Source organism: Balaenoptera ricei, chromosome 1, assembly GCF_028023285.1.
Source record: "Balaenoptera ricei isolate mBalRic1 chromosome 1, mBalRic1.hap2, whole genome shotgun sequence".
Lineage (NCBI taxonomy): Eukaryota > Metazoa > Chordata > Mammalia > Artiodactyla > Balaenopteridae > Balaenoptera > Balaenoptera ricei.
Window position 1 is genome coordinate 114,108,600 of NC_082639.1, and position 66,133 is coordinate 114,174,732.

The window sequence follows — 66,133 nt, forward strand, 5'->3', positions numbered from 1 at the left end:
AATACCCTAGTGACCCGCATGTAAAACAGAGTGTAAACAAGGGAATGAGATTTGAGGTTAACGGAGGGTCATCTTGCCTAGGCCGCCTTGGACGACGACCGTGTCACAATGCCACGTGGGCATTCACGAGCGCTGCCCACCCGGTGTGAGGGTGACGGGCTGGAGGGTGTGAGGCGTCACAGCAGCAGAGGGGCCTGGGCTTTAACAGGGCAGGAACACACACTGCTGATGAAGTGGGAGTGGGGACAGGGAGCCTAGCCCTGGCTTTGGGGTCTGCGAAGAGAAGGGAGGCAGCAGGAAATCAGGCCGCTGGGGCAGTGCTCACGGTATCGGGAGGGCAGCAGCAGACGCAAGAGCAATAGCTTTCTCAGGTCAAAGCGCAGGCCCAGGTTCATTCCCTACCATCTGGCTGGAAAACCGTGGGGTTCTGGGACTTCAAAGCCACACAGCCAGACTCAGAGACAGGGCTCCCTTGAGCCAATTAGAGTCCCTGCCTGTGGCCAGGTAGACAAACTCCCCCCAGCTGGGGAAAGGGTGAGACTCCTTGAGCCCTGCCCAGTCCTGAGCTCTGGGTGTCTGCAGGGAAGTGGAATAGTGCATTAGTGTTAAGAAAAGCATCCAGCGAGGTAAGAAAGGCTTGGGTAGCACCCACTGCCTCTGTCACTTCCGCAAGAATTTCTTGTTGAGGAGGAAGATGAGAAGGTTGACGTTGACCTTGGCCTTGTTGAAGAGTTTCATGACAGCCACACCCTCGTACTGGAGCTGCAGGAGGTCCTAGGAGGGAGGGAAGGGGCAGGGAGGCAAGTTTGAGGGTTTCTCACGGTGGCCCATACAGCTAGTCTATAAAACACTAACATCTTGGAGCCTTACACAGTCATCCAGTGGCACTGGCCACTGAAGTGGGCATTGAAACCCCCTTCACAGATGAGGAAACCAAGGCCAAGAGACAGGTACAGTGACTTGACCAAATGTCAATTCAAGCAGAGCCAGGGCTTGAAATCATTTAAAAGACAAAACAGCAGAGCAAAAAGATTTGGATTTAAAAATCACTGCTTCCCTGAACACTAGTTTATGACTTAGGCCGGCTTCTTAACCTTTTAGTCTCAGAGCCTATAAAATAGGGATAATGCTTGAGAGCTTCGGAGAGGATTAAATGGGGTAATGTGTAAAGTCCCTGACATGTGATACGGCTTCAAATATTAATCCTGCTCTGACATCACCAGCCCACTCCACTCTCCTGATGCTTGGCAGTGGGGTCTGTGTCAGGGCACGGGGACAGAGAGGCTTGGGCTACACAGACCATCACCCTTCTCTTCAGGAACAGACGACATGGATTGGGTGGGGAACAGAGCTGATGTCATCCGCGGCCCAGGGAAGCCAGGCCAGGCTGCCATCTTTAGGCTAGCACCGAAAGGCCATCGGGTGTCTTGAGGGCTCATGGGAGTGTCCCCTCACCTGATAGTGAAGCTGAAATCGCTCCATGTCCACACCCAGGAACCTGGCATTTACTTCGAACTTTCCTGCCTCATCTCCAGGGGTGATGTCAAAGATCACATTTCTGAAGCTATCAAGAAAAGGATTCAAAACAGGGCCCAGTGCCTCTTTCCAGGGCCACAGCCGCACTCTTCCACCCTCTGCTGCTCATCCCAGGCAGGGCTGTGAGTCACCCAGAGCCAGGCTTCCCCTCTATCGCTCTCTTTCTCCTCCCACTTTTACCTCTGCTCACACCTCAGCTCTTTTCTCTGCCCAGCCCTAATCAGCTGTTCTCTCCTGCAGGACACTTTCCCAGCATCGTCTGCCTTGGGGTGTCTAGAACTGTGCCAGACCACACCCACTGCCCTTAACTCTCTGTCTGGAAATGTCGTGTCTTCCCCATTGTTCTAGCAGCTCCTTCAAGGCAGGGACCATGCATCTCCTTCCCTCCCACCTGGTGCCCAACCCACAGCCCCATCCCCAGGTTAGGACATGGGAAAGGTCTGACATTCTGCCCTCCAAAGACACATACTGAGAGGTGGGAAGATCTTCAATTTCCACCAAGACACCCTTCTCCAGGAGCTGGGCAGCAGTGTAATGGAGAGATGGCTGCTTCTTCCCTTTCCCAGAACTCCTGATGAAGAAAAGGCCCCAGAGAATTCATCTAACAAACCCTTCAACACCAAAGACACGAGTTCTCTCTGTGGCTGGTAGGAAGGAAATTAGACCCCGAGGAAGACTTCTCACTGGTGGAAGACAAAGGAGGGGGTTGCACTTGAACCCAAGACTTTGCGAGTGAAACTCAAAGACCAGAGTCAGGAAGGGACCATGCTGTTCTGGGGTGAGATGTCCCTATCAAAGCTGGTCAAGAGTGGGGCAAAGGTCGACATGGGCAGGAGGAGAGGTCACAGGTAAGCTTCAAAGTGTAGGAAGGGAGCACCTACTTGGAGCTGGGGGCCAGGTGGTCCAGGCAGGCCCGGATGTACTGGCTGTAGTAGTCGCCCTGCTCCTCATAAAAGGTGGTCTTAGTGCTCAGGGCCTGGAACGTGGCCTGGAGCTTCACCAGCTCTGCCTTCCGCCGCTGCCGGTGCCTGCGCTGGTTGCGGATATCCTGGGGTTGGGGGCACCAGGGGAGGGGTGAGTTGACCCTTCCTGGCAGGAGAGCCTCAGGGTCTGATTCAGGCCCAAGAACAACTCACTGTAAGGATCTTCAGGAAGAGCAGGAAGAGGAAGATTCCAAGGTTGTTCTCCCTAGGAGGAGGGCAATCTCAAGGACCCTATCCCAAACCCCTGAAGGACGTTTCCAGGGCCTCTCCCCCATTGAGGAGTTACTGTTCCATGACTCCTTGTTTTTTAGTGAAAGAGAGTTTCAAGAATACTCCCTTCCCTGACTAATTTTGAGACCTTTCCTTCAAAAAGGACCCTTGGAGATCGCTTGGCCTTCCCCTGGCTGGTGACAATTTTGGGTAGGCACTCACCAGGGAGAGGCCTGCCCTTGAGGTGCCAGCACTACGGACATGCGTGCACACACACACACACACTCTCACTCCCTCTCTCTCTCTCTCTCTCTTTCTCGCCCTCCTGCTCCCTCCAGGCCCAGGCCGTTACCTTGGCCAGTTCATCTACCAGCCCCTGGTAGCCGTCGCTGGCGCTGACCAAACCCAGGCCCTCGAGTCGGCGCAGGTTCCGCAGGACACGCCGTTGCTTCTCTGCCAGCGGCAGGAGGGAGTGGGCTGTCAGCGAGCGGTGTCGTCGCAGCGACTCTGGGGTCTGGGCTTCACAGGCCTGGCGTCGGCACATCAGCCGCTTGTGGGCTGCTTCCTGGGGGGCAGAGATGCTGAGGGGTCTAGCAGGCCCTACCATCCTGCCCCCAAGCCATGGGTCCAGAGGGGGAGGGGCGGGGTGAGGTGGCTTGTGAAGAACATCAAAGTGTACAACCTCACAGATGCTGAAGGGCCTCGTGGGTCACTTAAGAGGAAGAGTGGCCAAGGGGGACCCACTAGGAGTACAGCATAAAGGATTCCGGTAGACAGTGGCTGCAACTTCCCAACAACGGAGCTTTGTGATGGCTCCAGGGTATCTGGGGTTCTCTCCCTCCTTCTGTCCTGTGTTTTGGGACAGGCCTCTACTGGTTGTCCCCACCTGTTCTCTGGGAAGCCCCTGGCTGAGTCTGTACTCCAGCTGGCCCAACTTGCCCCTGGCCAGCCACCACTCGCCACCCTCTCCTGCCTCCAGGCCCTCAAGCAGCCACTCCCTGCGCTGAGCACCAGCCCTTCGGTGCTCTTCACGGAAGCCTGCCCAGACTGCCTCTCCGCGGCCCCTGCAACTCCTAGCACTGACAGCAGGGGCTGGGGTCCCTGCAGGGCTCACTCTTATTTCAGTGCGGAGTAGGGACGGAGGTGGAGTCTTGGCACTCTGCAGCCTGAGGGTCTCTGGGGGCCAACGGCAGAGGCCTCGGCCCCCCAGAGCTCTCATTACTGGTGAGCACAGGTGTCTGCCCGGGAAAGGCATCGGCCATGCTGGTGGGGGGCGAACGAGACAGTACCTGTGGGCCAGCCTGCCGCTCACCTGCTCTCTGGAGGCCGAGAGGGACAGGATCTCCTTGAGGGAATCCCCAGAGTGGACCTGCATGATGTCAGCCAGCATCTGCTTGGTGCTGCAGGAGGGGAGCAATGGGGGAGAGGTGAGGGACAGGGGGAGGGTCTGGACATGGGGCTGGCTAGGGAGCTGAGAGTAAGTGGACCTTGCCCCGCATCACGGCTGCCAGGGATGCTCGGGTGGTAAGGAGAGAGGGTGCGATGGAGGTAGGTGTTGTGAGGAGAACATAACCAGGAGGAAGACCCAGGAGGCGGGTTGATGGGTCTGTGATGCAGAACTACCATGGTTCCGAACACACTGTGCTCTCTTACACCTCTGTGTCCTCTGCCTACAATGCCTCCCACAAATGGTCTTCCTTTGAGTCCTTTGGCTGAAGGACACACTTCCTCCTCTGTGAGACCTTTCCCTACCTAGGTGTCCCTCTGAGCTCTCCCGCACCTGACACCCACCTCCCTCTTGGTGGCTCTCTGATGTGTGCTCACCCCTAGCCTCGCCCCACTGTAAGGGCTTTGATGGCAGGACAGAGCTGAACACCCAGCTCACTGGTTTACCGGGTGAATGGGTGAGCAGAGCGGCTGCCTTGCTGGCAGGGGGATCAAAGTGGCGACCTGGCTCCTCTTCTGCCTGGATGACCAGCCCAGGCCTGCTGGGGGTCCTCCCTCACTTTTGCAGAACTGGGGATGAAAAGCTCCATGCCCATCTCCTGACCATCACTCGTAAGGACAGGGAATTAGAACACGAGCTCCTCCACCGACTGGCTGTGGGACTTTAGGCAAGTCACTTAATCCAAGTTTCTTTCCTCCACTGGAAGGCAGGGAAACCGTCATCTATCTACCTCACCGTTTGTCCCTTAGGTTAAATGATGTGTAAGAAAGCATTTGGTAAACAGCACAACAATATGCAAACAACCGTGTTGCCAATGTCCTAACTATTCCTTTGCCTTCAGCCACAAGACAGAGCAAAAAGCTGAGGCTGCCAGAAGGAAAACAGCTGAGACTGCAGCAAGGGGAAGGCCAGTTAGGCTTCAAGGAGAACTTTCTGAAGGATAAGAGAGCCCAGGAAGAAGGTGGGATGGCCACTCCAGAGTAGCCATCTTACTGGCCTGGGGAGGTTCAGGGGGCCGAGGCTGCTCTCCCACCTCAGAAGCAGGCTCCGGGCATTGGTGTCGTCAGCATCTGTCTCTAGCCCTTCAAACTTGTTGGTCAGTGTCAGGGACACTTCTAGCTTGCTCAGATCCACGTTCCCATCCGCAGCTACGTTCTCCCCTGAGGCAGGTGAGGAAGGAGAGAGACTAGCACACTTACACACGCACAGATGGGGCCATGGTAAATAAATACACTGCTCCATGAGCCCCTCTTCCAGGAAGCTTTCCCACACTGCCCTGCGGCACCACCCTGTACCCTCAGCCCTGAGCACCAACGGAAGGGCTGTTACCCACAGAGCTCACCCTTGCATTACTGGGGCTGTGCCTCCCCAAGCCTGGAGCTCCCGGCTGTCTCCCATCTGTCACCACCTCCACCCTGCCCTTCCACCCCTGTAAGCCAGCTTCCTTCCATTCCACAGCTCCTGAAATCCCCCCTCATCAGAGACACATTTTAAGACCCAAGACAGGCCGTATCCCTCCAAGGCTCTCTCGCATGATTTAACTGGCCACTTACATGATGGTACGGGGTCCCCTACTGTCTGTCCACATTCTCCCTATCAGTCTGTCCATCCCAGGACCAGAGGGAGAGCGGGAAAGTGTGTAACCAGCTTCCTGGCACACGTCCCCAACTGAACACAAACTTGAGGGGGCACGTTCCCATGCCCTTCTCACCTGACTGCCCGCCCCTGCCTGAAGGCCCCTGCCGCCCGCCCCAGCTGTCAAGGATGGCACGCACCAATGAGGTCAGGGACGGTGGGCAGCTCCCCAAGGTCCTCCAGGAGCTCGTGCAGGGGGTCGCAGTGATCAGGGGCGATCCAGTCCTGGTGTTCTAGCAACAGCTATAGGATGGAGGGAGAAAAAGAGATGCAGAGTTTGAACCAGGCCTTCCAGGACCAGCCCACCTACCCAGCGCCCCCAGGTTGCCGCCCCTCACCCTGTGCGTGTTGACCAGCTCCCCCACGGTGATGTACACCACAGGTTTGGCCACAGCCACCATGTCTGAGTACTCATCCATCGCAAAGCGCTCTTCTGGCTCTGGCACGTGGCAGGCTCGGCAGATGAACCTCCTACCTCCAGAGGAAGATCATGTGAGAGGGTGGGGCGGGCCGGCACCTGCCACATTTCTGTTCCCATCAGCCTTCCGCTGGCCCTCTCCAGTGACTGCTCAAGCCAACTCTGACTCTCCAGTCTCGGCTCCAGCCCTTCTGTGCTGCTCTACCTTCTCTCGCAGTGGTCCCCTCAAGCCAACTTCCTTCAATAGTCCTCTTTTCTCTCCACTGGGGAGTCCTTCCAACAATCTATCCTCCTCTAACCCACTAACCATACTCTTCACCTCTATGCCTCCCCTCCTCATGGAGTTGAGAGGGGAAGTGGTACGTGAAAGAAGATGGGAAAAGGAGGAGGGGACAGGGAGGAATAGGATGCCAGGACCCAAGACCTGAACTTGAGGTGTGTCTCCTCCAGATAGTCATTCAAGACCCGCAGGTGCTGGCTCTCCCTGGAGAAGGCCTTGCCAGCTGCAGCGTGCTGCAGGAGTTGAGCCACAGCCCCCAGGGCGTGGCGCTGGGGGGTGGCCAGGGCGCCGCCTGCTGCCATGGCCACAATGTCGAAGGCGTCGGGGGCCACTACAGCCGGGTTCAGGAAGCGGTAGTACAGGAGGTTCCCTACGACCTGAGGGCACAGGATCGTAGAAGCACCTGGGGTCCGCCTCCACAGCCCCAGCCCCACTCTCCCTGCTCACCTGGCTGGAAGGACCACCTGGGTCAACCCCGTTATTGTACAGAAGAGTAAACGGACCCAGAGCAGGCCGGGAACTTGCTCAAGGTCACGCAGCAAACTTGAGCAATAGCTGGGACTGGAACCCAGATCTGACAAGTCCAGGGTTGGCCAGTGTTAACTCATGTCCTGGGTGTCTTTCCATCTGCTACCTGAGCCCTGCTGGTGAGCCAGGCTCGATTGACAAGGTGAATATTTTCCTTCTTGGATTTTTACAGCATAGGGCTTTCTGTCCTTTTGTGTCAGCCTGGGGGTTCACAGGCACCATCGGGGCAAAGGAGAGCGCAAGAGGTGGGGGATGGGAGACAACACTTGCCTTATAGACCTCATTCTCTGTGGCGTCGGGGAACTTCTCTGCCAGAGTTGTCTTCAGGACCTTGGCCACATATCTCATCCCATACCTGGGGGCAAAGCAATAGGTGCGCTATGGCCCTGCCCACCCACCCCAGAGTGAGGGCCTGAGTGTCTGCCTCTCCTTCCCCGGGCTCAGCCACCCCAGAGCTGAGCTCAAGCACTGGCCCTCCCCTATCCACAGCCAGCTCCCTGCTGCCTTCCTCCAAACATCTCTGGGCCTTGTCCCTCCCTCCTGCCCTTATGTCAGCACCCAGGACCAGGGCCCGGTCAGCCACTAAGCTCTCACGCAGCCTCTAGCCTGGCCTGAGAGCCTCTTCTTTGGTCCCCTTTAGTCTCCCCTGGGAAACACCCCAGATCCCAATATTCATCCCGCATTCCCCACAGACGCACCTTTAGCCTGTACCTTAGGTGTCTGACACCCACAGCCAGAATCCCAACCCAGGACAGCCTGGGAGGCTCTGAGGCTGTTATCACAGAGCATCTATGAAGGGCCTGGTCTGGGCTAGAGGCAGGGGCCGAGGGCACAATGAACTGGAGTAGAAGCGTCCAGTCCTGATTCCACCACTAACCAGAGATGTCAGCTTAGGCTGTTTTGCTTCCCTTATAAGTTTGTTCCCTCATCTGAAAAATGGGAATGTTCATTCTTGTCCTCTCTATCTCATAGGGTTTTTATGAGGATCAAGTGAAATTATATCTGTGAAAGTAATGGTAGAGTGCTATTCAGACATGCTAGACTTAATTATTATTCCTATTATGGGTGTGCCACCTACAAATTTAATTAAATACCTTTAAAAGCTATTTCCACCTCCTAGGGTGTCAGGGACAGAAGTTTACAGCTCACTGTGTACTTTCCTTTATTAGTCCTAGGACAACCTTTTCTGAATCCTAATTTTAAATCCTTAATCCAGTCCTCCAGGTTTGGGGAGCAGGGCACTGAACTCTGTGGGCTCCCCTCTGCAGCATCCCCACCTTGCCCCGTGCACCACTGAGCCCCAGAAAGGCTGGCTGGCTGAGTGATGATCTAGATGAGGCCCACCTTCTCACCGTTTTCAATCATCTGTTTTTCAAAAAATAATTATTGACTAAATTTTAAGAAAGGAAAGGACTTTTATCAAGTGTTTACTGGTTTGAAGTTTTCTTATTTTTGACTTTGTGGACTGAAGAGTTTTATATTGTCCACCATTTACACTCAGACAATAATATGTCCCCATAATCACTTGAGGTTCCCCTCTCTGGCCCAGTGATGTTCTGACTGCCCACACAGACCTGCGTGCTGTATTCCAGCGCAAGTCTCTAGCCGGGGCTTTGGGCATCCTCCACCCATCTCCTGAAGCCCTTGAGCACCTCGAGACCAGTTTCCCTTCCTGCTTCCATCCTTCAGTATTGCTCTGCTCTCCCCATCGTGGCCTGGCCCTCTTGAGATCCTGTGCCTAGGCTGGTGTGCGGCTGGTGCACATACGGAATTTGGTCCACAGATGAGATGATGGCTGCAAGGAACTTATCGGTCATGGCAAGGAGGTTGCGGAGGGAGATGTCTAGTCGTCTCTGGACCTCGGGGTGGCTCAAGGCCTGCTCTGGGGTGATGTCATAGGGGAGGTGGCTATGGGCAGAGAGAGACAAGGTATCAGCCAGAAGCCCCTCCCATGGCCTCTCCTCCCTGAGGCTCTACCCCCTAAAGTCATCTAACAACAAGATCTCATACATACACGCTGAGGGCAGCCCAGCATATGCTTAAGGGGATTAGGCCAGAATAAGAGAAAGGACTCGGAGAGGACTAGAGTGATGTGGGTGGAAGAAGAAAGAGGTGGAGCACCCAGGGGGAGGTGGAAGAGTGTAGGAGGAAATGGAGGACCTGGAGTCTGTGGAAAGATCCTAAGGGGAACCAGAGGAGACCAGGGCCACCCTGCATATCTTTGGTAGTTGTGGGGGTGGGGAAGGCTGGGCCAGGCCTTGCAGTACCCCCATCCTATATGCCAGCGTGCCACCCAGAGAAGCCACCAGCGCTGCCTGCTCTCCTCAGCGGCTCCATTTCCCTAGTACCTATGCACCTGAGTTAATGCCTCCAATCTATAAGGCCAACTTATTTCTCCCACTATCTCATTTGCCTATTCATCTATAAATCTGAATATTCAGCTATACTCCTATCAGTAAGGAGTCCATATCCCAACTCCCAGTAAACCTGACATATCATTTGCAAGCACTGACATGGCAATTAAACACATTTGCATATTCATCTGTGCTCATTCTATGTTAAGCGCACCAGGTCTGGTGTCATTTACAGCAGTTCCATGTTAATTACCAGAGGGGGTCTAAAGGCTACCATATTTCATCCTATAGGGCTGGTGTCATATTTGCATAAATCAGCCTGCTCATTTATATGCCACCTTCAAAGCACACTCAAGCTTCCCCAGTGAGGCCCCAGGCTGAGCTGATCAAAGAGAGCTCTCCCTCTGCCCGTCTGCTCACCTGCGCTGCCCTGTCTGGGCCTCGGTCTGGTTGATCCAGCTCTTGTAGAGGTGGACAGGGTCTGTGTGGATGCTGAGCATCTTGTCCTCCAGCACATCCCGGATCACCTTGCCCAGGATCTCCCGCAGGGCACTCTGCCCCCTCCCGTTACGATAGAATCTCACCACCAGCCTCACCACCGTTGGGTTGCCTGTCACCATGTCCTGGGGCTGCTCCACCTTCGACCTATGGGTCAAGAGGTAACTGAAGCTGGTCTCCTGCCTCTGTGTAAAATAGCTGCTTTTCCTTTTGAGATTTTTGGCTCTTTAAAGCCTGCTCTGGTATCCCTCCTGTTAAGGAATGTCTTGTTATCTCTGTCTCGGCCTTTGTGCTAACATGTCCGCGCATGTCCTCCCTGCATGCTGTCCCAGGAGATGTCTTGTCTCCGTGGGAGGCAGAGAAAAGAGGTCTTCTGATTCCATTTCTACCTTCAAACCTCAATAAATTGTCACCTTGTGAAGGAGCCAATAGTGGCATCTCTTCACCCATTCTCTTCCCATTCCTTTGCATCTGGAAAACCTACTTGATTTCCTCCTGGAGTGCTGTCTTGAACAACTGGAGCAGGAGATAGGCCTCTCGGCGGTTGGAGGCATAGTTGTATAGACTGAAAATCACTGATTCCATGAACTTGGTGGTTTTGTTCTGCGGCATCTGAAAGATCAGCTTGGCCAGGTAGATGGGTTGAGTCTGTACGCAGTGGGGGAGATAGGAATAGCTGATAATGCACCTTGAGGACTAGTGATCAGATAAAGAAAGGCTTTGCTGATTGGAACTTGGAATAGAGAACACTGTCACACTTTCTGGGGGGTACTGGGAACATTCCAGACAAATGAACAGAGGTAGTCTCTTTCCCTGGGTACAAGGCATTAGGATTGTAGGAAAGAACACCTTACTTGCAGGTAAAGGCACAGACATGAAGGCCTCAAGGTCCCAGACCCTCAGGAGATAGTGGAGATATCTCCTTCCAAAGTCCTCTGCTCACCTGGAGCAGGTAGAAGAGGTGTTGGTAAGCTTCTAGTTTCTGCCGTTTCTCTTTGCTCAGCGACTTTAATCCCTTCTGCTTGTCCAGAACCATCATATCTGACAGCTGTTCCTTATTCTTCTTGGTCAGCTTCTTGCAGTGGGAGACCACTTCCTGCAGAGGCGGGGGAGCGTGTGATACAACCAACCCAGGCCAGCACAGAGCACAGAACATATGGTCTAGAATCAGTGCCTTGAAGAGCCAGGGCTTTCTGCTGTTCAAGGTATTCAAGGAATGAGCCAAGGGAGATAAATAGCTCTAGGGTGAGAAAGGGCCTCCCACTGCCCCGAGACTCCATCTGGCACCTCTGCTGTCACAGGGTGAGTCCCCAGAGAGAAGTGGGTTACCAGACTGAGGCACCATGTCTATTCGTTTCTGCTATTATTTCTTATTAGACTGTTGTACAGATTTGAGGTGGAGATATCACTATATCACTTCCACCCCGTCACTGCACATTTGTATGGTAATTTACAGTTTAAGGAGTTTTCATATCTATTTTTACATTTGGCCTGGTGAGGTAGGCACTCTCATTATTCCCACTTTACTAATGAGGAAACAGACCTAGAGGTTAAACAACCAGCCCGCAGTCCCATCACTAGGAATCAGCAGAGCCAGCCATTCCAATTTTATGTCCAGTGCTCTTTCTGCTATATCATGTGCCCCAACAAATTACTAGAAGGGCAGAGGACCACTGTACAAGGACCTGAGCCATGTGATAAAATCCAGACCTTTAAAAAATATTTGATTAGCAACCAGAGAATGGCCAGCATCACCTCTCCAGGGGCAGCTAGATTTGGGAGAAGGGTAGGCCAGGGGGCCCCTCACCTGCAGGGTGATCCGATTCTTCACCAGCAGGCCAATCTTGATGTCCATGAGATTGAGGTCCTGCTCCAGCTGCTGATTGGACCGGATCTTCCTGACCACCTCTTCCTGGAGCTTCAGCAGCTCTGCCTCAGCCAAGAAGTCCTGGTGGCTTTGATTCAAGAGGTGGGCAAATCTGCGTACCACGCTGAGAGGGGGATGGGGCGCGCGGACTGGCAGGAACGGAAGAGGCGCCGGGATTAGACATGCCTTCACTAGAGGCTTCCTCGCCAGCCCCCTTCCCCAGTAATCCCTCCCTCAGTGTCCATTCTGCTGGAGGCTAGCAGGTCCCCAAGCCCAGTCCTTTTCTAATTAGTTCTGCCTGCAGCTGGAGGGCAGTGGGCAGCCTCCCAGCCAGTCCTGTCCCTGAGCTCCTTATCTTATAACTAGGGATGACACAAGAGCTGTCCTTCCCCTGCCTGGATTCACCCCCAACCTGGGTCTATCTCGGTGACCTCCCACACCAAAGTCAGAGCCCTAGCATCCTCTGATGATCCATTTAGGCCCCCCTATTCTGATTCACTCCCCACTCCTGCTGGGCCAACTTACTCATCCTTCATCCCAAGTTCACTTCCACCTATCAGCCTCCACTCAGCCCTGCCTGACCCTCACACAACCCTCCTCCATCAGGAGTGTCTGCGTCGGGGGAGCACAGATAGAAGGAATGTTCAATGGATTTTATAATATAGGGAGGTCAGAGTTAGAGGGATTCTCCTTGAATCTCTTTTGGAATGATATTTGAGCAAAGAGAAGCCTATGAGCTAAGCTGCCGGGAATAACAACAAAATATCAACTAAGACATATAATGTTCACTATGGAACAGAAACTGTTCTAAGTGCTTTAACATACTTAAAACAACCCTGTGAGGTCAGCACACTGTAACTTACTGAGGAAATCACTCCGGCACAGAAAGGGTAAGTACGTTGCCCTAGGTTACACAGCTAGTAAGAAATGAAGGAGTCAGATTTGGAGGATAAACAAAACTAGGCCTAGTCCTTAAAGGCAGTCCAGTAAGGGAAGCAGACAAATAAACCACAATTCACTACAGTGTGGTTAGTGCTCTGAGAGGGGCAAGCATGGGGACCTTTGGGAAAGTGAAAGCGGGCCACCAAAGGCCACCTGCGGAGTGAAGAAAGGCTTCCGGGAGGAGGTGAGACCCAACCTGATGTCTGTGAAAAGGAGGTGAGAGGGAGTGCACTTGGCTGTTTTAGGAAGTGCTAGAAGTCCATCATGTCTGTAACACAGTGTGGAGGGCGCAGGTGCTGAGGGACAGGGCTGGGGGTCAGTGAGGTCAGAGGTGCAGGGAGAGGTTGGATCAAAGAGTTTTGGAAGCTGTGCTTAGGAGACTGGACTTTATCCCCAGGGCAATGGGGTGTCACTGACAGGTTTTAAGAAGGAGAGTGACAAGATCATGAGGTTTAATGGACTAATCTGGCTACTGTGTGGAAGACAGATCTTTGAGGAGTGGAGAATGGATGAACCAATGGAAGACAGTTGATGGCATCTTGGATTCACGAGATATAGCACCTTAACTCATTTAATCCTCACAACAACCATACCTGATCATTATCTCCATTTTATAAATGAGAAAATGGAGGCAATAAAGAAGTTTAGTAACTTGCCTAGGGCCACACAGCTAGTAAGTGGCAGTGCCCTGAGTGGAGCTGGGGCTAATGAAATTGGGAGACAGACCTGGTAAAAACAAGTTCTTCCAGAAAAACTATAAATTAAAGAGAAGAAAAAGAGATCAAGGATGGTCAGGGCAGTGGTATTAATGCAACAGCAAGAGAAAAAACAGAAAGGGCCAGGCTGGGGAGAGGTAAGGAGGGAAAAGCAGCTAGCTGCCCGGAAGCAGATGGCTAGAGAGGGGCAGGTGGTACCCCTGCCGGCAGGACAGGGTGGGAAGATGGACTAAGGAGGTGAAGGAGATGATTCCTGAACAGTGTACTCAACCTTGAAGCCCACAGGTGTGGCCTCAGGCCCAGGAAGGAAAGGGGCCTACCTCTTCGGAAACCCACGGGCTGGAGGCAAACCTGGAGATAGACCACTAGTCCGCTTCACCAAAAGGAGGGGGACCTCCAAGGCTGGGTTTCTGGGCTTTAAGAACAGGAGCCAAGAGCAGCCTAGAAGGACCTCTTTAAGGCTTTAGATGTATGCCCAACTACTGGGAGCCATGGGGCAGGAAGATGGAGCTCCCTCAAGCGCTCCTCCTCAAGTTCCCTAGCACTGCAGAGAGGACCCCAGGTACCTCGCCTGGCTTCCTGTGTGTTGGGCCACAGAGGGCGGGAAGTGGAGGAATCATGGGTCAGGGAAGAGGGCAAAGTGGGGGAAGGCTGGAACTCTAGGGAGAGGAGAAAGAGCCTTTTCTTTCTTTCTTTCTTCTTCTTTTTTTTTTTTTTTTTTTTGCTTGTGTGGTAGCAACAGGAAGATAATCTAAGACTGGTACAGAGGTACAGACAGAACCTTGTTAGAGGGGCTTTTCCTGTGATGAGGCTATCTCTTACTGGGGTGGGGCAGGGGGGCTTTTGTTACCACCTCTGTTCCACATTCCTGCACAGACAACTTGTACCTTCCCCTTACCCGCTGTGTGGCCCCAGGAGGGATATCTAGACCTCCCTTCCTATCCCTCCCATCAAACTGGGGTATCTGCAAAGGCAGGAGCACATCTCCTCATTCCTCCACCCACCCTGGGTCCTAAGACAAGCTCAAGGTTGGGGATATCAGCTGTTGGTGAGAGACAAAGGCTTAAGAAGGCCAGACAACTTCTCTAAGGTCCCAGTTTGTGAGCTGTGGGGTCATGTGACTTTCTACCTTGCTAACTGTTGAAAGCCAGGAAACTCGCAAAGACAGACACGTGCACAGACAGAGGAGGGAAGCCAGGCAGTTTACCTAACATCCTGTAGTCATCCCGGGCTTTCCTGGCTCGGAAAAATGCCTGGATCTTCACGATGGAGTTAACCTGCCAGGAACACAGATGGGAAAAGGGTTGCTGGCTGCCTGTGCTCTGGTCTCATGGATAAAGGTTGGATATGGGGACAGGGAGAGTGGGATGACACTCACATTCTTCTGGAAGTAGCCCAGACGCCTCCGGTATCGCCTCCGAGCTGCCCACATCCGGGCCCAAGCCTGGATCTGGGGGCAGAGACACACTGCCTCAGAGCTCCAGGCTCAGGGCCCGCCCTCCAGGCCAATCCAGCCATCTCTAGAGGTCATAGGAGGTGAGGGGACTAAAAACTGTTCTCAGAGAGTCCTTCAAGAGAGACAGGAACCCACCCAAATCATGATAGCTACCTTGATTACAGCATTTGTGTTTGCTTTTAAATACTGCAACCGTTCCAGGTAAATCTTCCGCTGTCTGTAACACCGCCAATGAGCCTGAGATCAGAAGGGAAAAAGCGGTAACCCCAGCTGGTCCCTGTTGGCCTGAGAAGCTCGTGGGAAAAGCCTCGTCCTGGGATCTCCAGGGAAGGGGCGGGGGGTGTGGGGAGGCAGGAAAGTAGAGGGGGAAGGAAGGGGAAACTGGCCCTGTTCTCAAAGAACTTCCAACTTCATGGGGAAGACCAAACGTCTGCATGTAGCCAATCATAGCCTCTGTCACACTCCCTGGTCCCACACACACACACACACACACACACACACACTCACGCGTGCACCATGCAATCAAACATACACACTCATGCTAAGCAACACCTCCTCATAGAAACAACTGTTAAGATAAAAGCGTAAAAGATATTAATAAAGCATACATCTACTCACCAGCTTCACCACAGCATGTACCATAACCCCCCCAACATACTAATCCACCCACATAAAGACTACCCACACTCTGTCACACGCTCCATGGTCTGGAGAGGCACATGGTGGCACGGGTGGAAAGTGTATGCAGGCACAGAGCTGTGTGCCCACCATCTCTGCCAATGGCCATCTGGGCAGCAGGTCATTCATGCTCTCATAACTCACCCTTCTCTTTACAACTCTACCATTCAGCTCTGAACCCCAGCTCTAAGCAAATCTTCCCTCCAAGGCCCCCAGTAATTCAGCTGTCAGGCTGATGCCCCTCCCCACTGCTAGTCTGCTGCAAAGGGTCTAAATGACCATCTCCTCCATAAGTCACATCCCCTTCGGTCCCTAAGACACAAATCTCATGGCTCCCTTCTGTTTTGGTCTCCTTCCTAGGGGCCTCTTCCCTTTCACCCCAAGCTTGTGTGAGATTAATTTTCCTAAAGTACCACTTAGACCATGTTTCTTCCAGCCCCAAAGTTTCCAGAAGTTCTCAACCATCTGACCCCACACTCCTATCTGTCTACTGATCCCTACTTCCTTAAGGATTTTAACCACCTCAGACATTTCACTTTCTTCTAAACATGCCTTATGATCTTCTGCCCCTGAACCTTTGTCTATGCCCACCCTCACCTCAGCCCTGTCTCTACCTACTGAAATCCTATCTTTTAGGGAACACATTAAACATCTCCTGAGAGCTCAGGCCCTGGAGAACACTCTGCCGCTGACATTGCCATGGCTTGGTGCGTTAAGAGCATCTCCTTTCAGACAACTGTCCCTCCCAGCTCCTTCTAAAGCCAGCTCTCTTGGCCAGGCTTTCCCCTAAGACTTACACTGTCCTTCTGTTGGGAAAGGATATAAAAGAGACAGCTTGGCCCCATGATACCAGCTGCCCATCTTGGAGCCTAGAGGCCAGGAAGCCCCAAGTCTGTGCCTTTCCTCAGCACTCCTTCCCCTCCTACTCCAGGTACTGCCTGACATATTGTCAGTTGCTGTGGGGAAAGGCAGAGGGGTCTCCTCTCTGCTCTTACCACCTACCCACCCCCATGTGGCTGCTCCTTAAAGAGAAGGCCTCCCAATCTGGATTGGTCAGAATTCAGGACCCTGACTGGGGTCCTGGCCAGGGTCAGACCTCTCAGGAGAGATTAAAGTCTCAACACACCCAAGCTGCTTCGTTTCTGAGTCTCACTCCCCCTAGCTGGAGAGCAGGTAGCCTGGGGCTCTGGGCCCCCTCTCCCTTTCTCTGTCTCCCTGGACCCAGGCCAGAGCCGGCACAGATCCAGGATCAGTAGCAAACTCGCCTTCCGACACTGTGCCCTCTCCCACTGCTGGTGTGGCTTTTCTGCTCCTTAGGGTTGGTGTGAAATTCCAGGCTGTGCTCAGGAGGGAGGAATCCCTATGATTTAGACCACTAAATGCTGATTATTAAGGTTCTGTTTTGAATTCTGGGACCAATGTCCCGAAATTTAACGTCTCATAATGGCTCCCACCAATAGAGTATGTACTGCACTAAATGCTACATGTAATTATCCTACTTTACCCTCACAATCAACATGAGGCGAGCACCACCATTATGAATGAGGAAACTGAGTGCTGGAGAGGCTTAAGTAAGGTGCCCAGAAGTAGTAGGACCAAGAGACAAACTGCAGCCTCTGACTCCAAAGCCTGAGTTCTCAATGACCACCACATGTCCCAGATCATAATCGAGGGCCATTGGCCAGTCTCAGTCTGTGCTTCTGTCTCCCTTGGGGTTCTCTGGTATTATCTCTGCGTCCCTACTATCACAATATCTCACATCCACTGTATTCCAGTTCCTGTGATGGGAGAGATGTGATCGCTCACCTGTGTCTCTCACACCCATCTCTCACCCTTGCCCAGTGCCAAGTGGCATCATTCGCAGATACTGGGCATTTGGAGGTGTTCATTAAATAAAGTCTCTTTACACTGCCAACATTGCCACGAGGCCCTCCAGGTCACATCTGCCTGAGGAGCTCTGTTTGCTCAGCTCCCACTGTTCCTGGCTTGTAAAGTGCCTGGGCCCGAGGCCTCTCTTCCCAGTTGGCCTCGTGCCCCAGTTACTTGGGGGTTGGTCTCAGAGGCCACACTGGACCATCCACAGGTTGGGAGAATAAAAATGGAAAGGCTGGCTGGAGAGAAAAGGTAGAGTTCTTTCCCTAAGGGATTCCACCCCTTTTCTGTTTAACCACCACCACCTCTTCCCTACTCCTTTTCTAGGCAGGAAGTCCTCCTGGGGTCTATACCCCGAGGTCTCACTAAATCTTTTACTCTCCCCCTGGAGAAGCTAAAAAGCAGCTCTCATACCCTCTGGATGGTGATGATGATGCCAGTAACCAGCATTTATACCATGCTCTTGCCTATCTGCCAGGTACTGTTTAGATGTACTTTAGATATTACCTCAGAACAACCCTATAAGGTGGGTGCTACAATTTCCAGATTCCTAGTTTTCAGATGAGGAAACTGGGAGAGAGTAAATAACTTGTTGAGGTCATGCAGCTAACCTGGTGGAACGGGGATTCAAACCCAAGTAGTCTGGGCTCCAGATACCATGCTCTTAACCACTACTGTTCAGAGGCCAAAAGATCATCCCAACTCCACTCAGCAAAAAGTAAGTAGGGAGGAAACCCTGAAGCTCAGATATGTCCAGGCCCTGAAGCCTCAGATGGCCAGAGCCTGCTACCTGGATTTTGATGATTGCTGGGAGCCAGGTCCTCAGAAAGTGGGAACGTTCAGCAAACTTCTGCCGAACCAGGAAGCCGCGGAGGCGGGCCTGGAGCCGGATAATGAAGCCCACATTGGCCTTCCAGAGCTGTTGGCGGTCGTGGGCAGCGGTGATCTTGGTGACGGCCAACTGCGGAAGTAGGAGAGAGAGCCTTTGGTGTCCTGGTGGGTGGGAGCCTCTCCCGCAGGAAACTTCCCATCCATGAGGCCCCTCCTTTGCAGGGGCCCACCAACCTGGATCTCCTCCCGAGTCAGGTGGGAGGTGTTGAGGCGGCAGCCGGGGGGTCGCTCCCAGGTCCCCTGGAAGGTCTGCAGATGGAAGTAGTAGGCGGTACCATCCTTCATGTCATGTTGAACCCAGAGCGCTGTATCCCCTAAGCAGAAACCAAGTAAGCAGAGAAGGCTCAGAGGAGGCTAGAGGTGGCTGAGGCATGCAGAGAAGGGAGCGGCATGGTAAGGCCACTACCTGGATGCTGCTTCTTTGCCATGGCATCTTCCAGGACTCGCTGGTACCCGTCAGCGCAGTCAGGAACCACCCATCGGAGGCCCACGGAGGGGTTCCTTAACACCCGTTCTGTCTGGGCTGCCTTGCCCTCCTTGATGGCCTGATTGATGGCGGCCACACCAAGAGCCACTAATAGGGGCATTGGGAGGAAGTGGTCAATCTTTCCCTGAGCCCCTCCCAGAGGCCCTGTCCTGTCTGTTGGGGAGGGATCCAGAGAAGAAGGACACAAAACCACTCTGCCTGATGGAAGGGACAAGGACATCCCAGGATGGACACAGATGAAAAGGAGCAGCATGCAGCTGTGCTTGGAGGAAAAGGTAGCAATCAAGGAAGGCTTCCTGGAGGAAGACCGTGTAGGGCTGGGCTGGGGCTTGGTAAAAGGAAAGTCAGCTTCTACAGAAGCTCCAGGGCAGGATATGGTCAGAGAGCCTCAAGACAGTCTTTTAGGAGGAGAATAAAGTCCAAGAAGTGGGGGGAGTTGATGCAGTCCCTGCCTTCCAGTCACTCACAGACAGACAGATGGACAGATGGCCTCCAGACACTGAAAACTAACACCATCAGCACCCCACACCAGAAGTAACACCAGTGTCTATTTGTACTGACCTTGCCTAGTTTTCCTCAAAGCCAACCCCTCTTCGCCAACTTCAAGACTAAACATTCTCTAACCAGAGCTGATTGTTGGAACCCAGACTCAAGCTACCAGTAGAAAATGGGATGGGTTTTTGACCCCCACGTGGTTTCACATGCTCACATTGCAGGAGGAAAGTGTACACAGGAAGGCACAGAAGGAGGCAGTGGGTGGACTATGGGCTCTCGACTCCTGAGGATTTCCTGCCCGGCTGACTGCTAGGAAATCCATCCTACGGTCAAAGCAGCAGCCCTGTTCTCATTCTGGCCTGCCTCCCCAAAGAGGTTGAAATGGAGAAGGAGGTGACTGGGGAGGCTCCCACCGAGCCCACATCTCCTCGTCTCCCCCAACCCCTCTCCCCTCCACTCCTGCCCCCACCCCCGCCCATTTACTCCTCTGAGCTGTGTTTGTGTCCTGGTTGGCTCTAACCACTTCCTGGCGGATCTCTTCCAGCCATAGCACAGCTCCAGGATCCCCTGTCACCTGGTAAATTGAGAGAGATGGGACAAGATGAGAGCCCAGGCTGGTCTCCCCAAGCCCAGCTGCCCAGGGGAGCCAAACTGCAGGCCCACATTGGGAGCCACAGGGTAGCAGCCTCCACTCCCCTCTGCCTACCCTGCGTGGGCATGGCCTTGTGGCTCCCTTGGACAGCTGCCAGTTCACAAGGTTCTTTCCTACCCTGCTTTCAGGCCAAGCATCAACTCAGCTTGGCCACAACACCCCCAGAACCCTCTTAAACCCTCAGCATCCACCACCCTCTCAACAGCTCACTTCCCTGCCCTTGTGCCTCAGTCATGTCCAGGGAGAGCCCACGCCGGAGGCCCCACTTACCTGCCCCTCCTCCCCATTCCCCTACGCCTCAACTTATGGCTTCTTGGGCCCATCTGACCCTGACTTCCACCCTCTCCTTCCCATTCCTCTCCACACTCCTCTGCCGCACAAGGCAGTGGGAAGATTGCATGTGACCACGGGTTAAGTGAGCCTGTGCCTGCCACGCTGTCAGGCTTGTTCCCTCCCTTGCTTTAGCCAATCCCAACCCCAGACTCTACTCCCTCCCAGCTCTCCTCATTAATAGAGTGAACGTTCTAAACTAACATTTTATTGAGCACTGTGTTCCAGGCAGTGTTCCAAAGCACTTTCTTATGAACTAAAACTTGCAAAGCACATAAGACAATGCTCGGGAACAGGGTTAGAACTCCATCAACCTTAGCTAGTACCCCTGTCATATTACCTCACTTAAACCCTATAACTCTGAGACAAGTTCACTATTATCACAAGCTTGTAGGTGAGGGAACTGAGGCCCAGAGAGGGTAAGTAACACGTGCAGGGTCAGGTGCCAGGATGCAACCTGGAGTTGGATGCAACCTGGACAAGGATGCAGGAGTCCTTGTCCTCAGCCACTCTCTACGCTGCTGCCTGCTCTGGATGTTACAGGTTTAAAACCCTGCCACATTCTTCAACTCACTTGGTTTTTAACCCTCATTCCAGTAGGTAGGTAGGACCAGGGCATGTAGTATTCTACAGATGTATAAGGAGAGCTCAGGGATGTTAGGGAATTGCTGTAAGTCACATGGTCACTGAGTGTCAGAGCAGGGAATCCAGTCTGGGTTTTCTGGCTCCCAGACCTGTGCTCTTCCCACGCACAAGGCCCCCACCATTCGCTCTGTGCTGGCAACCAGAACTCTGCCCTTCTTCCCCCAAGGCCAGATCAGAACCCCCACTGCCTCGCATCCCCAGAAGGGACGGTGCCCATCAGACTGGCTTTCCCAGGGTGCCTACTGGGCACAGCTCTACCCATAGGGGATATTCTTCCTGCTCTGGTGACCAACCCAGCCAGCCCAAGCCTCACCTGGGCCTTCTGCTTTTTGGCCGCCACGAGGAGGAGATGGTACCGAGGGGCAACAGGAAGGCTGACATCGTCCAGGCCAGCCGCAGGAAGCAGAAGGGAGGAGAGGGTCTTTTCAGGGTTGTTCTGCTCCAGAGCCTCATTGATGAGGCTGACCGCAAGGACCTCTGGGAAAGAGAGATCTAGGTGGGCCGAGGGCCCAGACTTACGGCTAAGGGATGGGGCTGTCCGCATTGGGCCATCTTCCCCCAGTCCTGGACTCCACTCACGATTGGTCTCTTCCTGGATCCGGGCGTTGACCTGACTCACGGTGGCCTGAAGATCATTCCAGCTCAGGAAGGCCCCATCCATTCCATGCACCTGTTGCAGCTTCACCAGAGTATCAAAGTACCTGGCAGCAAGGTGAGCGAGAGTGAGGGGGGTAGTATGTGCATCATCAGCCAGAGGTCAGGGGAAACTTCTGGACTACTTTCCTCACTTGACCTCCAGGACGTCACATTCTCCTGGTTCTCGTCTCGCCTTACAGGTTGTCCTTTCTAAGTCTCCTCTGCTGGTTCCTCCTTCACCTCTAAATGTCGGAGCATCCCAAGACTCAGTCTTCAGGCCTCTTCTCTCTCCATGCTCACATCCTAAGTGATCTCACTTAATCTCATGGCTTGAAACACCACGTTCTAATGACTCCAGAAAGTACACCAATAGCCCATTCATAAATGCCAGCTGGCTGCTCGGCATCTCCACGTGAACGCCAAAAATCACCGCAAGCCCAGCAGCAAACATCTAAACTCCCGATCCCCCCTATTCAACCTGCGTTTCCCACAGTCTTTCCCATCTTGGTAAATGTTTACTCCAACTTCTCAGGCCAAAAATCTTGGGAGTCATAGCTGTCTCCAGTCTCTCTCACACCCCATATCCACCACATAACCAAATCCTGTCAGTTCAGCTATCAGAATATATCCAAAATCTGGCTCCTTTTCACCACCTCCACTGCTACCGCCCTAGGCCAAGCCTCCATCAACTCTCGCCCAGGTTACTCCAATAGACATTTAACAGGTTTCCCTGCTTCTTCCCTTCTAACCCTGTAGTCGATTCTCGGCACAGCAGCCAGAGTGATCCTGTTAAAAGTAGGTCAGATCACCTCCCTCCTTGCTCAAATCCCCCCCCGTGGCTTCCTTCCTCACTCAGAGTAAAAGCCAGAGGCCTACATGATCCAGCCTCGGCAACTTCTTCTCCCATTATTCTCCCTCCCTCCCTCCACTCCGCCTCGTGGCTTCCTTGTGTTCTTTGAACACACCAAGGACACTTCTTTTTCAGGGTCTGTGCCCCAGATAGCTTACGCCCTTTAGGTCTCTCTCAAAATGACCCCCCTACCAAAGAAGTCTTCCATAACCATACTATGTAGCAGAGACAAACTGCCCTTACCATGTCCCCACCCTTTATCTGCTTTGCCCTGTTTTTTTAACCACCATAGCTCTTCTAATCATTTGACATGTTTGTTTTTTGTCTGTCTCCCTCTACTAGCACATAAGTTATATGAGAGCAGGGAACTGTGTTTTGTTCACTGTTGTTTCCCAGCACCTAGAATAGTACCTGGCAGGACTTACCTGGTGGAGCAGTGGTTAAGACTCCACGCTCCCAATGCAGGGGGACTGGGTTCAATCCCTGGTCAGGGAACTAGATCCCACGTGCATGCTGCAACTAAGAGTTTGCATGCCACAACTAAGGAGCCTGCTGGCCACAACTGAGGAGCATACGTGCCACAACTAAGGAGCCCGCGGGCCACAACTAAGACCCGGTGCAACTAAATAAATAAATAATTGAGAAAAAAAAATAGTATCTGGCACATGAGTGGGTACTCAAACCTTTGTGATAAAAGATTAAATAAACGGAGGAAAGGGGAATGACTGTGAACCCACCCACTCCCAGGAGAAACACAGGCCAGGGAACTGCAAATAGACCCAGAGGGTGGGCCTGTGCCGGAGAACAGGGCATCATGCAGAAGGCTAGTCTCCGAGCACAAGAACTTGGACTCTTGGCTACATTCCCTCCATCACCCACCCATCCCCTCTCTCAACATGCGGCTAAACCTTAACCTTTCTCACCGTTGAGCATTCTCTCCTTCCACCTCGGCCAGCCCTGTGGCGGGGTTCACCAGGCTGCTCCAGAAGCTGCTGGCATCCCTGGCCTCCAGAGCTCGGTTGATCAGGACCACGGCTGAGAGCATCTCCACGGCCACGAAGAGCTCCTCCTGGCCAAGCTCCTACAACAGAGGGAGGGCTGATTCCCTAGTGGGCTGGTGAAGGGCCTCGGGGGTCTGCCTGCCATCCTGCCCCCAAGACTCTCCCACATCCCAGAGTCTCTGTCTCAAAACACCTATGGCCTAATCCATTCACTAATAATTAATCATACTTAATACTTGAGAATGCTTACTATGTGCTCAATGTATAAGTACTTCGTGCACATTATCAGTTAACTTTCATAACAAGCCAAAGAGGTAAGTATTGTTAATATCCCTATTTCACAGATGAACCCATAGTCAAGTAATATAAGTTAAAGCTAACTGCCAGATACCAGAGCCCACATTTAACCAGTGAGTCCTACCTGCTCCTTTCTGGTCCCTACCACACACCAAGAACTGCACTAGGCCCTGGGCACACTGAGAGCAAGATTATGTGGGCTCCTCAGTGCTGTACTACACACCCAAGGGCCACTTCCCTGCCCAGTCTTCTCCTCCTTCTCAAATATCTGCTTGTGCTGTTCCCTGTCTGGAGCACCCTTCCTGTCCTCTACAAATAGAATGCTGCAAATAATAATAATAATAATAATAATAATGATGATGATAATGGCTAAAAATTTCACGCCATGCTCACTTCTAAGCACATATGTTAACTCATTTAATCCTTACAACAATCCTATGAAATAAGTATATTATTGTTCCCATTTTATATATGAATTGAGGGGCAGAGGAGGTAAATAGTTTGCCCAAGGTCACGTAGCTAGGAAGCAGTAGAGCTGAAATTTAACTCAAGGATTCTGGCTCTAAAGTCCACATTAGTCGCTATGCTTTACTTCTCAGGACTTATTTTATGCTTCCTTGTACTATAGTCTCATACATTGAGACCATGCACTTCCTGAGTGTCATGCCTGGAGTCGATGCTCTATAAATGCCTGCTGTGGTTAGGATTCTTTATTGAGTCTCCTCTCTTCCGAGAAGCCTTCCCAGACTTACCCTGAGCTCTGCCCCTTCCATTTCCCTAGTGTGAAGTCATCTCCCATTTACATCATCTACTCCTCCCTGTGTCTCTGCCTGGACCCTCGGGTGTATTCTAACTCCTCCAACAGGCTGGGAAGTCCCTACAGGAGGGCCCTATCACCTCACTGTCAGAGAAGCTGTACGGACAGGGGGAGGTGGGACAGCAGAGTGGTTAAAAACATAGGCTTCCAGTATATTCAGCTTTGCATGCACTCCCAGCACTGCCAGCCACAGCTGTTTTGGGCAAGTTACTTAACTTCTGTATCCCTTTTCTCATCTCTAAAATGGAAATAATCATACTTACCCCATAGGGTTCTTTTAGGATTAAATGAGTGTTTAAAGCAGTGTTTGCTCCAAGGTATTTGCTATTATAATACACTCAGGATGGCAAGGATGGTAGCCCACCTCCCACTCCTAATCTCTTGCCAGCATCTAAGGGTGCCCTCATGGGTGCTCTGGACTGACTGCTCTGCTCCCTCCAGCTCCTTGGGAACCCAAGAGCTGGATCCTCATTTCTAGGGCTTACCCCCTGCTGCTGCCGCTGGAGCACTGCCAGCTCCTGCTGGTACACAGCTGATGCAAAGGGGTACACTGGAGGCAGCTGGGCTTCCGGGCACATCAGCTCCTTCACGGTGTCAGCTGCCACGCCCCTCCGGATGGCTTTGTTGATCCTCTGCACAGCCCGGAGCACTGCAGGGGAGGAGGGAGAGGCTGTACAGGCTGGGCATCCTGTGCTATTTCCACTCTCCTGGCTAACTAGGTTCTGCTGGTGATCTCTGAGGGGAAATGGCTTTGAACCTCTGCTAGGTTCAAAATGCGTTTCTAAATGTTCAGGAGGGAAAGGGGTTGGGTCGCTTTAAGAAGAGGCTCCGGAAGAAGCAATTTGTCAGGCCTAGAAGTTGAGTAGCTCAGCAGGTGGCTGTCATAGCAGAGGTGAATTCCTAGGGTGGTGAGCATAAGATTGACAGGAGGCTATGTAGCACAACTAAGATGAGGTTAGTCAAGGGGCTCCAGGGACCAAATCTTGATGACAGCGCAGAGGAATAGGGAACTAGCTCCAAGGTGGAGCCATTTGGGCTGCAAAGGGCGAGAGCAAGCTAAAAAGGGGCCCTGGTGTATCTATGTAGTTTTAGTTTTCAAATGCTGGGGCTTATAAAATGCCAAGCAGATATGGGCATTGACATCAAGGAGCACAAAATCCACTGGGGAAAAATAAGGATACAAAATTACCTACACTGCATTGCTGTCACTGCTATGTGAGAGGTACTTCCCCTCCCCGCAAATCCACTGGCAGCGCGGGGGAGGAGGGATTCTAGGGGGAGAGAGTAGGAAGATCTCACAGAGGAGGAGGCATTTGAGGCAGCTCTGCAGGATATTTTCATCTGCTTTCCACTGGTGAAAACGTGGGAGAACTGTAATCCATAGGACCAGAGGCCTGGCAGTGGGCAAAGCTGTGGGCAGTCAAGGAAGAACAGGTCATCTGACTCAACTGGGCCGGTGGGATGTGAAGAGAAGGGTTGGGGGAGACATCTGGAAGGTCTCACCTACCATGCTGAAGAGATGGGACTAAAGTCTAGGAGAAATATGGAAGAACCCATGAAGGTCTGAAGATGTTCAACAAAGAAGCTAAGATCAGATCTGTGCTTGAGCGATCACTCTGGCAACAGCAAGGAACTGAGCGATAAGCAGGCAGTTAGCCAGGAGCGGCCTGGGGGCTCCATGAGATAGCCACGGAGAGCCCTGCCAGACAAAGGTGAAGGGCGACTGAGCAAGTTCAGTCAGAGGCAAGCATTCGTGCCAGGTGTGGTGTCCACAGGCTGCTGCGTGGCGCCTCGGCACTCTATTTCTCTTCATGCCTGCTACCCAGATTGATCCCCTTGGAGGGAGACAATCGCTAACCCACATTCTTTTAATAAAGAATTATACTTGTATTTCATGTTTTTAAGGGAAACTGAGCTGGATCATGAGTTTCTCTCTCATCTGGGCCATCACTATATTTCAGAAGCCAAAGGAACTCAACCAAGTTGAAACGGTCAAAATACAGGGGAGGTGCCTAGAAGGAAACTGCCTGCCCTAGAAGTCCAGCCTGGTGCAGTACTGACTGTCATTGTCTCCAGGGCCTTAATGAACTTACCTGTAGCATCCCCCCAGGCGGCCAGGAATAGGGCACACTAGGTGGGGAGCTGGAAAATCGGGCAGCAGTCTACCTTGCTCTACACAGAGGCTGGCAAAGGAGTTACATGCTCTCCCAAGAGCCAGTGATACACCCAGACCAGGTCTCAGTCTGGAGATGACTTACTGGCTTGCTCCTGATCACCCTTTATGTTGGCTGCAGCCACACCAGCTTGGACCTCCTCCTTTTCCAGAAGCTCCACCAGGCCCAGCTCCTGCAAGAGGGAAGAGATGCAGTAGAAGAGAGTCCTCCTGGGACCATGAACATACTTCAGGAGCTGCCAGCATGAGCCCCAGGTCCACCCAGTCGCCCACCCTCAATCCCACCTCTCCCCTTTAGGCAGACTAGCCTGGCCCACCCATCCCTCAGAACTCATCTCTAACCTCTGGCTCTTTCTTACCCAGCAAGCATCCGAAATAACAACACGGCAACACAAATATAGTGTCAGGGAGAAAGTCAACAGCATTGAAAATAAGACTGCTAACTTGAGGTCTCAATTCAGCAATGGGGGAGCATATCACTGCCTACTGGACTGCCCCTGGGTCCCCCCCGGTCAGTATGAGAGATTCTCAGAAGGCAGAAGCTGATCAGTCTGGTCCATTAGGCTTTGGGGTAATTTAACCATTTAAACATGTAGTCAGCACTTACTGAATACAAAGAATTGACAGTGGTGAGGCCCTCCCCCATCGTAGAGTCAGATAGAGGAGGTAGCAGGTCATAGACAGAGCCTGACCTGTGCTTTCTGCTCTCTGTCTGAGCTCAGCTGTTCCAGGTACCAGTCTGCAAAGTCTCTCCTCACTCCTTGCAGGGCCAGGACAGGGTCTTGAAGGGCCTCAAGCAAGGCCTCAGGGCTCTGTCTTTCCAGGGCATCATCAACAACTTCTAGAGCCCCATGGACTGAAAAGACCAAGACTCCATAATGGATAGTGAGAAAGCCCACCCCTTAACATCCCCAGTTCAGCCCTCTTCCTGCCTGCCCAGGGTTACCCTCACCCCTGCCCCCTGAGCTCCTAGGGCCCAGCCCAAATTCTTCAGCTTGATCTTCACAGCCTTCCCATCTCACCACCCATACCCTGAGGATATCCTGACCTAAAAAGGCAGAGGCACACTCCATCCTGGGCTTTCAAGCAGCCTCTCCTGCCCTGATCCCCTACCCCCATCCATTCTCCAAACTCTCTTCTTGAAGGACCCCAGACCAACTGCCCCCAGGACCAAGAGCTGAAAAGCCTGCCCCTTTGCCTCTGTCCACTCTATGGATGTCCATTCAAACAGAAGCCCCCTTGACAGCGACCACTTCTCCAGACATTAACAGATGTAAAACAGAGCACACACAGCCTTGACTTTGATCTTCCCTTGAAATAAGTGTTGGCCCAAGTGAGGTCATGGGCCTTCTGGCCTGAGAGAAGCCAAGCCTAAAACTCCCTAGGCAGGGGCTTACCCTTCAAACCCCTCCTGGCCTTTCTCTCTTACCATTGACATGGTTGATGTTGCCCTGGATTTCAGCCTGAGTTAGGTAGCAGTCATAGATGTCCTGGCTTTCTCCATCATTCTGCAAAAACTACATTGAGAGGGGAACCTGGGAAAACCAATTCAATCTTTCTTACTCCTCCCTCCCTGTCTATAACTATTTCTTCTTCTGGGGGTCTTCCCAAGGCCAAAGGTCAGTCTGGTTGGAAGGAATCTGAGGAAATCGTGGGATCTAACCCCCTGGCACTGACACAGTTAAGTTGAACTACCCTTTGGAATCTCCAGTCTAATCTCATCCAGTTCTACATTCCAATCCCTCAGCCCTGCCCCAGAACATTTTCCCTTATCTTCTCTTTTGAACTCCCATTATTCTCCTGAGTTCCTCTCCTGTTTCTCAAAAATAACTGACAAGTTGGTTTCTCTAGGCAACTTTGGATTCCGAAGACAGGACAAATAGGAGTCCTGGTTTCACTCGCGATTTTCCAGGCCACCCAGCTTTTCGGCCCCTGCCATCCAAGGCTCCTTACGCGGTTCCTGGCATTGGCAGCCTTCTCCATCTTGGCCTGGGCCAGCAGCTCCTGGTAGATGGCTGCCAGAGGCTCTCGAAGATTCCCCAGCAGAGCACTGGGATTCTGCAAGGCAGCCAGGGTGTCCCTGACCACTCCTCGCTCCACTGCCTCATTGATGGCAAGAACAGCCGCATGGACTAGGAGGGGACATGAAAACAAGGTCAGGATGCCAGAGCAAACCCCAGTCCAGCTACAGCATAACCAGCTGCAGACCACTCTGACATCATCCCCTTTTTCCATTCATAAGGGCCAGGCAAGCCAGGTAGGCTGTTGGCCCTGCCTATGATGAGAAGTATCCAGGATTTATGCAGGGGCTATAAGGTTCAGAGTCCTCCCATACTCACTGAACTACCCCAGCAGGGGAGCCTGGTCTCTACCTGCAGCCTCATCCACCGAGAGTTCATTGGCCAGGATGCCCCCGATCTTGCTGAAGGCAGGCAGCTGGAGGCCATATTTAGCTAGTTCAGAGGCCATGTTGCTGAGTTCCTCAGCTGCAATAATAGCACAGATGCCCTTCATCAGGCCCGGAACCCCCAAGACCTGCCCAGACTGTGGTGGTTGGGGAAGGAGCTGGGCTTACCTGTGAATTTCACTTTCCCATATAGATCATGTATCTGAGGGGCCAATCCCAGCCGGAAGAGGAAGAGACTAGGAAAGAATGGAAGGCATTGGGGCCTATTCATTTTCACATGCTGCCTATAATAGGTTTGCAGGAGATACTATGGGGACTTGGAGATGAAGCCCATACAGCGCCTGCCCACAAGTCATCCCCCATTCACAGGGAGAGATGTTATTGTAAGTCGGCACAAGGCAATGCTATAGCAGAAAACTAAGATGCTGTAGGAGCTCTGGGGGGATTGCGAAGGCTTCACAGAGAAGGACACATTGCAGTGGCAGGTCACTGGATGGAGATGGAGGATGGAAAGGGCATAGCAAGCAGAGACCCGCTAAGCTAAGGCACAGAGTCCTCAAAGGATGTGGGAAATGAAGTCAGGAAGGGATGACATGATGGACATAGGAACTGGTCAATTACTTTCTATGATTTAGCCAACTGCTTGCTGATGGCTGGCTGCGAGTAGGACTAAATAGCCTTCTCCATTCACACTGACGGCATGTGACACTCCTGATGCATCCTAATCTGACTTCCTTGCACCCCAGTCACAAGCTGAACACTCTTCCCTGCCCGCTCTTTCCCTTCATCCACACAGATCACACATAAATGTGCCCTCCAGCATGCACGTAAATCTAAACAAAACTATGTAGATCAAAAATGTCACTCTGAGAAGCGTTCCCTGTGGTCTATCTTCCATCCTCCCTGCTGCAATGTTTGTTGCTGTTGACTGTTGGTTGCATCCACCTAGAGGAACCTGGATGACAAAAGTCGTGGTCTCTCACCTGAGTGCATGGATGCAGTAGACCACCCGGGGCATGTTCTTCTTGTCATAAATGTCCGTGGTCTCTGGGAAGAAGGTCTAGAGGGGAAACCAGCCAATTACTGCCATTGAAGACTTTGAAGCAGCACCAGATATGGAGAGAGGGGCTGAGGAATTGGTCTTCCTCTCTGAGCTGGGGTGTATACTCCTTTGCTGCCTGGGGCTTCTGGGTCAATCTCCCCAACTCTTTACAGTCAGCACTGCAGCCACGCACTCAGCGTAAAAGAAAGGCACTGGGGACACATACTAAGCCAAGACCCAGCCACGGACACACAGCCCCAGATTAACCAAACACCAGACAAGGCTATCAAGGCTATAGGACGCAGGCCACATGCTCCAAGAGAAACAGGCCCCCTGTTCATCCTACAGACACAGCCAGCCTGTGCCCCTCACCCTGGACTCTTGCCAGAAAGGTGGCATGCTGGGAGCTGGCCATGACTCCACAAGGGGCCTAATGAAACACACACTGCCAAGGACCGCAAAGGGTCAGGGCATGCCATCCCTGTCTTCAAGCCAGAGGTCTCTGATCAGTGGGCGCCCCTCTAAGAACTGAGTAACCCCAGGCATGATTTCTCATGCCACTTGGCGACTGTAATGAGGTTTATGTGATCTTCCTGACAACCTTATAAGGAAGACAGGGGAGGGATTACTATCCCCATTTTACAGATGAGAAACAAACTGAGAGTCAAAGAGTGAGAGGACATGCAGCATGTATCCAGCTGGGGTCCTGGCCTAGTCTTCCTAGTCTACCGCCTTGGGATGTGGTGTGTCCTTGTTTCACGCTATGAAATTCTGGTGGAAAGATGGCTGGCCAACGTGAGGCCCACCTCCTGTGTTATATAGGGGCCTCACTGACTAATGGGAACAATGCATCCGGGCCAGGTTGCCTTCACCTCCCTTCACTGCCCTTACCCACAAGGAAGTGAAGACAGAGACCAAGTAACATGGTTCAAAGACATACAGCCTCAGGGAACTTAAACTCTTAGATTAAGTTCATTTAGAAGACACATGGAGATGAGCACTAAAGAGTGCCAGGGAGATAAAGCATGTGTGCGGTGGAGGTGCAGGTGCTGGTGAAGAGCAAAGATGAACCCCAGTCTTGAGACCCAATGTTACCGAAGGCAGACCGATGTGGGCTACTGCAGACAGCCAAAAGTTGATGTTGTCTGTGTGACGGAAATGCAAGCCAGTTGCCTAAAAGGGAAGGAAAGAGAAGAGAATCTATTTCCACAGTTCTCAGGATTCCCTCTGGGTAGAGCCCAGACGACAGCTTAAAGATTCAAGGGGTAGGGGCAGAGGACCCTGTCCTATGGATTTCCCATCCCCCCAGGACAGAGACACAAAGACAGAGAGAAACCAACCAGGGACGGATGACCCAGTGAGTTATTTGGGAAGGATGGCACAGGGATGGGATTAGCAAGCTAGTAAGGCTTCCTGGAAAAGGGGAGTCCGGAGCTGGGATGGGAAGGAGAGGCGGGTTGGGTTGACTAGAGCACAGGGAAGGGGCAGCATGTCCTGGAAGTAACTTCAAAGTGGCAAAGCTTACAAGCCTCTGAGTGTAGACTGTGGGTAGAAAAGTCTGCTTGGAAGTTCTCATATCAGAGGTATCTCAAAGCCCACCTAGCAAATGCCCCTTGCTGCTAAGCATAGTACACACTGCCCGGCTGCAAGACACCAATCGAAACCCGTTGTTCCAGTGCAATGATTACTAGCACCCTTTTTATCCTCAATAGTACCCAGGTTTGGACAATAAATAATATGGTCACCCCACTCTCACAACTTTGAGAACAGATAGTTTGAGAGGAAGAAGGTAGAAAGTAGAGAACTCTGCTCCCCACCTGGTACCGTAGCTGCTCCACGTCATAGATCTTCTTCAAGGGAACCACAGAGGGTGCAAAACAGTGGCCCAGCTTGGCCAGCAGCACTCCGTTCCGGAGGCTCTCCTCCAGCTCCACCGGGGAAGGAAGCTCCTCCTTCAGGCAGGCCTCCATCCAGCTGAGAGCATAAGAGCAGCTTCTCACCCCCTCTGGCAGGCCACAGCACTTCATTCCAAACATAAGACCTTCCCTCCCTCCCTCTCTCCCCCTAAGCAGCCTCTCACTCTCTCCTGCCTCCTGTTCCTGCCTTACTCCCAACTCCCCTCTCTGCCCATTGCCTGGCTGTTCCCACCTTCTCCCAAGCTGCCCCAAACACCGGGATTGGCCTATCCTCAGCCCCCACCCACCCTAAACATCTTCCCTGACAGATACTGAAGCTGCCCATCTTCAGTGAGGCTTAAACAGGCTCTTACCTGTTACATGATATAACCTCTCACTCAGTCTGGTTATGAATTTGGCTGTTGAACCAAATTGTACCTGCTCACTTCTCTTATTCTGCATGTTCTGAGAACCCAGGTATACAAAGGTCATGTCTACACAGCCCATAACCCAGCTTTGATGATGATGAGGGGAGTAGGGAAGCCCCAGGGTTGAAGCGAGGGGAGCAGCACAAAGGGACAGAAAGGTCACAGCCCTTCAAATCAGAAGACCTGCTTTCCACACCATCTCCCCCACTTCACCTCTCTGGGCCTCAGCTGCATAATCTGTAAAATGAAGATACCACCTGTACTTCCTGCTTCAGTGGGCAGCTGCCAGGATTAAATGAGTTAATGAATGTGAAAACACTTTGAATATAAATGTAAAGTATTATTATGGCTGATGATTGTATGAGGGAGAGAATAAGGGCCTCTCCACATGTTGGGGCCTATAGGAAAGATCTGTTTTCAAAGAGAGAGCCAGTCACACCTCCCTTCATGCCTTCCCTGACACAGACACTCTGGTTTTCTATCTACCCCATCCTACCTACTTTCTTTGGAGAACATTAAAAATATGCTATTGATTAAAAGGAAAGAATTAAGCATTTACCCTGTCTTTAGAGCCAACATCCATTCACAGGAAATATGGGGTACAGAGGAACAAGTTGAGGGACACAGGAAGTGAACAGACAAAGCCAGAATGTAGGATGTTCTACAGGACAAATGACCCGGTTTCTTCAACAAGTCAATGACATAAAGAACTGTTTATGTCAGTTCTAGATGAAAGAAGACTTAGTAATACATAACAACCAAATGTAACATGTGAACTCTTTCAGATCCTTAACTGAATAAGCCAACTGTAAAAATAGATGATTTTTTTAGACAATCAGGAAAATTTGAAAATGGCCTCGGTGTTGATCTTCCAAGGATTAATGGATAACTTAGGTGGGTATTATAATGGTATTGTGGTTATGTAAGCAAGTGTCCATATATAGAGATATGTATTAAATTATGTAAGGGGATAAAAGGACGTGATGTTGTCTTCGTTCACAGATGGCATGATCGTCTTTGTAGAAAATCTGAAAGCATGACACCAGAAAACTCATGGCGTTAATAAGTGATTATAGCAAGGTTGCAAAAGATAAGGTTAATATATAAAAGTCAATTGCGGGACTTCCCTGGTGGCGCAGTGGTTAAGACTCTGTGCCCCCAATGCAGGGGGCCTGGATTTGATCCCTGGTCAGGGAACTAGATCCACATGCATGCCGCAACTAAGGAGCCCGCGAGCCACAACTACAAAGCCTGCCAGCCACAACTAAGGAGCCTGCTGGCTACAACTAAGGAGCACATGTGCTACAACTAAGAAGCCAGCAAGCCGCAGCTAGGAAGCCCGTGAGCCACAACTAAGGAGCCCACCTGCCGCAACTAAGACCTGGTGCCACCAAATAAATAAATAAATAAAAAATAATAAATATAAAAATAATAAAATAAAATATTATAAAGCAGAAAGTAGCACACCAGGGCTTCCCTCGTGGCACAGTGGTTAAGAATCCGCCTGCCAATTCAGGGGACACGGGTTCGAGCCCTGGTCGAGGAAGATCCCACATGCCACGGAGCAACTAAGCCTGTGCACCACAACTACTGAGCCTGCGCTCTAGAGCCTGCGAGCCACAACTCCTGAAGCCCGTGCACCTAGAGCCCGTGCTCTGCAACACGAGAAGCCACCCCAGTGAGAAGCCCGTGCACAGCAATGAAGATCCAACACAGCCAAAAATAAATAAATAAAAATAAATAAATTAAAAAAAAAAAAAAAAAAAAAGAAAGTAGCACACCATTGTAAAGCAATTATACTCCAATAAAGATGTTTAATAAATAAATAAATAAAATAAAATAAAAGTCAACTTCTTTCCAATTCACCAGCAACAAACAAGTGGAATTTGAATTAAAAACACAATACCATTTACATTAGCACCCCCGAAAATGAAATACTTAGGTATAAATCTAACAAAATATGTACAAGATCTACATGAGGAAAGCTACAAAACTCTGAGGAATGAAATCAAAGAAGAACTAAATAAATGGAGAGATAGTCCATATTCATGGATAGGAAGACTCAATATTGTCAAGATGTTAGTTCTTACCAACCTGAGCTATAGATTCAATGCAGTCCTAATCAAAACCCCAGCAAGCTGTTTTGTGGATCTCCACACACTGATTCTAAAGTTTACATGGGGGCTTCCCTGGTGGCGCAGTGGCTGGGAATCCGCCTGCCAATGCAGAAGACACGGGTTCGGGCCCTGGTCCGGGAGGATCCAACATGCTGCGGAGCAGCTAGGCCTGTGCGCCACAGCTGCTGAGCCTGTGCTCTGGAGCCCGCAATCTACAACTACTGAAGCCCTCGCACCTGGAGCCCATGCTCTGCAACGGGGGAGGCCACTGCAGTGAGAAGCTCGTGCACCGTGGTGAAGAGCGGCCCCCGCTCGCGGCAACTAGAGAGAGCCCGCGCAGGGCAACGAAGACCCAACTCAGCCAAAAATAAATTTAAAAAATAAATAAATAAATAAATAAAAATAAAGTTTACATGGCGGCACACCCAGCTAACTCAGTCAGTGGAGCATGAGACTCTTAAAATTTACATGGAGAGACAAAATACCCAGAATAGCCAACATGATATTGAAGGAGAAGAGCAAAGCTGGTACACTAACACTACCTGACTTAGCCACAGTAATCAAGACAGTGTGGTATTGGTGAAAGAATAGGCAAATAGATCAGTGGAACAGAAGAGAGACCCACATAAATACAGTCAATTGATCTTTGACAAAGGAGCAAAGGCAATACAATGGAGCAAAGATAGTCTCCTCAACAAATGGTGCTGGAATAACTAGACATCCACATGCAAAAAATGAACCTAGACCTAGACCTTACACCCTTCACAAAAATCAACTCAAAATGGAGCATCAACTTCAAAGTAAAATTCAAAGCTGTAAAACTCCTAGAAGGCAACATAGGGGGAAACCTAGATGACCTTGGGTATGGCAATGACTTTTTAGATACAACACCAAAGGCACAATCTTTGAAAGAAATAATTAATAAGCTAGATTTCACTAAAATTAAAACTTCTGCTCTACAAAAGGCAATGTAAAGAAAATAATAAGACAAGCCACAGACTGGGAGAAAATATTTGCAAAAGACACATCTGAGGGAATTCCCTGGCGGTCCAGTGGTTAGGACTCGGCACTTTCACTGCCAGGGACCAGGTTCAATCCCTGGTCAGAGAACTAAGATCCAGCAAGCCACATGGCAGGGCCAAAAATAAATAAATAAAATAAAATAAAATAATTATAAAAAAAAGACACATCTGATAAAAGATTGTTACCCAAGATATACAAAGAAGATATACAGATGGCAAATAAGCATCTGAAAAGATGCTTCACATCATATGTCATCAGGGAAATGTGAATTAAAACAATGGTGAGATACCAATATACATCTATTAGAATTGTCAAAATCTGGAACACTGATAACACCAAATGCTGCTGAGGATGTGGAGCAACAGGAATTCTCATTCGTTGCTGGTGGGAATACAAAATTGTACAGCCACTTTGGAAAGCCATTTGGTGGTTTCTTACAAAACTAAACATACCCTTACCATATGATCCAGCAATTGTGCTCTTTGGTATTCAGGCAAAGGAGTCGAAAACTTACATCTCCATAAAAACCTGCACAAGGATGTTTATAGCAGCTCTATTCATAACTGCTAAAACTTGGTAAGCGACCAAGATGACCCTCAATAGGTGAATGGATTAATAAACTGTGGTACATCTAGACAATGGAATATTATTCAGCACTAGTAAAAAATGAGCTAGGAAGCAATGAAAAGACATGGAGGAAATTTAAATGCGTATTAGTAAGTAAAAGAAGCCCATCTGAAAAGCCTGCATATTGTATTATCCCAGGTATGTGAAATTCTGGAAAAGGCAAAACTATGGAGACAGTAGAAAGATGAGTGGTTGCCAGAAGTTGGGGGTGGCAGTGGGGCAGAGGGGATGAATAAATGAAACACAGAGACTTTTTAGGGTAGTGAAACTACTCTATGATACTATAATGATGGATGGCTATATATCATTATACATTTGTCCAAACTCATAGACTACAGTATACAACATGAAGAGTGAACTCTAAGGCAAACTATGGACTTTGGAGGATTACGTGCCCAAGTAGGTTCACCAATTGTAACAAGCATACCACTCTTGTGGGGGCTGTTGATAATGGGGGAGGCTATGTATGTTTGTGGGGAGGAAGCATATGGAAAACCGCTGTATCTTTCTCTTAATTTTGCTGCGAACCTAAAACTGCTCTAAAAACTAGTCTGAAAGAAAAAAAAAAAAAGATGCTATTTCAACTTTCCCTTTCCCATAGAATGGACTCTTGTCTTTTTGTATTTGCTTTGAGGGCAGGTGCCTGGGGTGGGCAGGGTGGGAAAGGGAGACCAGAAAGAGGCGGTCCCTCTGCTCACCGCTTGGCTTCCTCCAGCCGGCACAGGTACTCATAGGCGACGTTCTGCCGCCTCTGCTCATCCATTTCCTCAGCTGTGAGGCGTTCATCTGAGGAACCAAGGAGGGGAGCATTAGACAGAGGGCTGTAGCAAGCTTCTTCTTAACAGACTTTCTAAGGCAACTCTGTTCAGAAACCGGAGGCATCTCCCACATGTCTGTCCCCCTATTCCCAGGACACTGGCTCCAATCTTCTCTCCCATCCAGTAAAGCTATCCTAGTCAGCACCCTGTTAAAGGGAGGCCTCTGCACCCTTTAAGAGGGGATCCTTCCTGTATTGGAGGTACTCCTTCCCTTTCCCCTCTAGCCATCTTCCTGACCTCCCCCTTCCAAAACCTACTTCACGGCTCTTCCCTCAGTACCTCCTAGTAGGAATGTCCAGATCCTTCCTTGGCTGGGAACTTAGCTCCTCATTTTATCCCTAATTAGATTCTGAGTTCTCCAAGAACTGTACTTGTGTCATCCTCCTCAGGTACTCTCCCAGAGGCTAGGTTAACAGGACCAACTAGAACTCATCATTCAGCAGCCATTCATTCATTCAATACCTCCTATATGTCAGGCACTGGACTAGCGGACTCCTACTCTCAAGAAGTACAAAGATTATTATTAGAAGAGAAAAACATGTAAGTAAAAAACTTCAACCTGATGTGAGAAGTGCGATCATAGTTCATGAATAGTCTATGGACGTAGACATAGAGAACAGACATGTGGACACAGGGCGGGAAGGGGAAGGTGGGATGAACTGGGAGATTACGATGGACATATATACACTACCATGTGTAAAATAGATAGCTAGTGGGGACAAGGTATAAAGCACAGGAAGCTCAGCTCAGTGCTCTGTGATGACCTAGATGCGTGGGATGTGGGGGGGGGGGGGTGGAGGTCCAAGAGGGAGGGGATATAGGTATACATATAGCTGATTCACTTCACTGTACAGCAGAAACTAACACAACATTGTAAAGCAATTATACTCCAATAAATAAATTAAAATAGTCTATGGAAGCAGCAGAGGAAGCAAAGGATTCTATCTGTGAGTAGAATCTTAAAGAATGAACAGGCAGAAAGGGAGAAAAGGCAGTTCAACAGAGGGAACCACGTGAAAAAAAGCCACTCACTTGGGTTTAAGTGGAAGGACAGAGAATTTTAAAAGATCACAAAGGTGTATTTACTCTCCCTTTTGGTATAGGTCACCTGAGGAGTTAAATAGTCTCCAAGCTAAATAAAATGCAGACAGTCTCTGACTCCTAAACTCAAGAACAGGAAATCCCTTAAATGAGACAGCATTCATATTCTGCCTTAGCCACAGCCTCCTTTTATCCTTTTCCCCCCTCTTCTCCCCTATCTCTCTAGTCTCCTTAGGGAAGACAGTACAAAAGCAGACAAAATGAGAGAAAGCTACACACATACACCAAGAAAATAAAGTCAGAGAGCTTGAAAACAGAGACAGAGCTTAGCAAATGTCTTTGACTCAGCACTTAATGTCGTTCCCACTCTTTATCTCTTTTCATTATGTTGCATATCCTGCAATATGATTGGGGGAGGGGCAGGGCTTCTTTGAATTGTCAGTTAAGCAAGTTAAAACACACACACACACACACACACACACACACACACACACACCCCTCCATGTTCAAATTTGAAAGCACTGGCCAATCGCAGGAAATCCATCAGTTCCTGAGGGGGGTGTACAAGAAACAAGTGTTGGTTGCTAAGCATGGAAAATAAACCAGTAAGTGAGTGACATCACTTCAGAGTTATGAATTGAGGACTGTGAGAGATGGGCGGGACTTTGTACATACACACAAGAGTCTTAAAAAAAAAAATCAGTTTTCCTGTCCTTTTCAGATCTGGAACTAGCTTTCCTTCAACAGATCGGTGGACGTGGACTTCGCTTTTTGAATCCTAATGGAGAGGAAGGGAAAGGAGTAGATTTTGCTTTTCTTTCAGAAGGTCAGATGGAAACCTTTCTGCGGTCCCATTTTTCGGACCCCAGTCTCTCTTTCTAAAGCAGTGTTTTTGAAAGTGTGGTACTACCCGCATCACAGTTACGTGGGGTGACGGAAGAAGCACAGCGGTGCTTGTTATAAATGCAGATTATGGGCCCAAGTCGAGACCTATTGTTACTAAAGTTCTGGGATAGGATTCAGGAATCTGCATTTTAAATTAGCTCCCCGGGTAATTCCGACACCGTAAAGTTTGAGAGGCGTTGTCTCAAAGAAGCATCAAAAAGTCAAGGAAGCCCCCCCAGGCCTTGTTAGGCGTCCCGTCCCCTGGTAGCTCTTGGCAAGTATGGTAGCCATCAGTAATTGCCGAATTTTTAAGGGGCCATCCAGACCTCCTACATTCTCCCACTCCCGGAGCCCCAGAATTTGGGAATAAGGGAGAAAACTCTTTGTAAGCTTTGAAGCGCGACAGAGAAGTCGGAGCGTTTCGCAGCTCACAGCTTTACTCCGGCCCGCAGGAGTCCGGACTGAGTGCTCCCTCCCCACTGAGCACAGCCCGGCCGCCCCTTGCTTGGTTGGCCCTGCGCCCAACCCCAGCCCCAACCTCTCCCAGGACCACCGAGTCCCCGACCAGTGGCATCACTGCCGGACCCTTCTCGGCCCCTTCTGGCACTCACAGGTCGCCCGGCCCGGGCCCGTTCCTCTCCCCTCCATGTTCCTCCTTCTTCCAGGTTTGAATCTCCCGCCGCCCGGCCACCGCCCGTCATCGTACCCACAGGCGGACAGGACACTTCCGGTCCGTGCCGCAGGGGCCTCTGGGATTTGTAGTTCCATGTTTGGGAGGTGCGCCGCCAGGTGAGGCGAAGGGTACCGTCCAAGGCAGGGAGGGGCGCTCCCCGAGGGGAGCTCCCGTTCCTGTGGTATTTTGGGTCGCTGTTTCTCCAGGGCTCCTTCGCTGCTAAACCGTCTTATTTGAAGTAGCCCCTGCGCCTACCCCTGCCTCTTATCATTTCCCCCTAGTATTCCCATTAACCCCCCCTCCACTTCCTATAGTGTTCTTTGGTCCCTTTAACTTGAGGGCCTACTATATATACATATAATGGAATATTAGCCATAAAAAGGAATAAAATATTGCCATTTGTAGCAATGTGGATGGACCTAGAGAATATTATGCTTAGTGAAACCAGAGAAAGGCAAATACTATATGGTATCACTTATACATGGAATCTAAAAAATAATACAACTGAATGTATATACAAAACAGAAACAGACTCACAGACATAGAAAACAAACTTGTGGTTACCAAAGGGGAGAGGGAGGCAGAGAGGGACAAATTAAGCGTATGAGATGAACAGGTACAAACTACATAAAATAGATAAACAATGAGGATTTACTGTATAGCACAGGGAATTATACCCAATATCTTGTAATAACCTGTAATAGGATATAATCTGAAAAAGCACTGCATCACTATGCTGTACATCTGAAACTAACACAATATTGTAAATCAACAATACTCAATTAAAAAAAAAATTCAAAGGACTGAATGAAGTTTTTGAGGAAGAGCATGTAAAGTAAGAAACGAGCAAAGGGCAGAGTGTTGGGAAACACTAGCATTTAAGAGGTGGACAGAGACTCCCTCTTGCGAGAGCACCAGAATCACAACTGGCTGCTGGACAATCATCGACAGGAAGACACTGGACTTCACCAAGGAGGATACCCCACGTCCAAGGACAGAGGAGAAGCCACAGTGAGATGGTAGGAGGGGCGCAATCAGAGTAAAATCAAATCCCATAACTGCTGGGTGGGTGACTCACAGACTGGCGAACACTTATACCACAGAAGTCCACCCACTGGAGTGAAGCTTCTGAGCCCCACGTCAGGCTTCCCAACCTGGGGGTCCGGCAATGGGAGGAGGAATTCATAGAGAATCAGACTTTGAAGCCTAGTGGGAATTGATTGCAGGACTTCGAGAGGACTGGGGGAAACAGAGACCCCACTCTTGGAGGGTGCACACGGAATAGTGTGCGCATCGGGACCCAGGGGAAGGAGCAGTGACCCTGGGGGAGACGGAACCAGACCTACCTGCTAGTGTTGGAGGGTCTCCTGCAGAGGTGGGGGCTGGCTCTGTTTCACTGTGGGGACAAGGACACTGGCAGCAGAGGTTCTGGGAAGTACTCCTTGGCGTGAGCCCTCCCAGAGTCTGCCATTAGCCCCACCAAAGAGCCCAGGTAGGCTCCAGTGTTGGGTTGCCTCAGGCAAAACAACCAACAGGGAGGGAACCCAGCCCCACCCATCAATAGTCAAGTGGATTAAAGTTTTACGGAGCTCTGACCGCCACAGCAACAGTCAGCTCTACCCACCACCAGAGCCTCCCTTCAAGCCTCTTAGATAGCCTCAACCACCAGAAGGCAGGCAGCAGAAGCAAGAAAAACTACAATCCTGCAGCCTGTGGACCAAAAACCACATTTACAGAAAGATAGACAAGATGAAAAGGCAGAGGGCTATATACCAGATGAAGGAACAAGAAAAACCCCCAGAAAAACAACTAAATGAAGTGGAGATAGGCAACCTTCCAGAAAAAGAATTCAGAATAAAGATAGTGAAGATGATCCAGGACCTCGGAATAAGAATGGAGGCAAAGATTGAGAAGATGCAAGAAATGATTAACAAAGACCTAGAAGAATTAAAGAACAAACAGAGATGACCAATACAATAACTGAAATGAAAACTACACTAGAAGGAATCAATAGCAGAATAACTGAGGCAGAAGAATGGATACGTGACTTGGAAGACAGAATGGTGGAATTCACTGCTGTGGAACAGACTAAAGAAAACAGAATGAAAAGAAATGAAGACAGCCTAAGAGACCTCTGGGACAACATTAAAAGCAACAACATTTGCATCATAGGGGTCCCAGAAGGAGAAGAGAGAGAGAAAGGACCAGAGAAAATATTTGAAGAGATTATAGTCGAAAACTTCCCTAACATGGGAAAGGAAATAGCCACCCAAGTCCAGGAAGCGCAGAGAGTCCCATACAGGATAAACCCAAGGAGAAACACGCTGAGACACATAGTAATCAAAGTGGCAAAAATTAAAGACAAAGAAAAATTATTGAAAGCAACAAGGGAAAAACAACTAATAACATACAAGGGAACTCCCATAAGGTTAACAGCTGATTTCTCAGCAGAAACTCTACAAGCCAGAAGGGAGTGGCATGAAATACTTAAAGTGATGAAAGGGAAGAACCTACAACCAAGATTACTCTACCTGGCAAGGATCTCATTTAGATTTGATGGAGAAATCAAAAGCTTTACAGACAAGCAAAAGCTAAGAGAATTCAGCACCACCAAACCAGCTCTACAACAAATGCTAAAGGAACTTCTCTAAGTGGGAAACACAAGAGAAGAAAAGGACCTACAAAAACAAACCCAAAACAATTAAGAAAATGGTCATAGGAACATACATATCGATAATTACCTTAAACGTGAATGGATTAAATGCTCCAACCAAAAGACACAGGCTTGCTGAATGGATACAAAAACAAGACCCATATATATGCTGTCTACAAGAGACCCACTTCAGACCTAGGGACACATACAGACTGAAAGTGAGGGGATGGAAAAAGATATTCCATGCAAATGGAAATCAAAAGAAAGCTGGAGTAGCTATACTCATATCAGATAAAATAGACTTTAAAATAAAGAATGTTACAAGAGACAAGGAAGGACACTACATAATGATCAAGGGATCAATCCAAGAAGAAGATATAACAATTATAAATATATATGCACCCAACATAGGAGCACCTCAATACATAAGGCAACTGCTAACAGCTATAAAAGAGGGAATCGACAGTAACACAATAATAATGGAGGATTTTAACACCTCACTTACACCAATGGACAGATCATCCAAAATGAAAATAAATAAGGAAACAGAAGCTTTAAATGACACAATAGACCAGATAGATTTAATTGATATTTATAGGACATTCCATCCAAAAACAGCAGATTACACGTTCTTCTCAAGTGCGCACGGAACATTCTCCAGGATAGATCACATCTTGGGTCACAAATCAAGCCTCAGTAAATTTAAGAAAATTGAAATCATATCAAGCATCTTTTCTGACCACAACGCTATGAGATTAGAAATGAATTACAGGGGAAAAAACGTAAAAAACACAAACACATGGAGGCTAAACAATACATTATTAAATAACCAAGAGATCACTGAAGAAATCAAAGAGGAAATCAAAAAATACCTAGAGACAAATGACAATGAAAACACGATGACCCAAAACCTATGGGATGCAGCAAAAGCAGTTCTAAGAGGGAAGTTTATAGCTATACAAGCCTACCTAAAGAAACAAGAAAAATCTCAAATAAACAATCTAACCTTACACCTAAAGAAACTAGAGAAAGAACAACAAACAAAACCCAAAGTTAGCAGAAGGAAAGAAATCATAAAGATCAGAGCGGAAATAAATGAAATAGAAACAAAGAAAACAATAGCAAAGATCAATAAAACTAAAAGCTGGTTCTTTGAGAAGATAAACAAAATTGATAAGCCATTAGCCAGACTCATCAAGAAAAAGAGGGAGAGGACTCAAATCAATAAAATCAGAAATGAAAAAGGAGAAGTTACAACAGACACCACAGAAATACAAAGCATCCTAAGAGACTACTACAAGCAACTCTATGCCAATAAAATGGACAACCTGGAAGAAATGGACAAATTCTTAGAAAGGTATAACCTTCCAAGACTGAACCAGGAAGAAATAGAAAATATGAGCAGACCAATCACAAGTAATGAAATTGAACCTGTGATTAAAACTCTTCCAACAAACAAAAGTCCAGGACCAGATGGCTTCACAGGGGAATTCTATCAAACATTTAGAGAAGAGCTAACACCTATCCTTCTCAAACTCTTCCAAAAAATTGCAGAGGAAGGAACACTCCCAAACTCATTCTATGAGGCCACCATCACCCTGATACCAAAACCAGACAAAGACACTACAAAAAAAGAAAATTACAGACCAATATCACTAATGAATATAGATGCAAAAATCCTCAACAAAATACTAGCAAACAGAATCCAACAGCACATTAAAAGGATCATACACCACGATCAAGTGGGATTTATCCCAGGGATGCAGGGATTCTTCAATATATGCAAATCAATCAATGTGATACACCATATTAACAAATTGAAGAATAAAAACCATATGATCATCTCAATAGATGCAGAAAAAGCTTTTGACAAAATTCAACACCCATTTATGATAAAAACTCCCCAGAAAGTGGGCATAGAGGGAACCTACCTCAACATAATAAAGGCCATATATGACAAACCCACAGCAAACATCATTCTCAATGGTGAAACACTGAAAGCATTTCCTCTAAGGTCAGGAACGAGACAAGGATGTCCACTCTCACCACTATTATTCAACATAGTTCTGGAAGTCCTTGCCATGGCAATCAGAGAAGAAAAAAATAAAAGGAATACAAATTGGAAAAGAAGAAGTAAAACTGTCAGTATTTGCAGATGACATGATACTATACATAGAGAATCCTAAAACTGCCACCAGAAAACTGCTAGAGCTAATTAATGAATATGGTAAAGTTGCAGGATACAAAATTAATGCACAGAAATCTCTTGCATTCCTATACACTAATGATGAAAAATCTGAAAGAGAAATTATGGAAACACTCCCATTTACCATTGCAACAAAAAGAATAAAATACCTAGGAATAAACCTACCTAGGGAGACAAAAGACCTGTATGCAGAAAACTATAAGACACTGATGAAAGAAATTAAAGATGATACCAACAGATGGAGAGATATACCATGTTCTTGGATTGGAAGAATCAACATTGTGAAAATGACTATACTACCCAAAGCAATCTACAGATTCAATGCAATCCCTATCAAATTACCAATGGCATTTTTTACAGAGCTAGAACAAATCATCTTAAAATTTGTATGGAGACACAAAAGACCCCGAATAGCCAAAGCAGTCTTGAGGGAAAAAAACGGAGCTGGAGGAATCAGACTCCCTGACTTCAGACTATACTACAAAGCTACAGTAATCAAGACAATATGGTACTGGCACAAAAACAGAAACATAGATCAATGGAACAAGATAGAAAGCCCAGAGATAAACCCATGCACCTATGGTCAACTAATCTATGACAAAGGAGGCAAAGATATACAATGGAGAAAAGACAGTCTCTTCAATAAGTGGTGCTGGGAAAACTGGACAGCTACATGTAAAAGAATGAAATTAGAATACTCCCTAACACCATACACAAAAATAAACTCAAAATGGATTAGAGACCTAAATGTAAGACTGGACACTATAAAACTCTTAGAGGAAAACATAGGAAGAACAGTCTTTGACATAAATCACAGCAAGATCTTTTTTGATCCACCTCCTAGAGTACTGGAAATAAAAACAAAAATAAACAAATGGGACGTAATGACACTTCAAAGCTTTTGCACAGCAAAGGAAACCATAAACAAGACGAAAAAACAACCCTCAGAATGGGAGAAAATATTTGCAAACGAATCAACGGACAAAGGATTAATCTCCAAAATATATAAACAGCTCATTCAGCTCAATGTTAAAGAAACAAACACCCCAATCCAAAAATGGGCAGAAGACCTAAATAGACATTTCTCCAAAGAAGACATACAGACGGCCACGAAAACATGAAAAGATGCTCAACATCACTAATTATTAGAGAAATGCAAATCAAAACTACAATGAGGTATCACCTCACACCAGTTAGAATGGGCATCATCAGAAAATCTACAAACAACAAATGCTGGAGAGGGTGTGGAGAAAAGGGAACCCTCTTGCACTGTTGGTGGGAATGTAAATTGATATGGCCACTATGGAGAACAATATGGAGGTTCCTTAAAAAACTAAAAATAGAATTACCATATGATCCAGCAATCCCACTACTGGGCATATACCCAGAGAAAACCATAATTCAAAAAGACACATGCACCCCAATGTTCATTGCAGCACTATTTACAATAGCCAGGTCATGGAAGCAACCTAAATGCCCATCGACAGACGAATGGATAAAGAAGATGTGGTACATATATACAATGGAATATTACTCAGCCATAAAAAGGAACGAAATTGAGTCATTTGTTGAGACGTGGATGGATCTAGAGACTGTCATACAGAGTGAAGTAAGTCAGAAAGAGAAAAACAAATATCGTATATTAATGCGTGTATGTGGAACCTAGAAAAATGGTACAGATGAGCCGGTTTGCAGGGCAGAAGTTGAGACACAGATGTAGAGAACAGACATATGGACACCAAGGGGGGAAAACTGCGGTGGGTTGGGGATGGTGGTGTGCTGAATTGGGCGATTGGGATTGACATGTATACACTGATGTGTATAAAATTGATGCCTAATAAGAACTTGCAGTATAAAAAAACAAACAAAGAAAACAACTAATACTAAACTTTCATTGGGTTATTTGTATGGAAATATGTTAATATAAATGTTTCAGACATTACATGAAATTTCTAAAGATCTTATATGTTCTGGTATAATGTTATAAGTCATAATCCTAGTTATTACTTTAAAATGTATATCTCAGAAATAACTAATTTTCTTGTCAACTGCATTAGTATGAACTTTCATCAAATCTTTAACCATGGTCATTTTTAAGTCTTTTGTCATTTACAGACAGTTCTGGGTGTACTCTGATGCTTTTGCAAATATGTTCCTATAAAAGGATTTCATCTTCAAGAAATTCATGGAAAAGACTCTGACAAGTACAGGTTTCTGGTAACTGACTGTACTGCTGAACTGAATGAATAAGCATTTTCAGAACTCTAATGAAAAACTGATGAACTCATAAAAGTGCTAACAAAAGATCAAGATGAAAAAAAAAATTAATTACATGGGACTGAGTGAACTGATGAGGATGAGTATAATTTTTGTGACTTTCTGTCTGAATTAAAAAAAAAAAAAATCCCACAAGGACTCAGAGGCAAAGAATATACAAATCAATTTTCACTGCAAAGTAAAGGAGCTGTTACAGTGGAGGATTACTGGACTGAATGTCAATATTATGACATAGTATGAGTGTGTTTCATGTTTGGTAATTGCAATCATTGTTGCTTTTGTTGTGGTCATCCATGTACAATGCTTGGTGTCAGTCTATTTATCTCTTGTAAAAATAAAATACAGTGTGTGTGTGTGTGTGTGTGTGTGTGTGTGTGTGTGTGTAAAAAAAAAAAAAAAGAGGTGGACAGAGGGCAAGCAAAGGAGATGGAGAAGGAGTTGTCAGCACAGGAGAAGGACAGCCAGGACACAGTGGGTCATGGAACCAAGTGAGGAGAGAGTTGCAAGGATATGTCAGATACAGCAGGGAATCAAACAAGAAAAATGATTCAGAAATGATCACTAGATCATTGAGAGGTCATTGGAACCTTGGTGAGAACGGTTTCAGTCCCTGCTCCCTCCCCAAATCCTCCTCTCCCCTTAAGAGAGGCTACTCAGTGAACAACAGACTGAGCTGCATATTTGGCTCTGGCTATGCTGTGGTAGCATCCTGAAGGCCCAGTCCGTGGGCAGAAGCTGCAGGCTGCTAGGAGAGCCGGCCTCGGGCATGGGCACCATCTGTGGCACACAGCACCAGGCCTGCACGCAGCAGGCACTCAGCAGAGGCTGCCTGGCAAATGCAGGTGAGCCCAAGTACTTCCTTATAATTTTGTTTCTGGCCATGGCCTCTGCTTAAAAGAGGCCTTTCTCCCAGATAAATGAGGACATTTGCTTTCTGATGCAGGCCACCCTTGGTGAGTTAGGGCAGTAGGTGCCGGTTGTCCTGGGGCCTGCTGTCCTCTCATTAAGCAGAACCTGGAGGTTGCAGATCAGTGGAGCTGGAAAAAGGAGTCCGGGGGCAGAGAGGCTCTTCTGATCTCCAGGCCCTTCCTGACCATCAACCTTTCACCCTGTTTCCAAATGTGAAACTACCACACAGAAGCACAGTGTATAAGAGTGTGTGTGTGTTCGTGTGTGTATGTGTGAAAGGGTTCACTTCTGGGACAACCCAAGCCTCATTAAAGCTCGCAATCACAGTTAGTGGAAGGGACCTTAGGCTAGTTAGCCCAGAATCAGAAAACCTGGGCTCTAATCCCAGCTACATGAGTGCTCTGTGACCTCAGGCAAGTTACATCTGCTCTTCTGAGGTCCCTTCCTCTGTGAAATGAGGGAATGGGATAGATGATCTTTGAAACTGTGACTAGTAACAAGACCTTGATGCTTTGATTCTTGCCTGAAGTGAAGGATTGATGCGTGTGTCTGCAAGGGTGGGGAGAGGTGGGGCAGGAAGGGCAATGGAATCCAGGTATCTGTGCCCAAGCACCAGCAGGGTTCAGCACTAAGATAGGGCATTTGAGCTGTCAATCAAAGAATTCCCTAGGAGTGGGGGGCGGTACCTGGTTGTCGGGGAACCCCAGGGGCTCTGAGCTAAGAGATAAGGGAGGTAACCCTAGCCTGAGGGACCATTCCAGAAAGCCAGCTACAGAGAAGATCGAAGGAGGTAAGGCGTTTTGTGTCTGGGGCCCCAAGACCTGGTGGGGGCAGCCGGGAACGCCTCAGGAATGCGGGCTTCAAAGAGACAGGATTCCTGGCTGTTCTTAGGAGCAGGGGGAGTTTCTTTAAAAAGAAAATGTATCACTTCTGCCTGCTTCTCCTAAAGAAAAAAAAAAAACAAGGAGAAGAAGAAGCAAATGGGAGGGGCTGAGAGCTCAGCTACTGAATCCTTTCCACTCCTTTTCCTGTCTCTTGGGAGGAGAGTTCATGAAAAGGTTTTGCCTTTCTGGGGGAGAGATACTAATGGGAAACACGTGCTGATGAGAGAAATGTATTTGGGTTTAAGAGTGCCCTGGAGACCAGAGCAGGATGTTGGGGGGCTGAAACTAGCAAGCAGACAGAAAGCCAAGGAGGTAGGGGGGAAAGGGGCTCCCCTTGAGATAGGGAGTAAGCAGTAAATGGAGACACAGTAGCCCCGCTCCTGGAAGTTGGCTCCTTGCCAATCCCATGGCCTATGCAGCTTTGTGCCACCAGTGCCTTGTGTGGCTCCCGGCACACAGCAGGAGCTCACTGTTTGGTGAGCTGACTTGAACTATACCTTGAGATTAGACAGCAGGAGAACCTAGACATGAGTGGATGTCTTTGGAGGCACAGGGTGAAGGAGATGGTGGAGAAGAGGCCCTGTATGTGCTCTGTTCGTTCATCCATTCATTTATTCATAATAATAATCTAATGATCAATAAAACTTTTTCATCTCATTCAATAAGCATATATTGAAAATCTACTATGTGCCAGACCCTTCAAGTTGTAGGGGAGATAGACAGGAAAGTCAATAATCCTAAACCCAGTGTGTTAAATGCCATAAAGGACATAAGGTGCTATGGGAGTACAGAAGAGGGACCCAGTTGGTTGAGGGGAGGGGCTTTCTGAAGGAAGCTTGAAGTGAGCCTTGGAGGACGAAAAATTAGTCTGGACATTAGAGTGAGAGTTAATATGGTGTTCAACGGGTTAGATGAAGCAAAGTGAGATGGCAGAGAGAAATCCTTGAAACCCTGAGGGTCACACCAGGGCAGAGGTAGAGCTGAATTGCCTAGAGGGATAGTGCTTTGGAGGAAGCCAAGGATGACATACTGCCCCCTCTGCTCCCAATCGTCAGCACTATGTCTTCCCTCAACACTGAGGATACCCCGCAAGAGCCCTCGCCCTCGCCTTCAAGCTCCAAGAAGAAAAAGAAGAAAAGAAAGTGGCCACGGCAAGAGGCCAGCATCCAAGCCCTCACCAGGGCTGGCCACAGGGCCCTATTGGCTGGTCAGAATCACAAGGCCTTGACCAGCTTCCAGAGGGCCTTCCTCCTGGCTTCCAAGTCACCACAAACCAGGGACATCCCTGTTCTCCGGGCCTGTGCCTTCAACCTGGGGGCTGCCTACGTGGAGACTGGGGACCCAGCCAGAGGGCTTGAGCTGCTCCTACGAGCTCAACCTCAAGAGACAGCCCAGGGCGGGTGTCATGGCGACCAGTGTTTCAACGTGGCTTTGGCTTACCATGCCCTGGGTGACCTGCCTCAGGCTTTGGCTTGGTATCACAAGGCCCTGGGCCACTACCAGCCACTAGGTGACCAGGGGCAAGCCCAGGCAAAAATGGGAGCCTGCTACCAGGCTCTGGGACAGCCTGAGCTAGCAGCCCACTGCCTGCAGGAAGCGAGCCGGGCCTACGCCCAAGCAGGGCAGCCCCGGGCTGCAGCCCTGGCACTGGGGGCTGCAGCGGGCTGTATGCTGAAGAGCGGGCAGCACGGGGTGGGTGATGTGGTGCAGGTGCTGGAGGAGAGCCGGAGGCTTGCTGAGAGGAGCACTGAGCGAGGACTGCTGGGTGAGGCCTTTGGGCAGAGAAGGTGTGGGATCTGGGGAGATTAAGACTTGGTGATACTCTGAGAAGTGGGGTGGAAGCAGAGGCATTTCTGAGGGCTGGGGGAACCCTGGGAGAGTGGGACAGAGGCTGCAGCAGTACAGCTTCAGCTGCATCTGACCTGGCTACCACTGACCTTGGCCATGCCCTCTAGGGCAACTCTATAACGACCTAGGCCTGGGCTATTCCCAGCTCCAGCTGTTCCCGCTAGCAGCAGAGGCCTTCCGGCAAGCCCTGCCCCTGTGCCGGGGGCCAGGAGAGGAGGCCACGGTGCTAAGAAACCTTGGGATGGCCCACAATGCCCTCGGCAACTATCAGGAAGCCCGGGAGTTTCACCAGAAGGCTGCCGACACGCACGGTGGGTACCAGGGGCTGGGGAATGGGATTGGGGCCAAGGGACTAAGAGGGGGTTCCGGCTGGGGCCCGGAGGCTGAAGAGTAGATGGACGTTTAGAACTAATTATGGGACTGGGAAGTCCAGAACAGGGGAGTGAGGGTGTGCAGGGGGTGCAGGAGATGGGATAGCCAGACAGGACAGAGGGTCATGGGCCCAGAGGCTGAGGCCTGGGGTTGGGAAGGCAACAATGGGCAGAGGGAAGAGCCCTGGCTGGTAGAGGAGGCCTGAAGTGGAGCCAGTGCTTCCTCTAAATGATTTTGTGACATTTAGCAAGTCATTTTTGCTTTCTGAGATACAGGTTCTACATGTATAAAAATGGAGCTGTTAATACGTGCCTCGCCTGACTCCCTGGATTTATACATGGCTCAAACTAGCATGGGGGAGGCATTCAGGCCGAAGCTCAGGACTGAGGAGAGGCTGGGTTTCAAGCGTTCAGGCCTCTGTGGTGCATCTGGAGGTGTGCCAGGGTTGAGCACAAGGACTCCTGGCAACCCTCCCATTGTCTTTGGGGGGTAGGGTCCTGATGCCCCAGCAGCCAAAGTCCTCTCTTAATATGGGGCGGGCTCTGTCACCAGGCTCTGTGGGGCAGCGATGGGAGCAGGGCCGGAGCTTTGGAAGCCTGGCATTTGCACTGAGCCAGCTGGGAGACCACAAGGCTGCCAGAGACAACTATCTACATGCTCTGCAGGCTGCCCGGGACACTGGTGAGGGTGAGGGGGTTTGCAGGTGGCTTGGGGTGGGGCAAAGGTTGAGGATCCTTGGGGCTGGTGGGGAGGCAGATAGGGGGACTGGGGGTGGGGAGTACCTCTGGAGGGGTAGGGACCTGTGGGAGGACATCTCAGGCTGTCTTCCCCAGGGGACGTGAAGGGGCAATGGCAGGCCTGTGAGGGTCTGGGGGCTGCTGCAGCCAGACTGGGGCAGCATGACCAGGCTTTGAAGTACTATAAGGAAGCGCTGGCCCGGTGTCAGGTGAGACCCTCCATCCCGGAATCTAACTCTTCCCCAGTATCCCTCCAGCTGCTCTCCTGCTATCCTTTCTCTGGCTGACATTCCTGCCTTCACCCCACCATTCATTCACTCGTCCAATGTGCATTGAGCACATTGTGTGCTAGGTCCTGGGACACTATTGAGAGGAAGAGTCCATCTCTGTCCACAATTCTGGGCAGGCGGTGGCAGGACCCTGGCAAAGGCATGGGGATGGGCTAGAAAAGAGGGGAGACAAAGTCCCCTTCCCTCCCCTTTTCCTGTTTCTTTCTTCCCCGATCCCCAGAGGACCACAAAGCCCAGGCTTCCTCCGCTACCCCGTTATCCACTCTCTCCCCAGAAGGAGCCAGATTCTGTGCGAGAGCGGCTGGTGGCCAAGCTGACAGATGCCATAAGGACCCACTTGGCCCGGGGTGGGCTGCTCCCGACCCACACCCTGGTGAGCTGACACCTGAGACAAGGAGCGGGGGGTGGGGAGAGGTTACCCAGAGAAAGGGGTGGTGGTGAGCAGAGCTGCTGTCCTCAGGGCTGCTGCTGCACTTGACTGCTCATCTGTGTTCATCTGCCCTGGGGCCTGCATATGGGACATATATCACTTTCCAGAGGCCACCTGGGGGTGGGGAGGTGGGCGGGGGATTGTGGCACGTCTCCAACACTAGGGCTGTGCCAGGGCCTTGGCTGAGTGGTAACTAGCTCAGTGGGTGAAAGCCAAGGGGTGCCTTCAAAGATACTGAGCCAAACCTGTGAGCAGGTGGAAAGGTTTGTCCTTGGCTGCAGTTCCCCAAAGGGCCACAGGATGGGAGCAGTGCTCCAAGGACGTTCCTCTCTCCCCTCCCTCCTTCGCTAGGGGGCATTTCTCTGTGGGTCTCTAGCCTTGTCCCTCCTTCTCTGACTCCTTCTCCCCCTCTCGCTACCTCCCAGCTCTCTCAGCAGGTCAGTGTCTCTCCAGCTGCCTCCTCCCTTACACTCTGAGATTTCTCAGGCAACCTCCTACGCCAGGAATTGAAATTATACTTTACTATTTGTTATATTTATTTACTAGGTTTTATGTTCTCTTATTTGAAAGACTAGGACACCATATTTATAATTTGCAAGTAAAATTAAATTAGCCTGGTATATGCAGAGGACTGGATTGGGGGTCAGAAGAGCTGGGTTCCATCTGAAGTTGGCCACCGACTTTGTGTGACTTTGTCCCGGAGGCCCCAAGCAGGATGAGGTGGTCATTAAGCTCTGGCCAGGTCTGATAGTCCATGAGCCCGAGTTCTAACTTGAGAGTTACTAGCAGGGCCCTTAACACAACAAAGGGCATTGCCCTGTAATTTCATCCTCAGACACAAGGCACAGCCCAGCTGTCTCTAGCACTTCTCTGTCTCTCTGGGGCCATTGTGTGTGGAGAGAACATACATGCATACCACAACCACAGCTGGGATGGCCATTTTTCTGAAACTGATTCCCTTTACTCCCCTTCATTCCCAGACCTCAGCTCCAGGGGGGCCCCAGGCTCCAGGTGGGGCCTGCCCTGTGGTGGGGACCCCAGCCAGGGTGGGAAAAGGCACAGCAGGAGTGTGGCACAGGTGAGTGAGTAGGGCAGGCAGGAACAGAGCTTCAGGTGTGGGTATGGCCTCTGGAGGGTGTTGGGAGGTGTCACAGACTGTCAGTGGCCAGTGGGATCTGGGGAGGAGGGGATCTGGCTGGAGTGCCACTCTGCCCCCTGTTCCCTGCCCCTACAGATCTTCCAACAGGTGGGAAGATGAGTTAGAGGAGGGCCACGAGGGGAAAGAGGAAGAGTCGGCGAATGTTCTCACGACGTCTTGGGCACCAAGACTGGAGCGTGAGTCTAAGTAGGCTGTTTCCAGCTGTGCATCGCCTTCCCCCAAATGGGAGACTCTCATTTCCTTTATCCCCACGCCCCACTCTGTCATTTCCCCGCCTCAGGTCTGATGCTGAGGCCGCCCCACACACACATTGTATTCCCAACCCCAGGACCAGGCCTCCCCACTTTCTGCTTGTCTCTCAAGGCCCTGGCCCATTTCCCCTAAACCCTTTCCTGAATCGCCTCTTCCTCCCTGCTTCTGAGGCTTTCCTAACATCTAGAACTTTGTATCTTAGGGCACCAAGGCTTTCACACCTACTACATGCCAGGCACTGGATGCTTTTCTTATCTTAGCTTACTGTTTACTAGTCTCTTCCCCCAAAGGCTTGGCACTCTGAGGACAGAGTTCCTTGCTACTTGGTGACTTGAATTAACTGATGTCTTCTTTTCAGCGTGTTTTCTTCCAGGCATCAGTGACACTGGTGAATCATCCCCAACTTTAGTCGGCCCAGGTTTGCCAAGCACCTGCCCTGTACAGGTGTCTCCTCTGTGTACAGTAACCAATACATCCCCTGATACCCACCCTCCTTGTTCTTCTCCCAAAGATGTCTCGTTTCCACCATGATGGTTCTTGGTGCAGAGAGGCCTGTGATGAATGTGTTTGGTCCTCTCCATTCAGGTCCAAGACCCAGGGCCCATCTCTCATTTGGAGGCCAAGGCCCCCTCAGAATGGAGAACCCTGGCCTTCTGGTCACCAACGGCCCCCACAGCAAGAGGTGGGTCCCTGGGGGAAGGGAAGAGGCCTGGAGAATAGATAAAAGAAGTAGGAGAGGGTATGGCTTTGGATGACTTTAATGGAACATGATCACTGTTAAAGTTGGGGGAAGATGTGGTCTGGTGCTTAGGGATATGGTGCTTTGAGCCTCTTTGTCTTTGCCCTTTAGCAATCTGAACAGCCCTCACCCGGCTCTGGAGGCCCAGGGTGTCCCCTGCCTCCTGCACAGCCTGAGTGTAGGCCTCAGCGAAAGGGAGAGCCCTGCTGAATTGGGGGACAGGCGGCTTAAGCCTACTCCCTCCTGCCCTGGAGCCTGCGAGCAGAGGTAAGGGTCAGAGAGGGTAACAGAAACTGGAGCCAGGGCAAGCTGCCTTCTGTTCGCTCCCTAGTCACTCCCATTGGCAAGCCCCTCTCTGCCTCCTTCAGGTCATCCAAACAGCCCAGGGAAACCCCCAGCAGGAACCCTCAGAGGAGATCCACTGAGTCTGGCTTCTGCAGGATCATGTGACCCTCCCCTGCTGGCCACAGCATGGCCCCTGCAGTACCTCCTCAACATACACACTTCAGGGGCTTCTGGGGCTGAGCCCCTTCCCAGTCATTCCCAGTGAGCACTATATGGACACGGAATACAACGTCAGAAAGTGGGCTCCGGAGCAGGCTGGACAAGGGCTTTGCAGTCTCAGCACTGAGGTGGTCTGTGTGCTCCTCGTTGGGATTTTTGGACTCAATAAGCAAAAGAAAAATGGAAAACGGATGGTGAATTTCTCCCCTTTCCTTCTGGATTCAAACCTCACAATTGCTAAGGCCCTTGCCAGTTCTTAAAACTATGACATCTTGGTTAAGAGGCTTTGGAGTCACTGACTCCATTTTCTCACGTGGGAAATGGTGATCTAATGCTACAGAAGATACGCCTTAACCAACCAATGGATGCATTCCTCTTCCTCCAAGAAACATAGTAGATGCTGGATGCAGGCCCCTCAGACCTGTAGCAAAACTGCTGCCAGCAGCTGCAACAACAGTATTATGTAACACTGATCACTTAGCACATACCACACACTGTTCTGCAAAGTGCTTCACAAGTGTCTTCTCCTTTAATCCTCACAGCAGATGAATCCCCTTTCACAGATGAGGAAAACAAGGCACAAAAGTTAACTGGTTTGCCACCCAGGTCACACAACTAGTAAGTGAAGCTGCGATTCAAACCTAGGCAGTGAGTTGAGTACCTTCTAGAATGCTGTGCAGTCAGTTCTACTCCCCCAGTTAAGCCTTTGCTTACCGAGTTGGTTGTGTTTGATACCAAATGTGTTTATTCCAGTTGTGTTATTGTAATTTGTAATTCAATTAAATTGATGAACTAAGACTGTGAAAACAAGCAGTTTCTATGAAAACTAAGTTGAATCCTTAGAAGACGTGATTCAGGTGAGTCACCTTAAAAACTGCTGTTGAATTAGATGTAAGCAGAGAGACTATTACAGATTGGGGGAAAATCATAAAAATCTAGATGAATTTTGCACTCAGTTTGCTTCAAATATACAATTAATTTTTTTTCCACCTTAAGGACACAAATTGCAGGTGATATGTAAGTGGTGAAGTTTATGAGATAAAGAAAATGGAGAACTACAATCTTTGGCCCTATCCTCAAAGACAAGACCCTGGTCACACTTTGACAGATGGCAAATGAATGGGTTTTTTTTGGCCGTGCCATGTGGCTTGTGGGATCTTAGTTCCCCCACCAGGGATTGAACCCTGACCCTCGGCAGGGAAAGCGTGGAGTCCTAACCACTGGACTGCTGGTGAATTCCCTGTATTTTTTGTTTTAAGTCGAAATAAAATTATCTACTCCCAGTCATGTCAGATAAGAGCATGTACTGTACTGTGAATTACTTCACAATGAAATTTTGAGGATGCATTAAAATATTTGTAGAGGACCTACTATGTTCCAGGCACAGAAATAGGTGCAGGGGACACAGCTGTTAATCTTCCTTATCTAAATGGAGCTTATTATCTTGTCAGGCATTCAAGATGTCTTGATTGGGATGCAGATTCACTGACTGTAACAAAAACCAATAGAACATTGCCTTTAAATAGAGAAGGAAGGAAGGAGAATGGATTTTGAGGGACAAGTAGCAGCATCTGCCACACGAGAGTATTGCTACTGGGTCAGGCCAACCCAATATCAACCATCATTGGCTCTACCATTTCATAGCTATATTATCTTAGGAAAATTACTCGACTTCTCTCTGCTACTCAATTTCTCATCTCTAACATGAGGATAAAAATACATCATAGGATGGACAGGATTAAATTAGATAATATATGTAAAGCATCTGGAACTCAGCAGGTGCTCAGTCCACATGCCCTTCTTAAACTGGTTTTGAAGGCATTTCCCAAAGAAAACTCCAAAATCTGAAAGGCAGCAAGGTGGACTAGGGCACTTGGGCACTGCCTTCCTGAGGATAGCCCTCATTTGGCTGTTTCATAAACTCTGAGTGTGTCATAATTTTATAGTTACGTCTCATCAGAATGAAGTCAGCAGTTGACAACCCTTTAGTTACATAGTTCTGCATTTGGAGAGGCATTTCAGCATAGAATAATGCTTAAGACTACATACTCTAGGGGCTTCCCTGGTGGCGCAGTGGTTAAGAATCTGCCTGCCAATGCAGGGGACACGGGTTTGAGCCCTGGTCCGGGAAGATCCCACATGCCTGCCGCGGAACAACTAAGCCTGTGCGCCACAACTACTGAGCCTGTGCTCTAGAGCCCACGAGCCAAAACGACTGAGCCCACGCGCCACAACTACTGAAGCCCGTGCGCCTAGAGCCCATGCTCTGCAACAAGAGAAGCCAATGCAATGAGAAGCCCGCGCACCGCAACGAAGAGTAGTCCCCGCTCGCCACAACTAGAGAAAGCCCATGCGCAGCAACGAACACCCAACGCAGGCAAAAATAAATAAGTTCATTAATTAAAAAAATAAATAAAAATAAAAACACTGAAGATCACTGCATACACAGCAGCCCTTACAAAAAAAAGACTACATACTCTAGGTCAAGCTGCTTGGATCCTAGCTCCACTGACAGCTATCACTGTATCATTGGACATGTTACTCAACATCTTTGAGCCTCAGTTTTCTCATCTGTAAAATGGGGATAATAACAGAGTTGTGAGGATGAAATGAGATGATTCATGTCAGCACTGGGCACATAAACTCAAAATGTTATCTATGTCAAAGAAGCATCCTTCACATTGTGTTTTAGAAATGAATCTTCAGAATTACCAAATTAATTTTCTCAAGTAGGCCTGTAGGGAGTCTTGACTAATATATAAAAGTGAAACTACATATATACCGGTGAAGTTATAAAACAAAGTTAATGAGGTCTTGTATAAGATCATCCAATTGTAATGTAAACCCTACATTTCAATTTAGATGAGTAAACTCAATGAGTAAACCACAAACAAAGTCTAACAAAAACAATTTTCCACCACAATCCCAGTCTGATACATTCAATTTCCCACAACAAACATGTAAAACAAACATAGATGAAGGCCAAGGGTACAACCCATAGGAGATGTTAAACCTCTTATAATTAAAAAGGAGACTATCAGAGGAGTAGTTAAAAGCAGGAGGGGTTCTTGTTTTCTCAGTGAACTAGCCGGGAATGGAATTCATGATACAGAAAAAGAATATACTAGCATAAAAACAAGACCTTCAATCCTGTAATAAACCATAATGGAAAACGGAAAAAAAACCCCACAAAAACCCAAGCCCTTCATTCCACCTGGATAATTATCTTTATCTTAGTGCCTTAATGTAACCGGTCTGTTATTCCCCAAACTTCTCTCTTAACCCGGCAGGAGTGTGTTTGCATTCTTAAAAGCTCTTGGGTTACAAGTTTAGTCTTCCTCTCCAGGTTTTTCTTGAAATATTATCGTAACCTGGAGTCTAGGGTTTCAACTACATTTTTAATCTTGGCATACTCAACCTATTTAAGGTTTATGGTTTTCTATTTCCACAGCTATTACCCGATAAATAGCGATAAGTATTATGTATGATTAGGGAAGTACAGCGTGCTATCCTGGTAAACAGAGATAGGGGAAGCTAATTTGGTGGGGAGAGGGGTCCTAAGTTATATGAAATGCTTAGCAGTGTGAATAAGAACATTAATTTATTGAGCCCTATGTACCAGGCACTGTCGACGGCTTTGCATGGATTACCACCCCATGAAGTATGTACTCGTATCCCCATTTTATAGACAGGAGACTGAAACCTGGAGAGCCATGTTCACTCAGTCACTAAGTGGTAGGGGAGGAACCCGGGCTAACTGCTACGCTATACAGCTTCCTGAAAGAGCTACGAAAAACAAGAATTATTATCAAAGGGCGGTTGGAAGCAAAGCACTTTGGGTCATCTGTGAGGCAACATGAAAATGCTCCCGCGAAGGGCTGGCATCTAGGCAAGGCGCCCGGACGAGGTGGGGCCGGGGCGGGAGTGCACCCGGGGCGCTGGCGCGCACAGTAACGCGCGAAGGAGCGGTGGAGTCCCACTACCGGTCCCGCCAGCCCCATGACAGCTTCCGTCAGCGGTGCGCGCGGCCCCGGCCTCTCGGGGGCGGGGCGAGGGGCCGCGCATGCGCCGGGGCGGGGGCGGGGGCGGGGGCGGGGGCGGGGGCGGGGGTTGGGGGGAGGCGGGCGCGGGGCGGGGGCGCGCGCTCTGAGAACTGAATGTCCGGGCTGCGGGCGCTCCTGGGGCTCGGGCTGCTGGTTGCGGGCTCGCGCCTATCGCTCCTCAGAGTCCAGGCCGGCGCCTGTCGCGCGGGAGCCACCTGGTGGGGGCCGCAGCGGCTGATCTCGGGTGGCCGCGGGGACTCAGAGGTCATGGCGAGCTCAGCAGTGAAGTACCTGAGGTTGGACGGGCACGTGCTCTCTGGGCGGGCACGCGGGTAGCGGGACTTGGGTGGAAGGACCCCCCTCCCAGGGGCGGGACCTGGGCCGCGCCGCCTGCGCGACGGAACACCTGAGGGGCGGGGACTCAGGTTGTGGGTTTCCTCAGCCAGGAGGAGGCCCAGGCCGTGGACCAGGAGCTGTTTAACGAGTACCAGTTCAGCGTGGACCAACTTATGGAGCTGGCCGGGCTGAGCTGTGCCACAGCCATTGCCAAGGTCAGTGGCCAACTCTACACCCAAGGGGCAAGTCACTGTGCAAGCCACCTGGCCTAGGCTCAATGAAGTGGGAGGGACGGCCAGGCCGAGACTGGGCTGTCACTGCCCAAAGCCCCTCTGAATCCCCTTTGACTCTGCCTTCAGGCATATCCCCCCACGTCCTTGTCCAGGAGTCCCCCTACTGTCCTGGTCATCTGCGGCCCTGGGAATAACGGAGGAGACGGCCTGGTCTGTGCTCGACACCTCAAACTCTTTGTGAGTGTGCGGGGAAGGGCTGTCGGGTATGAGGTTTCCAGGACCTGGGCTTGAATCACCCCTTTCCTTTCCTCACAGGGCTACCAGCCAACCATCTATTATCCTAAAAGGCCTAACAAGCCACTCTTCACTGCACTGGTGACCCAGTGCCAGAAAATGGACATCCCTTTCCTTGGTGAAATGCCCCCAGAGGTAGGTGGTTCCAGTTCACTGCCCTCCTCAATACTGCTGCCTGTGTTCTGCTCTTCCCTCACCTTTCCAGGCTGAGCTCATTTGCTTATCTTCCTTTCTAGAGGATTAACTCTTAGAGGGCAGGGATAGTGCCTGACACAGAAGATGCCTAAAGCATGCTGTCTGAATGGAAGTGGTGTAAGAGCCTTCTCCGTAAGGCGTGCTCCATGAGTTCCCAACACTACCTTCTCTACAGCTTCATTTCCCCTTAATTTCCCCTGGTCACTTTTTTTAAAAAATTAATTAATTTATTCATTTGTTTTTGGCTGCATTGAGTCTTCGTTGCTGCGTGCGGGCTTTCTCTAGTTGCGGTGAGCGGGGGCTACTCTGTTGCGGTGCGCGGGCTTCTCTTGTTGCAGAGCACGGGTTCTAGGTGCGCGGGCTTCAGTAGTTGTGGCACGTGGGCTTCAGTAGTTGTGGCTCGTGGACTCTAGAGCGCAGGGCTCAGTAGTTGTGGGGCACGGGCTTAGTTGCTCCACGGCATGTGGGATCTTCCCAGACCAGGGCTCAAACCCGTGCCCCCCGCATTGGCAGGCGGATTCTTAACCACTGTGCCACCAGGGAAGCCCCACTCCTGTAACTCTGCAGCCAGTTCCTCTTCGCCTAGCTTGCAGTAAACACATCATCTGCATCTCCTGGGAGCTGAAGTGACTGCCTCATCCTAAACCCTTTCTTCAGATGTTTCAGATCTTGGATTTAGGAGTGGGAAACTTGAGAACTTCTTTTTAAAATTCCTTAACACATTTTACAGGTGAAGAGACTGAGATGCAAGAGAAGGGAAGTGATTTGTACAAAGTCACAGAACCAGATCACGGCAGAGCCAAGACCAGAATCTGTCTCTCCTGACTTCCAAGTCTCAGGCTGTCCTACACTGTAGCCTCCCCAATGGTTGGCAGGCCCTCAGAACAGAAAATGTGACTGGACTCAGCTTGGCCTCAATCAGTGACCCACTTGCACTTAACTCTAGGCCTCAGAATGCCATCTGAATGAGATAAAATTATATTTGTGCCTATGTGAATGGTCTGTGGGTACAAAGGACAGCCCTCTCCTGTTAAGGGTTCTTTGTGCAGCTGCCGGCTCTGACATCCTTTCCTTTTTCTGCTCTGCCACAGCCCATGCTGATTGATGAACTATACGAGCTGGTGGTGGATGCCATCTTTGGCTTCAGCTTCAAGGGTGATGTTCGGGAGCCATTCCACAGCATCCTGAGTGTCCTGAATGGACTCACCGTGCCCATTGCCAGCATCGACATTCCCTCAGGTGCTGGGTCCAAGGAGGTTGGGGGGATTGGGGCCCTGCCCTACCTTGAGGTAGGTACTAGGAGTCCTGGTTCTTGACTCAAGGTTCAGACCAAGTGTAGAGGCGCATACCACAGCCAAAGTAGGGCTGGGGAGCAAAGAGTTCAGGAATGCCCTTTACAGTGACTGTCAGAGACCAGAGCCCAGGCGTACATGGACACGATTTCCTCAGGTGGGGACCCAGGGGGCTTCCCACTCTTTTAGGACTAGAGTAGAGCAAGGTGTGGAAGGGGACTGGACATCTGGTCTTTTCCGCTCTTTCTGAATACCACCTTCTTTTCAGGATGGGATGTGGAGAAGGGAAACTCTGGAGGGATCCAGCCAGACTTGCTCATCTCCCTGACAGCACCCAAAAAGTCTGCAACCCAGTTTACTGGTCGCTACCACTACCTGGGGGGTCGTTTCGTGCCTCCTGCTCTGGAAAAGAAGTACCAGCTGAACCTGCCACCCTACCCTGACACCGAGTGTGTCTATCGTCTGCAGTGAGGGAAGGTGGGCGGGCATTCTTCCCAATAGATTTAGTTCCTCTCTCCCAGAGCTGTGGAGTCCTAGGAGCTCTTCTGGCAATAAAGGTTAAGAGATGGCAGGAGCCAGAGAGCAACACTGGAGATGTGGTGCCCTCTCTCTGGGGGAACAATATGCAAGAGGGGTTGCTATGACATTTGGGGGCAATGACAATTCACTTTCAGATGCTAAAAAAGGCTCCCAAGTGAGGTGTGCTGTCCTTTACACACACACAATTCTTATCAGGGATGCAGACAGGGAGCTGGGTGAGGTTCTCTAAACTTTCTCCTTCCACTTAACAGCATAGCAAGACTACAGGAAGTTAACAGAAGGAATTTCTTCAGAGGCCTCTAAGGAAACTAACTTGTATTCAGGACCTTCTCAGGCTGAGAATGGAGATGACAGTCAGGACTTATATATAGGCTAGGAGACCAAGCTAATGTTTATTCAATTTGGTATAGTTAGAAGCTGGCAACCTATGCGCTGAATTTGCATGTTTTTCTTAGCCTTCACAAAATTAAAAAATCAGTACATTTCTCATAGGTCTATATTTTCAGCTTCTTTTGGCCAAGATGCCCCTTCAGAGGCTGTCTGCATTCCCGTTCCCACAGCCCCCAGCATCCTTGTCCCTTAGCTGCCCGGTCCCTGCAGGCGCTTGAGTTCACCATCTCTGGGTTAGACGCTGTAAGGGGGAAATGTGCCTGCTCCCTCAAGTCAGACACGGCACTACTGCTCTCCTCTCAGCGGACTACTGTTCCAGAGCTGTTTCCTCCTTGGGAGGGACTCCTCACTGAGAGGGTGGACAAGACCTGCACCAACTCAGGTCTCTGAGGCTTCAACTCCTGAAGAGGACTCGATTGGGCTGCATCTTGACCTGGCCTTCAGTTTCTCTTCTTCTGTTTCTTCTTTTTTGCTCTCTGGTCAGTGTGGACTCCAGGTCTTTCCTCCTCTGGTTGCTTCTGCCTCTTCTTACCTCTGCCACTTGAGCCCGTGTATGCCTTGCTCTCTGCTGTCCTAGTCCTGCCATCTTCCTCATCTCCTTTATCCCTTACACGCAAGACGTCCTCCTCCTCCTGATGCCGCTGTCTTTTCTTCTTGCTTCTCCTACTTTTCCGATCACTGCATGATCTGCTTTCTGCTTCTCTGGTCCCACCATCTACAACAGCCTCCTCCATGTTCAAGTCTTCCTCATGCTGCCTCCTCTTCTTCTTCCTTTTCCTGAGGGACTGATCAGTTTGTTCTCTGTTTTTCAATTCCCCAAGCCCACTTGTTCCTGTGGTCTCTTCTTCCTCATGCCTTACAGCTGTTCCCTCTCTCTCATCTGTGACACCTTCTTCTTGATGCCGTCTTTTCTTCTTCTTGCTTTTCCTGACACTCTGATCAGTGTGTTCTGGGTACTCTTCTGCATTCCTTTCAGTTGCCGTAGCCTCTTCCTCCTCTTTCTGCTTCCTTTTCTTTTTTTGTGGGGGCTTGCTCTCAGACTGCAGTTGAGGGACCCCAGGGTCCTGGCCTTTGAGACAAGCCAGGAAGGCCTGCTCCTGGGCCTCTAACCGAGCAAGCTTAGCCTTCATCGTGATCCCAAGACGGGCAGCCCTGAAATAGATGGGGCCCAAGTCAGAGGGAGGGTATTGGGGAAAACAGGCCTAATCTCTGAGACTGCAGGGAAAGTTCGTAAGGGAGGAGCTGCCTGTCTTCAGGCAGCTTCAGAAATGGGCAGAGAATAGGAATCACTTTCTCTGGGGTGAAAAGAGTGGCACAGGGGTGGGCTTGTGATGGGGAGAAAAGAAGGGAGCCCAAGAAGCTAACCGCTACTTACTTGTGTGCTGTTCGCCCCTCACAGGCTTGGAGCAGCATCTCATCAGTCAGACTGTTGGGGAAGGGCAGGAATCAGGAATTACAAACAGATCTGGTGGAAAGGCTTGACCTCTCCTTCCCTCTAAAACATTCCTTCAGCACTGAGTTCCTATTCAGGACCCGGCACTTTTCTAGGTGTAGGGGATACAAAGATGAGTACAACACATTTCCACCCTGAAGAAGCCCACAGTCAAGCATTACACTTGGTCCTTTCTTTTGAGATTGGAAGGCATCTCCTCCCACATGCCCCTAGCACTAAAAAGAAGTCTCACATCTTTGCAGGCTTGGGCCCCTGGCTGTCGTCATCACTGCAGCTTTCCAAGTCCTTGTCTGGCTTCTCCCCACTTGAAGTCAGTGTGGCCATCTAGAAGGAGGAATCATGGGGGTGGACAAGGCCCACTAAGCACCACCACCATTGCTCTTCCCTCCTGGAAAGGGAAGAGCAGTGGTGCCACTGCCACCCTGAACAGCCACTGGCACAAATTTGTCAGCCCCCAACATCACTCCTTGCAGCCCCACACAGAGGTGTGCCAAACTGCATACATCAACTTGGGCAGGAGGTGGGCTGCAGTTGGGGGTGGGTGGGGTGGGGGCAGTCCTGGCCTCCCTGGCTCACAGCCAGCTAGTGGACAGAACAGGAAGGGAGGAAGAAGTGCTCTGGGTCATCAGGTCTTCACAGTGGGACAAGTGCCCCCTGGCGGTCATCCCATGGTGCCAGTAACGGACAATAAAGATGCTACTTTTCATGCCCCTCCCCCCATACCTGTGCACAGTACTTTAACCAGGTTAAGAACCTACTTTGGGCTAAGAAGTTGGGGATAGAGTGGAATAAGGATGAGATGGTTCCAGCCCAGATGGAATCTACATGGTTGAGGGGTAAAGGAATATGTCAGAACATAGAAAACGATGATGAAAGTGTTGTCTGTGCTAGAGGAAGGGTACCCTACTCAGGCTTCAGGGTTTGGGGAATAGTTACTACAAGGAGCTGAGCTCTGGAAGACAAGAAAAAGGTCAGCAGGTAAAGGGGCAAAGGAAGCAGAATGTCCCAGGCAGAGGGAATAGCATGTGCAAAAACTTGAAAGTGAAAAAACATGGTACCTTGAAAAGATTCAGATTCCATCTGGCTAAAGTGTAGAGGTCCTGAGAGGTGGCGAGAGACAGGCTAAGAAAGAAGGCAGGGACAAGGCATGAAGGGCCATGTGAGCCAGTCTGACACATCTGGACTGTGTCATCCTAGGTCAAGGAGGAGCCAGTGACAGAATGAAATTTGTGTTTTTCAGAGAACACTGGATGCTTTGTGGAGGATGAACTAATCGCAGTGGGGTTTGAGACTAGAGTGAGGAGTATATTTATGAGGCTGTGAAAGAAATGAGGCAGGAGAGGATGATGGTCTGAACTGGGGCAGAAGATGGCCACAGAGATGAATGGGAAGGATTTGCTAGATAATACATAGAGCCCTTAAGGACGTAACAGAGGATCGTTAAATGTTAGCTCCCTTCTATTGGCGGGCTAGAAAAGGGGAGTCTCAACACCTGGGTTCTAGTCCTGTCTGCCATTACTAGCCAGCTGTGGGCTCTTCAGCGAGCCACTTTCCCCCCTTTTGGCCACATCTGCAAAATAAGGACAATGGATCAGATAATCTTGCAAGTCTCCTCCGGCTTCTAAGCCCTCTGAATTAGACATCCCCTCCCTGCCCTGCTCTGACAGTTCCTGACTGTGCCCCACCTCCCACTCTCTGTTGCTGCCCCCTCAGCAGATGGCAGGGATACATTCAACCTGAAGATTTCAATTCTTGCTGAGGGTCTGGGCAGTCTAGGTAAGCAACAGCGAGGTTGGTCACAGGATCCCACTGTTAGGACAATCCTGAGAATAGGTAGGGCGTACAAGGCAATTGTTCAGGCCCCAGGGGAGACCAGGGAAGGAGAAAAGGATGGGCCTTCTCACCCCCAGCCTCTAATACCTTCACAAACTTCTGATACAGCAGGTTGGGCTTGGCATGATCATGACGGGTGGTCTCCTTAGACAGGCACCTTATCTGTACTCCATCCTGTGGGGGAGTATCCGTGAGTGGGTGACATGCCATGTCTCCCTCACCCCCACATGTCCCAGGCCCTCATGGTTCATGTGCCTACTATTAGAGCTTATACCTGCCCAGTTTTCACTACCAAGCTGGCCGCAGTCTTGTTGAAGAGATCATTCCACCAGTAGTTTGTGAACTCTTTGGCGGGGTCGTGTCCCACCTGCCAGAGGAAGAAGTATGAACTCAGGACCTGTCATTCCCCTCCCTCCCCCTATCCTCAAGGCCCCCCTCTCCCATCCACACTGACCTCCCTCAGCCTGCCCAGTCTTACCCCATGAGTGTCCTGCTTCAGCGTTACCCTGAGGGCCTGGGTGATGCCATTCTCCTTCCGGCCCAGGCCTTTGCCTGCAAACAGTGAATGATTTGGCTTATTCCACTCCTGCCCCAAGCCCTCACAAGGCACCCCC

General features: G+C 49.8%; 4 protein-coding genes across 6 annotated transcripts in view; 2 read left to right on the forward strand and 2 right to left on the reverse strand.

The window, feature by feature from the left end:
• Nucleotides 1-238: 238 nt before the first annotated feature.
• Nucleotides 239-39,633, reverse strand: IQGAP3 (IQ motif containing GTPase activating protein 3). Its single transcript, XM_059902240.1, has 38 exons — nt 39,589-39,633; nt 36,932-37,019; nt 31,961-32,117; nt 31,239-31,316; nt 30,085-30,161; nt 29,270-29,337; nt 29,067-29,180; nt 28,648-28,826; nt 28,124-28,202; nt 27,387-27,550; nt 26,780-26,867; nt 25,007-25,170; nt 23,330-23,487; nt 21,500-21,621; nt 21,234-21,397; nt 19,777-19,867; nt 18,718-18,885; nt 18,486-18,625; nt 18,211-18,381; nt 15,024-15,107; nt 14,793-14,864; nt 14,622-14,691; nt 11,697-11,905; nt 10,833-10,985; nt 10,374-10,537; nt 9,812-10,036; nt 8,805-8,945; nt 7,308-7,392; nt 6,654-6,886; nt 6,150-6,282; nt 5,952-6,054; nt 5,210-5,336; nt 4,042-4,129; nt 3,082-3,294; nt 2,418-2,584; nt 2,006-2,107; nt 1,456-1,564; nt 239-774 (listed from the first exon to the last, which is right to left on the reverse strand). Exons 1-38 carry the CDS (start codon nt 39,623-39,625, stop codon nt 661-663), a joined length of 4,899 nt encoding a protein of 1,632 aa, XP_059758223.1. The 5' UTR covers nt 39,626-39,633; the 3' UTR covers nt 239-660.
• A 10,005-nt stretch (nt 39,634-49,638) lies between these two features.
• Nucleotides 49,639-54,891, forward strand: TTC24 (tetratricopeptide repeat domain 24). The gene is made up of 10 exons (XM_059902255.1): nt 49,639-50,344; nt 50,535-50,738; nt 51,352-51,480; nt 51,633-51,745; nt 52,101-52,199; nt 53,237-53,334; nt 53,491-53,591; nt 54,253-54,349; nt 54,518-54,673; nt 54,775-54,891. The coding sequence occupies exons 1-10, from the start codon at nt 49,639-49,641 to the stop codon at nt 54,854-54,856; spliced, it is 1,785 nt and encodes a 594-aa protein (XP_059758238.1). The 3' UTR covers nt 54,857-54,891.
• A 4,139-nt stretch (nt 54,892-59,030) lies between these two features.
• Nucleotides 59,031-62,330, forward strand: NAXE (NAD(P)HX epimerase). 2 transcript variants are annotated; one of them, XM_059934006.1, is made up of 6 exons: nt 59,031-59,249; nt 59,396-59,504; nt 59,649-59,759; nt 59,838-59,951; nt 61,103-61,250; nt 61,572-62,330. In XM_059934006.1, the coding sequence occupies exons 1-6, from the start codon at nt 59,068-59,070 to the stop codon at nt 61,772-61,774; spliced, it is 867 nt and encodes a 288-aa protein (XP_059789989.1). In that variant the 5' UTR covers nt 59,031-59,067; the 3' UTR covers nt 61,775-62,330. The 2 variants fall into 2 exon arrangements, with proteins under 2 accessions (XP_059789989.1, XP_059789999.1); XM_059934016.1 differs by lacking the exon at nt 59,649-59,759.
• Nucleotides 62,217-66,133, reverse strand: part of LOC132372032 (G patch domain-containing protein 4) — a 7,365-nt gene continuing 3,448 nt past the window's right edge. The window contains exons 3-8 of one of the 2 annotated variants that reach the window (XM_059933984.1): nt 65,998-66,071; nt 65,794-65,886; nt 65,607-65,693; nt 63,919-64,010; nt 63,609-63,659; nt 62,217-63,385 (exon numbers count right to left, since the gene is read on the reverse strand). In XM_059933984.1, coding sequence (XP_059789967.1) covers nt 62,674-63,385; nt 63,609-63,659; nt 63,919-64,010; nt 65,607-65,693; nt 65,794-65,886; nt 65,998-66,071 — 1,109 coding nt within the window. In that variant the 3' untranslated portion in view covers nt 62,217-62,673. The remainder of the gene's footprint in view (nt 63,386-63,608; nt 63,660-63,918; nt 64,011-65,606; nt 65,694-65,793; nt 65,887-65,997; nt 66,072-66,133) is intronic. The other variant, XM_059933994.1, reaches the window with a different exon arrangement.

Coding starts and splice junctions, on each gene's coding strand:
- IQGAP3 (XM_059902240.1), bottom strand. CDS start 39,625: ATGGAGGGGAGAGGAACGGGCCCGGGCCGGGCGACCT. Junction 14,692..14,792: donor TGGGCTACTTCCAGAAGAAT/GTGAGTGTCATC, acceptor TGTTCCTGGCAG/GTTAACTCCATCGTGAAGAT. Junction 4,130..5,209: donor GCCCGGAGCCTGCTTCTGAG/GTGGGAGAGCAG, acceptor CCCCTCCTGCAG/CACCAAGCAGATGCTGGCTG.
- TTC24 (XM_059902255.1), top strand. CDS start 49,639: ATGTCTTCCCTCAACACTGAGGATACCCCGCAAGAGCCCTCGCCCTCG. Junction 50,345..50,534: donor CACTGAGCGAGGACTGCTGG/GTGAGGCCTTTG, acceptor CATGCCCTCTAG/GGCAACTCTATAACGACCTA. Junction 54,674..54,774: donor CCTGGAGCCTGCGAGCAGAG/GTAAGGGTCAGA, acceptor TGCCTCCTTCAG/GTCATCCAAACAGCCCAGGG.
- NAXE (XM_059934006.1), top strand. CDS start 59,068: ATGTCCGGGCTGCGGGCGCTCCTGGGGCTCGGGCTGCTGGTTGCGGGC. Junction 59,505..59,648: donor GTGCCACAGCCATTGCCAAG/GTCAGTGGCCAA, acceptor CTCTGCCTTCAG/GCATATCCCCCCACGTCCTT. Junction 61,251..61,571: donor CAGCATCGACATTCCCTCAG/GTGCTGGGTCCA, acceptor CCTTCTTTTCAG/GATGGGATGTGGAGAAGGGA.